Source organism: Thunnus albacares, chromosome 13 (assembly GCF_914725855.1).
Source record: "Thunnus albacares chromosome 13, fThuAlb1.1, whole genome shotgun sequence".
Taxonomy (NCBI): Eukaryota; Metazoa; Chordata; class Actinopteri; order Scombriformes; family Scombridae; genus Thunnus; species Thunnus albacares.
Genome location: NC_058118.1, coordinates 16,302 through 77,249, shown reverse-complemented (window position 1 = coordinate 77,249; position 60,948 = coordinate 16,302). Strand labels below are relative to the sequence as shown.

At 38.6% G+C, this 60,948-nt stretch overlaps 1 protein-coding gene and 1 long non-coding RNA gene across 4 annotated transcripts; one reads left to right on the top strand and one right to left on the bottom strand.

Annotated features, from left to right (window-relative positions):
* Positions 1-2,056: 2,056 nt before the first annotated feature.
* On the bottom strand, positions 2,057-51,718 carry hlcs (holocarboxylase synthetase (biotin-(proprionyl-CoA-carboxylase (ATP-hydrolysing)) ligase)). Of its 3 annotated transcripts, XR_006406744.1 has the most exons (13): positions 51,240-51,718; positions 48,501-48,641; positions 40,784-40,946; positions 38,892-39,925; positions 34,795-34,974; positions 29,749-30,029; positions 9,291-9,358; positions 8,950-9,110; positions 8,592-8,706; positions 7,899-8,112; positions 5,281-5,414; positions 5,094-5,195; positions 2,846-2,932 (listed from the first exon to the last, which is right to left on the bottom strand). XR_006406744.1 is itself a non-coding variant. In XM_044370200.1 (11 exons), exons 1-11 carry the CDS (start codon positions 51,510-51,512, stop codon positions 2,761-2,763), a joined length of 2,802 nt encoding a protein of 933 aa, XP_044226135.1. In that variant the 5' UTR covers positions 51,513-51,717; the 3' UTR covers positions 2,057-2,760. The 3 variants fall into 3 exon arrangements, 2 of the variants coding, with proteins under 2 accessions (XP_044226135.1, XP_044226136.1); XM_044370200.1 differs by lacking the exons at positions 5,094-5,195; positions 5,281-5,414 and having other exon boundaries at positions 2,057-2,932; positions 51,240-51,717; XM_044370201.1 differs by lacking the exons at positions 5,094-5,195; positions 5,281-5,414; positions 48,501-48,641 and having other exon boundaries at positions 2,057-2,932; positions 51,240-51,717.
* Positions 51,719-53,453: 1,735 nt separating this feature from the next.
* Positions 53,454-54,656, top strand: LOC122996114. Its single transcript, XR_006406932.1, has 3 exons — positions 53,454-53,854; positions 54,037-54,119; positions 54,495-54,656. It is a non-coding gene; the product is annotated as an uncharacterized LOC122996114 (long non-coding RNA).
* The last annotated feature ends 6,292 nt before the right edge of the window (positions 54,657-60,948 follow it).

Below are 60,948 nucleotides of genomic sequence, written 5' to 3'. Positions count from 1 at the left end.
TATTTATCTTATAGGATACAATGTGTTAAAGTTTCTGAGACACTGTCCAGAAACATGAAGTGCACAATGAGTGTTCCACAAGGGTCAGTGTTAGGTCCCCTATTATTTAGCCTATACATTAACGATCTCCCTCAACAGTGTCATGATGTAGAACTACAAATGTATGCAGATGACACCATTGTGTACACACATGCACATGAGTTAGGGAAAAAAACAGCTGAGTTAGCTGCTGCTATGCTAACAATTGCATTGGAAAGGATCACACATCAACTTGATCAGTCATTTCTTAGTCTAAATGTAAACAAGACAAAAGGTATGTTTTTCTCTAAAACCATGGTAGAACCTCCTAACGCTGATATTTTCATCAAAGGTGAAAAGACTGACATAGTTACTGATTTTAAATATCTTGATGTGACACTGGATCCAAATTGAACTTTAAGAAACATGTTAAAAAAACAATTAAAACCATAAAGTAGAACTTTTTATATATATTAGAAACTGTCTCTCTTTGGACGCAGCCAAGATATTTATGCATACTATGATTCTTTCCCATATGTCTAATTGCATCACATGTTGGGGGCAAGCTGGAGAAACAGCCATAAAGCCTTTCGAGTCCTTAAACAAACAACCTCTAAAAACTCTGGACAAAAAGCCAATGCATTTCCACCCACTGTACTGGAGAAACACAATTTACTGTGCTTTGAGAATTTTAGATTATTCTCAAATTTGTGCCTAGTTTATAAAATGTTAAATGGTTTGGCCCCTCCTCCACTATGTGACTTTGTGTAGACTCGCTCAGTAAGTTCTATTAAATCCTCCAGAATATCCTCTATACAAGATTGTACCATACCATTTTGTCACACTGCATTTGGGCAGTCAGCTTTCTCTGTGAAAGCCGCAACTCAGTGGACTGCCCTACATGATGATATGAAGAACTGCAGTTCAATCAATACATTCAAGGCCAAATTAAAAAATCTACTAAAGACCAATCAGCTCTGTGACCGCTGAGTCTAAACTTCATCTATGGTCTTTTCATTAGCGCAGGTAGTCTTGCTTTTAATTTGACAAGTTTACATTATTAATTTCTAATTGACATTGTGGGTGTATGTGATGTGCTATTGTGTGTAGCTTTGTATTTTGTATGGTGTGTTCTGTGTGTTTTTTGCTTTGTACTGTTTGTTGTTGTATGTTTTGATTGTGGGAGACTGCAGATGTAAATTAGCTTTGAGCTAACTCCAGTGCATCTTTTATGCTAAAAACTGTACACTGTCCCAATAAATAAATACAGTCAATCAAAACTGCATGGAATTAGCATAAAGTGGGCATGTCTGTAAAGGGGAGACTTTGGGTAACCATAGAACCCATTTTCATTCAGATATCCTGAGGTGAGAGGTCAAGGGAGCCCTTTGAAAATGGCCAAGCCAGTTTTCCCTTTGCCAAAATTTAGCCCATCTTTGGAGCGTTATTTAGCCCCCTTCCCAACAAGCTAGCATGACACGGTACAAATGGATTGCTTATGTTGCCTAGTTTCATATGATACCAGTATCCACACTGTAGCTTTAAAACTGAGAAGAAGAGGTTAATAATCCAGAATACTAATAGAGTGTCTTTTGAATGCTAAAAATATATTTTCATTATGTGTAATTGCAGTACAGGGGCACTGTGCTTGTGCCTGCTAATCCTGTTTGGTAATCTATCATGAATCTTCTGTTGCTTGAGGAAGAAAGACAGCAGGTTACTGTACGAAATCAGTCTAAGGCAGGAAATCAGACATGTCCATATGCAATACAGTTATCTGGTTACTGAAAAACACTCTTCAAGTGTCTTCATGATATAAGATACTGTCTGTTTAGAGCTACAAGCCATTATTCTTATTTTCATATTAGTTTTAGTTAGACTTCGGATGTTAAATTAAAAAAAAAAAAAAATCAGCATACTCCCAGTTAAGACTACTATATCTGACTCTGTCATTTTCATTAGATAATCAGGATTTTGTGGACTTCTGTGGCCATGTAAGAAAACAGATGCTGGTTAGTCTAAAGAAATGAACAACACGTTCCTGTGGAAATCTTTTATTTTGCTGAAATTAAGTGCAAATGCTTAAATGATCATTGTTCTCATGTAACAATGAAATTAGGTTAAATGTTTAGAAAAGGGGTACAACATGTATTATTGCCAGAAAGTAGTGCAAGTTATTCAATAATTATTTGAATTTGTGGTCTTAGCCTATGCCTATGGGTCATAATCAAACTGATGTTGAAGATAGTATGAAGGGACAGGGGCTGGATATACTGAATGTATGTCAAGGTAAGCTAGCAAATTATGCCACTTTAAATCAGTAACGTATTTATACCACTTTCAGACAGCAGACGCACATATTACACAGGTCTACTTAACGCACATTCGAACCGAGGACCCATTCATGAGACAGCTGTCACCTTGCTTCTCACTGTTTGCAGATACTTCAATCTGCTGTGTAGTTCATAAACTTCAGTGACAACGCCAGGTCATCAAAGCCGGGCAGCCTCTGACCGCCAACCCTCCTAATGCAGGTTGGCCTAAACAGATAGACCCCCAACGTGGGTTTAACCAGTGACACTGGATTAGTCTGAATTGGGTATTAGTGATGAAATTAGATGAAATTAGTGATCAAATAGAAAACAAGGATAAATTTATGTAGTTCCATTAAGTTTTCTGTCACTTTAAATGATCCAGTCATTCATTCAATGTATTATTCAATGTATTTTGTTGAGTTTGGTCCTAATGCTGCTTGATGATCACCAGGTTCTTCAGCATGTCAAAGGAGTTTCCATCAGGTTCCACTGAGACCACACCCTGCTCCTTGCTGTACACTTGGAGGAATCCGTTGGGGTCCAGACCCACCACCTCAGCCTCTAGTCCATCCTCGCTCCAGAGACGCACCTGAGTCCCACTGAAGCCAGAGCACAGAGAACCACTGTCACAGTTCAGCTTCAGGATATTATGGGAAGTTAAAAAATTGTTCTTTGCTTCTCAGCTAAGACTAAGAGTCAGACCCTTTAAGACTGTGACTAACCACCACCTCCACAGCTTCTTTCCTCAGCCAATAACCCTCACAAACCACAGTCATATGTGCCCAACTCTGATCGGCTATGTTCTCCTACACAAACTGACTTTGTCATTGGGTACACTGACTTGATCTCCTTCATTCCCTGTACTTTGAACAATATGTTTATTATATCCAAATGTTTCAGTACACTATCAGAACCACTAATTGCACTGATCTCTTAATAGGTCATATATGCCTACGTTAAAACAAACCAAACAGTGAAATAAAATGAAATACAATACACATTGTCCTTTATATGTATGCATTTACTCTGTCATAATTAAATAAATCATGACAAAGTTAATTATTTAGCTTTTTGTCTTTAAAGAGTAACTACACACCAAATCATTTTGGGGTTGTTGTTTTTTTTTTACACATTTTTTTTTGTACACATAATCACACGTCTATGTTGGCATATGATGTTAATATTGGTGATTTGTCGAACGATACACATATTGGGCCTCAACTAATATGTGTGTAGAAATGTACTAACTTTGCACACAAAACAAGTGTTCACACAAAATTGTTGTCAGATTCATGACACATGCGCACCAGTCAATTTTGTTCTTACCACCGTATGTATATTAGTGAATCAAAATCATTATAAACTGACAGGTGCGTGCACACTATCACTAAGGAAAGCTCTGTTGGAGTGGTACAGCATTGAAGAGAGCTGTCACTCATTGCAAACAGAGCTGTGATGGTAAAAATGTAGAAAAACTTAACTACTAGTGAAATGCAAACAGTAGTTTCAGAAATAGAAGCCATACCATTAGGCTGGTAAATATGTCACTGGCACATCCATTTGGAGCCCAATTGTGAATCCTGTATACAGCCCGTATACCTGTTGCACCACTACTACGCAGTACATCCGTTACAAAATAAAAAGTTGGTAAATGTGTAGATCTGTGGAATTCATCCAGCTCTACATCATTATTCATTTTCAAAATTGGCCAAAAATGACTTTCAATTATTCCCTCCAAAAAAACACATAGGTTCAAACCATATGAATATCTATTTTTGTGCATTATGTCCATAAGAGGGTAAACCAATACAACAAGAGAAATAACTACTTGTATAGGTATATTCATTTCAACATAAACATGTATTTTAAAAGATCCACATACCTACACATTACACAATAAATAAAATAATGTCCTATACCATAAAACTTAATTTAAAGACTATAGACCTGTCTCTCTCTCTGTACTGTGGTTGGTGCTAAAGTGAGAACTGAGAATGCAATATCTCTCGGAGTGAGATCAAAAGAATGATTCGTAATTGATATATTATTTGATAGCTTAATTTTTATACAGGTTAAGTAATATACTAATCTGAAGTGTTTCCAAATACGGCTTTTTAGATTGCTCAGAGTGCAAATCACTCTCTCTGCAGCCTAATTGGGTTGTGAACTCTCTGCCATCATTACCACACGGCTGTTAGATTATTCGCTCTTTTCAGCTTGACATCTCATTTTCAATCAATGAAAGTGACGTTGTGTGACTTCTGTCCGTCATGAAGTGCATTCAGTGCATTCTGTGCAGCAGCCCAGGCCCATGTGAGAACTCGTGAGGCAGACAGCCAGGGTAGTGCTGCTTTTTTTTTCCACAATCAAATATTAATTTTCACTATCAAATGTTTGTTTTCTTTTTACAATTCCACTATACAATTGAATTTAGAATATTCATTGACAGCCCTATTATTCATGCTACACTGAACAGCGGTCAGTCTCTGTCACACTGTCGGTAGCATGTATCTGGTCAGTGTCAACACTTACAGTGTCGCACACCACTTAGTGCTGTGCGATATGATGATGTATATCGTGTGACGAGAGAAAAATATCTATCGTTTCATATTATGCTCTATCGTTTATATAGTTGTGACACAAATCACATTCTTTACGGCAATATTTTTTGTCATTTGGAGTCTGTCCATCTTTTGTGCGGATTACATTGATAAATTTCTCTTCTTGGCTTTTTACTCGCAAAGCTTTTATTGCACTTACAATAAGATGACGAGTTTAGTTGTTGTCATCTTTCCAACTCTCCACCGCTGTCTGTCTTCCCTGCTGCGCTGCACACACGCGGAGGGCTCAGCCCCGCCCGCGCTGAGAAAGAGCAGAGAAGCAACGAGACAGTGACCATAAATGACAGCAAAACACAGTAGAGACGGTCTTTATTTGTGTTATTTACCAAATGTTTGTACACTCGTTTAATTTCAGCTCAGTGTGAGAGTCTCTGCTGCTTTTTGCTGTCCTTTATAGTCGCGCTGCTCTCCTCTGCTCTCTATGATTCACCACTGCAGGGCTGAGCCATCGGTGTGTGTGCTGCACACACAGGAGAGAAAGTGAAGCCGGTGAAGTACTCGAGTTGATGACAACTACACTTGTTACGTTACTGTAAGTGCAATAAAGGCTTCGGGAATAAAAAGCCAAGAGTAATTTAATTTAATCCGTGCAAAGGACGGACAGACAGTGGGGGGGAGAGAGGTGGGCATGGACCAACTATTTATTCATTGAATTAAAATGAGCTATATTGGCAAAGGTATCGTTATTGGGATATGAAATGACATATATTGGGATATGAGATTTTGGTCATATCACCCAGCCCTACACTACATAGCCATGAGGCCACACACCCGTTGTCCTTTGCAGTCCTCGGCTGCATTTTTTAAGTGTGCTGGAATGAAGGGAGGGTAGTTACTCTTTCATAACCAATTTAATTGTTTTTCATTCATTGCCACATTAGAATGAAATCATGACACAGACAACAGAGGTGTGTTGTAATTCTGTATTGCCTAGCAGAGAGCAGCACAGAACTGCCAATACTAAATGCAATGTACTGTCATTAGTTTTAATGAAGTGGTGCAGGGGAGCTTTCTCTTTTTCATGTGTCATCCAAAATGCCAAAATGAAAAACAATCAGTCACAACTTGGGCATAACTTTTAAAAACTAAAGACAGTTCTTTGTAAATAGTAGTGGCAGTTCTATGATGCCCTCCGCTGGACAGCACTGAAATGTATTTAAAAGTTTATCTGAGATAATAGGAATCTTTAGCCATCCAAATTATTCAAATCAAGTATATATCTTTCAGCGTAGCAGTCATTTTAGTTCCAAAGCCCCTCTTGTTTTTTGTCCACTGCAGCTCAACAAGGAAACACTGTCCGAGGAAATGCAAAGAGGGAATTTTTTGCTACAAAAGACTGTAAATGTGGCAGATATCCACTTGATATGACTAACTGCTGGAGCCTCAGATAAACTGCTGATGAATTTTTAAATGCATTTTTGTACAAAATCACTGTGTAGAAACACTGTGGATTTTGGCCCCCATCACTTACACTGAAAGCACATTTGAAGGGGATCTTTCAATAGCCACTATGAACAGGAGGAATGATTACAGCAATCAAAACCTTGTTCACTGTTCATGTGGGTACCTGAAAAATTGTGAACCTATCCTTTAATATGGCATGGAAAATTTATGTCACAATAAAAAAACAAAGGTTTGACAGACAAAAAGCTAAAGAAAAAAAAAAACTTTAAACTTATGTTTTTCATTTAATTATGACATAGCAAATGCATACATAAAAAGGAAATACAAAAGAAATCTTGTCATAGTTGACTTTTTAATTACTAAATATTTAATTGCTTCCATAATGTATAAATAATGATTACATACAAAAACAATTTCCTACTCATAAACCTATAAACAAGTATGTGTGCTCAACTCACACATACACAAACACACACACTTATGCCATCTGAGAGTGATATGATGAGGTGGGGAAGAAAAATAAGATGAGAGATTGAATCTTAATATCATTTGTTTATTTCAATTGTTGACCAATTTTACTTTGCTGTCCACTGTGTGATTCTTGCAGTCTACACAGTGATCTGTAAAATGCCAATCAAAGGCACATTAATTACACTGAATCAAATTGTGTGAATAGTATTATCAATCTTTTTAATTATACTGTAGGCATTGTTTTATTTGTGAGGTCTTTTAATATGATCCTTTATTGTGAAGCACTTTGTAAAGTTTGTTTTAATATGGGGGCCATAAACTATTGAAACTGATTATTGAGATATTACAGCATCACAGGTGCATGTGATCAATTAATATAATAGCTATTAGTAGCCACAGCCATGTGTAATGATCATGCGTATTGACAGTAAAGCCTTGTCAAGGTTTACAATGACTGATATTTATAAAACAGCTTACGTGGCTTTATAGATCTGACAAAAAGAATGAATATGTACTGTATGTTTGTTTTAGTCATGAACCTGGACAGATGGTATGCATCTAACACCTGGTATCTTTGTGCAATATATACATTTTATACATTTAACAGAAGCCTACTTTCCCTATAAATTCAGGTGTATGCGTTTATTTGTGTGTATTTGTATATGTATATGTGCATAACAATATATTATCATTTTTTAATTACAGTTTTGATTCTTATCTTAGTTGGATATCAGCCAGATGTGACCATCCTCAGTGTCATTATAAAATTCAGTGTTTCTGTTATCAGTTACATTTTTTCAGTCACAGCAGCATGCCAACTCAGTTTTTAGTGCCACAGCACCCTGACATCAGGTTACCTTACATAAAAATGATTACAATGTCTTTCATGCAGTGAGGTATACAGATTTTTAATTTGGGTTAATGAGAGCATTGGTATTTAACTAGTACTTGGCAGATATGCTGAGTTTAGGTGTTTGCATGTACTTATTGAATCAAGTATCTCGCTCTGATTCTAAACAAGAAGTAAAACCTGAGTCCAAAGCCCAGTGGGAGTGTTTGGAATGCTCACCTGTGAAGCCATCTCTTGTAGTAGGTGGGCAAGATGGCATCTGGGCCTCCTTGTTGGAAGCTGCTGATGAGGGCCTCCAGGTAGCTAACAGTCCGAGCGATGAGCTGGGCACAGCTTAGCGGCTGCAGGTTGCAGTTGTATTGGATGTTGTACTGCTGGATTAGGTCATTGATGCACAATGTTGGGTTGCTGTTGGTCACATTGAAACCACAGCCTGCAGGGCACATCATGAAGAAATATTACTGTTATTGTGAGCAATATTACTATGTTATTCTGAGCAAACAACATGAGACTATATAATGTATTGCAAAAAGACTGTATTAATTACTATCGTTGACTAATTACTTGGTGTAATGTGACAGTGCAGAAATAACTGATCATATTCACCACCTTTACAATGACACACTGAAATCATGACTAATAAAGCCTTTTACAAGTTGCAAAATATTCCTTAAGATCACTTGTGTGTAATTAAGGTGTTACAAATGATTTAAGGTTACCAAAATGGTCTAGATGTTCGTCAATTTCCTGGAAAAAGTACAACATCAAGACAAAAGAACATTCCAACATGCCTCAAGCTGGTCATTTCTGTATGAGAGGGTTCATGTTGCCATATGAGAGAATAAGAAAACGGTCAATCATCTACTAAATAGCCTCCAGTCTCATTACCTGTGATAAAGTGGAGGCTGTTACCTATGAGCAGATGAAAGGTTGATCCTATTACAGTAGAGGTCACCAGTACTCCCCCGAGCTTCATCAGGTTACTGTAGTAGATGTCATTGGGCCACTTCACCCTCAGGTCTATGTCCTGAGGAAGGTTGCAAAATGTTCAACCATCATCAATCATGAACATAAGATATTTTCATTTAATACCCAATTCTATTGCTTTTAATATCATATCATTTTGTGATACAATATGCCACTGATATTTTTTGCTAAAAACTATTTTGATGTATTCAGATAAACAGTATATGGGACAAATTACAGAGGATGTACATTCTGATAATTTCTTAGTGTTGACATTGATATAGGAAAATGTGTAGATTGATACCTGGTATCCAGGAAGTGTACGAACCGCCTCGACCACAGCCAGAGCAGCCAGATGTTGCAAGAAGGGAATCCTCTGTCCAAGCCTGGAGCTCAGCTCTACCTGGACACTCAGAGTAAACATGGCACAACCCAATGGGCTGAGCCAGGCATTCCTGCCTCTACCTGCAGCAGCAGCAAACACAGGAAACATACAAGGGGACCCTTAATGGTACCAAACTGACCTCAGACAATTATGATGAATAAAAAACAAAAACAAAAAATACTGTTACTGAAAATTGTTTACACATTTGAGGTATGTTTGAATGTTGTGTGAGCAGGTTTACAATGTGCTGGAGCACTGACCTCTGCCCTGGCTTTGTCGAGCCGCTATAGCTATTAGACCCACATCCTTTGGTAAGTGCAGAGTAAGCCTGAGGGGAGACAAGAACAATGAAACACAAATGTTAAAACCAACTTAAAGTACTTCATAGAGACAGCACCGGTATACATTGTTTTGTTTATAGTGTTTATTACACCTTAAGTTAGTGCTTTTAATTACTTCAGCCTTACTCTTACTTTTGCCCTTACTGACATAATTAAAGTATTAATATATACTTACTATTGTAATACTTTGAGTCCAGCTTCAACACTAAACACACTAAGAAATCCAATATAACAATGTTTATAAACTGGAAGTATTGCAGTTGTTTAAATACTGAACTGATAATCATAAAAATCTTTAGCAGATTTGGTGGAGAAAGTTTTACTTTACTGATGTAAGCAGTTGGTGAAAGAGAGTTAGAAATAGTCAGAAAGTTGACAGTTCTGCAGGGACTTTTTTGCCCTGAATTACAGCGTGTCCACACACAAAGTGATTCAAAACGTGTTTTTTTAGTCGTATCCATCTCACTTATGTTTAATAGAACAGATATGCTTCTATTTTAAATCAATACACCTTTCTACACAGGCCATGTAATGGCTCGCAGCCATACATACATAATCACAGCCCTAATCATATTTTTATGCTTAAGTCTATTCTCCTACTGTTCACCTGCAGTGATTACAGTGAACTACAGTGATTATGTGTAGGGCTCCGAGAACTTCCAGAACACAGGTGACTTATTCTCAACACTGTTCCTGAACGGATCCTCTGTAGTCACATTTGTACTGAAGTTCTTTGAGAAATTTACAATGTAGTACAAAGTGAAGAAATTGTGATATGTAGCACAACAACCTAAAGAAGCTCTGTAAACAGAACTGCATTCCCTTGCATGTGCAGTACAAGCAACCCTCTCCAGAAAATGAAAACGTGATATATATATATTTCCTCTCTCACCCCCCTCCCATGGGGGGTGGGGCGTGTCTTCCTCAAGCTCGGGCCCTCTACCAGAGGCCTGGGAGTTTGAGGGTTCTGCACAGTATCTTAACTGTTCGTAGGACTGCACTCTTCTGGACAGAGACCTCAGATGTTGTACCTGGAATCTGCTGGAGCCACTCTCCCAGTTTGTGGGTTACAGCCCCCAGTGCTCCGATTACCACTGGCACCACTGTTGCCTTTATTCCCCCCCATCTTTTCTAGCTCCTCTTTCAGCCCCTAATTTTTCACATTTCACATTTGCATACTCACACACATTTGATCCTGCAAAGGAAAACTGTTCACACAACTACAGTAAGTAGTAAGGGTACAAGTGGGTCATAGTTGAAGCAGGATGAGGATCTGTAAACTGTAATGGATATTTACAATAGACAGTTTAGGTAGTCGTTTTGTTGTTCACTTGTTTAAAATCACCAAAAGGAACCAAGTTGTAATGAATTTGATATATGCTTTAATTTAGGGGGACAGATTATTTAGACAAAACTGAGGGTGTATTGTCTCACTGCCTCTGACAAAAATTACACATATGGTACTTTTATATTGTATGACATTGGACTGAAACCTGTCACTATTATTGAGCTTTGCCATTTTGGATAAAATATTTGAAACATACAGTGTTCACCATTTTTAGGCATGCAAACACCTGAGATGGATTTCCCTTATTTTACAGATATATCTATGAAACTCTAGGGCTGGAGTGACACAAGAGGTGGTTAAGTTAACCCAAGCCCTGTTTAGTAAGTGATTCATAAAAAAATGAATGAAATGAATGAGCCCTTATTGTTTATGGACCCGGTGCATTGCTTTTGCCCTTCGGTATGAAGTTCAATAGGAACCCCCAATTTGCTCTCTTAACAGCAGCACCTTGTCAGAAATGTTTCCAGATAGACCAAATACTAAACAGTAGTAGCCTTCAGCTTGGATTGTATTTTTAGCAGTAGAAAAGTTTCATAGACATGAATGATTATTTTCTGTAATTCTGAGATCGTTTGTTTTTTTGTCCAAAGCTTTTATAATTTGATTTACACATTGGATTTTCTTCTCCCTTGCACTTAGAAATTCCTGACCTTTATTTACGTTGATTTTGTCAGACAACATTGCTTGTTTGGACACAAATCATTTTCACAAGAAAACAGAGTTTTAAAACTGAATATAATCAAAGAAAATGTGGACCTTCCGTGCTGTTACTCTCACCACTCATCCATTTCATCTCCTCTTATCTCCACAGCTCACTGATATCTGCTCTTTCCAACTTGGCCAGAACAAAGACATACAAAGTAGCACATTTGACAGATGACAGAGAGAAGGCATTGTCCCAAGAGGAATAGCATGGCCCTATAAATCCCTGCTCAGGACTCATTGTTTTAGGGAGCAGCTAAGCCAAAGGGGTCACCCTCACAGACAAAGCAGGTCAGGAGGATAACGCCCACCAGCCGAGTAATCTGTGAGAGAAGAAAAATGGTGGGTGTCCTTGGATCATGGGCTAGGGGAACCATCTTTCTCACACAGGAACAAGTCAGGGGAATGACACCAAACAAGAGAGAAAGCCCTGCTCTCCGTAAAGCAGCCTTCTCACCCACCCAAAGCATCAATCTGTTTGTTCATCTCAGACGGACCTGATAGACATTTCATGGTACCAGTCACATGCAGTTGATAGCATTTGGAAATAAAGGTATTTACTTATATTTAAATGTAAAGCTAGCAATCCCATACAAATTCTAACATTACAATGGGGTGGATTTGATGTGGTCAGTTAAGAGATAATTTTTCTTAAAGCCAGTCATCTCCCAAACCATTGCCCCCCAAAAACCCTCTCACTTTCCAGATTAAAATATCAAAGATTAAAAGATTATTTCTGCCATCGATGCTCATTTTTGAAAGAGGATTTACCATGCATAAGTGTGTTTGCATTGATCATTCAGCAGCATCAAATGGATGATCGATAAAAGAGGACAAACTAATCTGTAAATGTGATTAATTGAGCTAATCCTGTTTACTGAGGAACAGCAGAAATTACCATTTCCAAATAGAACTACTCAAAGTGACCAATGAGAGAGAGCTGCTGCATTACCACGGGACAGCGGAGGCACCAGTGAATGACCTTGCTTTGCTGACTGCTTGTTTGGAATTGGCCTGCCTGGTCTGGCAGAGGTCATGGACAAAGACACACAATCATTCCTTAAACCCACTACACACCTTAAAATGTGTGTTCTGTGTTTTATTGGCCAAAACAACCCTCCTCCTTTTATTGAGGTCCTGCAATTTATTATTTGACAGCCTCAAAGTGCTACTTTTCTGGCCACATTTGTATTTGTTAAAAGCTATAATATTTGAACAACAAGTAGGAACACATAGGCTATGCATGAAGTTACTATTGTAACTTAAGTTTATATATCAATTAAACAGAACCAGTTAAGGTTTATTTCACAATAATCCTTCTGCTATTGTGATTATACTGAACAATGTGTTTGAATGGTGTCTTGGTCACTCAAAACAAGCTATCTTCATGTGAGTCTTGCACAAGTGGGTAGATCCCGGTCTGAAAAGTGAAGCCAATGAGGAAGTGCCTTACATTGCATTCTCTTGCATTCTTTCTAATTGCCAGCAGGGAGCAACTCCACTGGCTGCAAAAAGAAATCTGACTGTATGTAAGTCTATAAGAAAATGACCCTCTTTCTCACTTGATTTATTACCTCAGCAAACACTTTCCTAATGAGTTTATGGTCTCAGTCGCTAGTATCAAGTCTTCTTCAATGCATCATGATGTTTATTTTTTAATTATGGCCCCATTTAGAGTGAAATAAATGATACAACAGCATATGCAACAATGTTGATTATGTAACATCACCATGGCAGTGAGTTTTCAGTTAATGGAAGTTAATTGTAACATTTTGGTCACCTTAAAAAGTGTTGTTCAGCGTTTGGTTGTGATAAAAAACCCTCCAAGGAGTCGGATGTTCAGTTTTTCCGCTGAGGCAATTTTGTTTCCATGGTTTTAGGCCTGTTTTTCGCAAGTAAAAATTTGCATTAGCATTATCACTGCAAGCTAGCAGCTAGTTTTTTACAGTCTATGGTCTTGCAGCTTGATGCAATGTCTCATTAAATAAGATGCTACAATTTCTAAGCATGTAAACACCCACTGGTGACTGGTCATTAGGGGCAGGTGGGGCACAGCCCACCTGCTGTCACCAGAAAGAACTGTTCAAACAAATGACGTTATTATCAATTTTCAAATTTTTATCTGCTATAATTTATTATCTATGAATATAGCATCTTCATAAATTGTATTATATAATTTGTGTTGGGATTTTAGTTCATTTTTAATTGTTCCCTGCCTTGCTGCTTCAGACTGTGTTTTCATGATTCGTGTCCACAGCGGGCCTACGGTGGCCGGCGTGTCTCACAATGCAATGTGTATTGCACGTGGGAAAATATGAATACGCATGCTCAGAGTGTTAGTGTATTCAATGTAGATCACACAAAATTAATGATAAGTGGGGCTGACAGCCCGTAGCCCCACTAAAGCGTCATTTCATCGTTCTAAATGTCTAGTTGACCAATCAGATTGCCTGGTCGGAACTACCTGTTGTACAATTTAGGCTTGTGACAGTGATAATGTAACTTGTGTAATTTCTCTCTCTCTCTCTCTCTCTCTCACTCACACACACTTTTCACTCACTCTCTCTCTCTCCCTCTGTATATGTGTACAAGACCTACTAGAAGCAGCCACTTTGTTGTTAAAAGTGTTTTGTGGACCCATAACATGTTAAAAAAAACACATCAGTAGCAAGAGCAAGTACTGTAGTTTTCCTGGTATGTAGCCTATCTATTGAAGTAGTTGGTGCCCCCCCCCAATTTTTTACATATAAAAACGCCACTATAAACACCTTAGATGTATTTTACTTAATTTACTAATGTAACTCTAGAGCTTGGGTGACACAAGTGGCAATAAAGTGAACCCAAGCCTTATTCAATAACTGATTCCTGAAAAAATTAATGAGCTATTATTGTTTATGGATTCAGTGCATTGCTTTTGACCTTCAATAAGGTGCCTGGTTTTAAGATACCAATGTCATTGTAGAGCCTCAATTTAGCTGTCTCAAGAGCAGCTCCTTGTTTGTTGCTTACTAGCTTGTTGAGTTTTATCCAGATAGGCCAAACATTCAACATTTTAAGCAGCTTCCTTAATAGTTGGCCTTGTTAACAATCGATAGTTGGCTAATTATTAACAATTCATGAAATATGGTGGACATTTTTCCATTCCATTTTTTAACCACTGACGCAACCTATGTTTGATGCAAAGTAAGAGTACATTATAGGAATTTAGTGACACAACCAGGTACTACAGCAAATCTATACATTTTCTGATAGTTGCACCGCACATCTCATCTTCTGCATTATCAGTTAATATATTTTTAATTGATGAAATTAACAGGGAATCATTGATAATAAATTAATCATTTTGACATCCCTATATTCAACAATAACATATATATAACAAACATCACTTCTGAACATATAAATACTGCAGCAGATTGAGAAGCACATCGTGCATTAAAAATTCTCTAATACAAGATAAACAGATTAAACTGCTTGCTGACAGGTTGGTATAGTCTTGGTGAAGCTGACATGAAAACCTCTACCCTTTGGACCCTGTATGGAACATCCCTGTCTTGATGTGACACAGGGCTATGGAGTATAGCATACTTTCCACCGGACGTAAAACATTGATGTCGAACACTACACCATATGTTCCCCAGCATAAGAAATGAGGACGTTTAGGCATCTGCTTACAATCTTTTATAATTGCAGGTGGAGCATGCAAGGTCAATTGGGCCAATTTGATTTTTATGGTTGACCCTGTTGCCACAGTTTTGAAGAATCCATTTTCTCTGCACCAAACTCCCATGTAAGTCCTGCGGTTTGTATTTTACACGGGAAACGGGACTTAATTCCATAGTGTCAGTTTGGATATTGGATTGCTTGTCAAAACAAACATTGATTGTCAGGGCTTTGGCTCAACAGCTGAACAGCTTTAACTAGATATCCCTTCTTAAGGTTGTTTTTCTATTCAGTTTTCTATTCAGTTAACTGGTAAGAGTATGCACACTATTCTGTGTATGAATGTGACCATTCTGTGGAATATCTTATAAAATCTGAAATTTTGTTTTTATGTAAAAAAAAAAAATAAAAAAAAATCACAGACTCACAGAAGTTGCAATTTTAGAATGATGAAAGTGAGTGAGAGTGTGGGTAAATGTCAAAAATACTTCCACATGTGCAGACAGCATGGAAACATAATTTCTATGACCACAAGAAGAGGGGGAAAAATCTGAATTACATTTACATCCATTTCTGCGTCTTTTCCTTTATGTACCTTTTCTTTGAGGGGAAAAATAAGGGGGAAAAAGAATACAAAAGTAAAAGTGGGCCCTTGGGTTTTCATGTCTGAGCCTGAAGCTCTAACAAGAAAAAGTCAACAAGTAGGAAATGTGTCGCTCCAGGCACAGGCATCAAGTTCAGCAGAGCAGGAAAAGAATCATTATTCTCTCTCGACTAGCAAAGTAGTGATAGAAAAACCCTACAGTCTCTTATCCAAACTTGTTCACAAATAAACACTTCCACACTGTTAACTGTCCTTAACACCAACAGCTTTGTGCTGACACACACAAGATAGTAACAATGGACCACTAGTCCTACAACACTAGTGCTGAGTTTCAGTATGATAGAAAAATGATTTTTTCATTTTGATACCTTATTTTGAGAAATACTGGTAAATTGTTTTCTATTTTTTCTAGAAAAAAAAGAAAAAAGAAAACCAAGTTCTTAATTATTATATGACACCTAAAAACAAGCAGCTGTAAGCATTTTGCCTACATAAAAGAGTACATTTTTGAATTAAAATCAAAAATAAAATTCAGAGCAAGAATCTGAACAAGCATTATTGGCTTTAATTACTTGACAGTTTTTGAAACTCAAACACATTTTGGTCAGTATAGAGGTTTGATACCCAGGCTGATTGACATGTATCTATAATTATAAAAAAAAAAGTGTAATAAAAGGCCAACTCAGCATTACAATAGCTTTTCAGTAAACTACTGAACACACATTTACTTTTAATTAGAGAAACTGACTTATTAAAACTCTCTTGTATTAAAACACTATTCGGTCAAAAAAACAGAAACAAGAAAGTCCAGTACTGAGCATCTTCCAAGCATGTCCATGATCCCAGTTTAACACTGAGATCATCAGTACTGTAATAAAGGACCATTATCGGTATAACTAGTAAAAAAACACAGTGGCTTAAAGTTTAAAGGCTTAAACAGTCACACATTTTGGTAAATGTTTTATTAGACATACAGATATGTAAGCGGCATCAATCTCTTTGAAGGAAGATTCTGGTTTATTTCAATGTGGCCATTGTGGCTCTATGTGTAATGCTAATTTTGCTGCCTCTAGCTCCATTATAAATATTCAGGGGAGTCACAAAAAGATGAGTATCGGAGCAAGCTGCTGAGCCTCCTACATCTTTCCAAATAAATATGATTTTTACATGAATCGCCCCAGAAGTTGTTCCTGAATTAGTCTGGCTAACTGCATAGGGAATTACATCCAGGACAATTTGCATGGTAGCCCCTGTGCCCATTCAGCGTATGAATGTGTGTGAATGGGTGAATGTGGTTTGTAGTGTAAAAGTGGTTTGAGTGGTTGGAAGACCAGAAAGGCGCTATACAAGTACAGTCCATTTACCATTTACTATTTAATCTTTCACAGCATGAATGATCGATATCAGTGACAGACAGAGGATGTCTTTTTTTGGTTTAGTCCAGTCTAATTTTTTCTGTGGCTGAAAGAGGAGAAACGCTTAATGGGAGTATTTGGTGGGGAGGGGCAGTAAGGTTTTCACTGCTGATAGAATGAAGGTGGATATAGATGCTCACCAAAAAATATGAAAGGATGGCTGTCAAACTAGCATTGCTAATCAACTGGCTTTTGCAGGCAGGAGGATGATGGTGGGAGTGGGAGAGAGTGAATAGCTAATCGATTCTTGTCAGATAACATCTTTGAGGCCCAGTAAGTAACACTGTGTGGACTGGTATTAGATTGTGGCCCGATCATTGAGAATCACTGATCAAGGGGATTTAATTACCACTAAGCCACAGCATACTGAATGCCTTGAATGCCAACAACAAGAAAAGAAAGTAGGCCTTACCTGAATCCCACCAAGCTCTACTTGCCTTATGCTGCTGTTCCACTATCCCTCCGCGGCTCTTTTTCTTGGGTCACCAACTGTACACTGAGATTGTGGTTGGTTTCAATTCATTTAGGTTAACAAAAACACATAATAAACTAATCCAACATATGTCAGGGATGAGGGTTATCATTCAATGTCCATCAGTCTCAAGACTTCCTCAACAGCACACCACTTTTGCGTTTGTATCTTTATTCTCTCTGACATCTGCCCTCAGACTGACTCATATTCAGTAAGACCTGCCTTCACAAGGTTGACCACCAATCAAAACACAAATGACAACCTGTGAGCCTGACATTCCCTTCTTCCATAACCAAAAAAAAGACACCTCTGTTTTTTTCTTTTTTTAAAAAAAACATACATCTAAAATCTACTGATTATATGATTATATACTCATTAACACAAGGAAATCTTTTCAATTAGGGCTATATAATTTCACCATACCAACTCTGACCTTAACCTGATTGAATGTACACTTGACTGTCCTCTTCTTGTACCTCACTTTCATATGAGGCTTATTTTCTTTCCAGCAATTTTTTTTGCCAGCTACCTTACATACCCAGTGTAATCTTCCTAGAAAGAAGAAACATAGTCCAGGACATCCCCTGAAAATTTTGGTTCTATAGTCTTTATATTGGACAATTGCAGGGGATCCCTAACCTGACAGCCAAATATTTGCTAAAACAGATTCTGTTGGAGAATTTCAAATGGAATGAGCTAAGACAAACATTTGAATCATATAAGTCAGTGTGTGGAACTTTTCAATAGCACCTTTTGTGCATTGTGGATGGCAAGATGAATACTTATGGGTATCTGTTACACAGCAATAACCTGCTGATAAAGGTTTGATGTTAAGTTTGGGCCCTTGTCAACAAAAGGATGGTACACAGCAGGAATAGAGTTTTACCAGCTGTAAAGCAATTAATTTAGCCTTAATGCTGCATAGCAGAATAGCATCTGGATATCTTGGGGCCACATCCATTATAGTTAACAAAAACTAATTTCCATGTTTGCATGAGTAGATGACTACTCAGTCCATCATAACATGAGCAAAAGGTTCCGGCTTGACAGACAAAGAACCCAAAGAAGCAACTGTCGTAAACCTGCCCTACTTTCCCACTACTGGACAAACATGGCAAGTATGCCAGAATCCTGTTTACATCCTGTCTAATACTTGGCCAATAAAAGTGTCCAGTTATGTTATCAAGGGTTTTCCTCACATCGATATAACTACTGGTAAGGACTTGTGAGCCAGACAAATCAGCACCACAGACCTCACAGTCATTATTCTCTGTAACATTTGCCTCATCTACTTGAGTCAAATCAAAAGGAACATCAACCATTTAAGTTCCAGGTCCTGGATTGTAACTCCCCTACTGGTCTGTGCTCTGCCACATCTGAGACAACCCTTGTGGAGGCGACATCACTTGCCATCACAAGGTCAATGCTATGGAACGGGAGGTACTGCATTTCTGCTATATCTATATTCTGACACTAATTCATTTGTTCTGTGAATTGGTAGATTGGTGCATTTTCATAGCCTCCACAAATTCCTTGCACAGCCACAAACCATCCAGTAAAACTGAAAGTGGGTCATTACAACAGACCTCTCTGAATCAGGGTCTACTTGACACCAGTATTTTTCAATATGGTGACCTGAACACGCAAACCATCTTAACTACAGAAATTGTGGACCACACCTGTAATCCAACTTTGGGGAACTGCTCTTTTTATGCCCAAATTTATAGCAGTTGTGCCAGCAAGCAAAGCACTGCCACTTTGGTGAAAGTGTCCCCTTAAATTTTTGTTATGTGCAGGCATACAGAAATTAAATTACCAGTATAATGCTACTGCCTGTTTCCTCCAAAAATCTAGATATGATTATCCAGGTTGCTGCCAAAGTTACTGAAGCTTCCTTCTGTAGGTTTCTGGAACACAACTGTATGCACCCAGCACTGCTTTCCTTAAATCATTGTATTCTAAACCTGTACAGCTATCTAGCACTGCAGCTGCTTTTTGGTGTCCATGATTGTTAAATCAATTAACTCCTTTTTGAGGCATCTAAATTGTGCATAGGTCATATGCTCAATTTGTAACATGGCGTCCTTTGCTAATATTACAACTTGCTGACACACAAAACAAGTGCAAGTTCCAACTGAAAAAAGTATTCAGATACTTTACTGAAGTAAAAGTAGCAACATTCACACACTGATGGCACAGCCATTAGGAGCAATTGGGGGTTAAGTATCAGTATCAGTAAGTGCCCAAGGACACATCAATATGTGGACCGGAGGAGCTGGGAATCGAACCGCCAATATTCTGATTAGTGGACGACCCGCTCTACCTCCTGAGCCACAGCCTCCCCTCATTTCAGGAGCTCAAATGTAATTGAAGAATTAAATGTTCATTTTGAATACTAGCAATGACTGCCTGAAGTCTGGAACCCATGGACATCACCAAATGCTGGGTTTCCTCCTTTGTGATGCTTTGCCAGGCCTTTACTGCAGCTGTCTGTCTAATCTGGGCTTTCTATTCTAAGACTTACACTCCTAATGTTCTTGCGATCTTTCTGATGGATATTTTCTTTTTTTGCAGCTTTAGGATGGCCTGTTTCACTTGCACTGACAGCTACTTTGACTGCATGTTATGGGTACACAGCAACAGCTTCCAAATGCAAACGCCACACCTGGAATCAACTCCAGACCTTTTACTTGCTTAATTGATTAAATAATGAAGGAATAGCCCACTCCTGGCCATGAGACAGCTTTTGAGTCAATTGTCCAATTACTCTTGGTCCCTTGAAAAGGGGGGGCTACATGTTAATGAGCTATAATTCCTAAACCCTTCCTCCAATTTGGATGTGAATACCCTCAAATTAAAGCTGAGAGTCTGCACTTATTCATTATATTACTGTAACTTGAATATGTTTTGGTAACTGACTATTAATTTTGTAGATATTACTTCACTTATTCTCTTCAGGTAAGCTTTGAAAAAACAGAAAATTAGAACAAAATAATAACAGATTTATATGCTTAATTTAATCTACAACCTCACTGAAAATTAGCAGTGGCCACAAAACAGCTGGGATGAACCATGAAAATCTTTACAATCTTTACAGCATACAACATTAGCCTTAGCTGTTCGCTTCGGGAATATTACAGCGTTAATGTTACCCTACATATTAACTGCTCTTCTCACCCTAAATCCAGATAGTAAACAGTATTTTAGTGAAAAAATTAGTGACAGTGGAGAGAACGGGAAGCTGCAATAATGCCTGAAATCAATATCAAGATTAATTGTTAAATTTACCTTAGTCCTCTCAGACAGAGGTTTTTGTGGATTAAATGTCAACCAAAAGTACCAATAATCTAATTACTAATGTTTGACTACAACATTTTAAACTAAACACAAAATCAGGTGACACAATTAACATTGAACTTAAGGAGTATCACTGCAATTTTGCATTGCACTTCCATGAAGTTGAAGGGACTTTCAAGAGACTGATTTTAAAAATGGTCAAAATTGACGTAAAAATGGCCAAAATATCCTGACTTTTAGTTCCTTGTATGGGTCAAACTTCAAAAACACTGGATTCCCATAATGGAACTAATTAGCTTCTTTTATTACACTTACAGACTGGTACGAAGCCATATCTTTCAAATATTTATTTGTTTGCCAGCATGTGGCCACACTGAACCACATGGTGTGATACTAATGCCTAGGTGGGCTTCCAGGAAAAACTTCAATGCAATTCAATCTCTGTCAGCTTCCACTAGCAGTCCTATACAACTATTTAAAAGTGTCAGTTACACCAAAAAGGCTGATTTTCTCTGAAAATATTCAGTATCATACTGAATACTTATATACGCAAATTCTCGAAAAAATAATACAGGCATTCCTCAATAATGCCATTAATCAAGGCTACTCCAGAGGGACATCTGGAAACTCAAATATTAGCAATGAAATCAAACTGCAGCAACAGGTTTGGGGTTATATGGCCAACTCATTCACCCTGCTTTGGTTTTTGTACAACCTTAATGACAACACTGTCTGCTCCAATCAGCTCAGTGCTGGTCCACAATCCATTTTTCAAACTTTATGACAGTCTTAATTGCTCCCACCTGCTGCCTGATCAGCCCACTCAACGGCCACTTTTTCTCATATGTGGATGCAGACAAAGAAGCCTATTAGGTGCGGCTTGCCTTTGCTGCAGTGAGGTCACTCAGGCATTAAATTAGTTCCAGCCCATCCACCCCAGCGCACACACATATACACACGTGCCAAATGCTGGATTCATTGTAGGATTTTTATGCTGAATAGCTTTCTTTTCTTTCCTTCACTTGCCTGGTGTCAATTTCATTTTCATCTGTTGCCAAAGAGCTGCTTTGTTGACTCAGCATCTAGTGCATGTAACATCACCCATTATTATTCATTACTGTCTCTGATACAGACGTTTATGGCCTGATATTACATATTGTACTTAAATTGGCAACAGCCAATGTTTAATCAGGTCAACCTTTTACAATTCTGATCAACATATAGCATCAGTGTCATTTAAAACAATCTTAAAATGGCATTCAGGATTTTTTTAAATCAAGTTCAATCAAGAATGGCTTCTATTAAAATAACATAATTAGAAAGAGTTGGGAATGAAATGTGTGGTAACTGTGTCACTAAAAATCTGATCACCATTCAGTACATTTACATGCTCACAACAAACCAAGGTACTGAGATAAATAAGGTTACACAGGTAATTGGCAAACATGCACATACACTGTAGTAACAGGCTTACTATAAAATCTGTGTTTACATGCAGCTGGTCAGGAGTCAGATTTCTCCCCTACCTTCTGCAGGTGGATATAGTCCCAGTTGTAAAGTTGTTAAAGTTGATGACTCAAACCCTGAAAAGGGACAAAGGTTTGAGTCCCAAGTGGAGTGTTGTAAATAAACCATCAGAAAGGGAGAGGGGATGGTATATATACTCTGTTTCCAGCAAGCTCAAACTAAGGCAGTCTAATCCAACTGACATGCAATTAGTCTTGATTAAACAACTTCTTGAAGGTAGGTTCGTGAAGGGTCTAACTTTAAATTTTTGTTCAAACAGATTTAGCAAGGCATAGTCATTTTGAAGGCTGCAGTTTGAGCTGCTGTTGACTTGTATTGTGTTATACTGAGTTTAAAGTTTTTAAATAATATAAATAATGATGATAGGAATCTACAAAAACATTCTCGCACATTTGTCTCATCCTTGATTACAGCCTCAAAATTTTCCTGCTGACTAGAATAAGTGACCTACAATACCTACAAAATTATTTAGAATTAAGGTCAAAGCTGAAAAGCACATACACACATCATTACATAGTCAGCTACATTACACTGATCTCAACTTCAATGGGGAAAAACAAATGGGGGATCAACCTGCTGACCGAAGAAAAGACAGTCAGACCAGCCAACATTAATGAAAAAAGTAAAATACGTCATGGATATACTTTTTACTACTTTTTAAACTAGAAAAGTTAAATTTCCAGATTTAAATTTAGACAGAGATACTATTAAAATCACTATTGAAAACTACTATTAAAAACATCCCTGTATCCAAATATTTGCATGAGGAGCTTTCACAATAGTCCACGGTAAAGATATAAAAACAACCTGAGGAAGTGCATGTTAAGACAAACCTTAACATGTGGTTTAAAATGTGACAGATCCATAGTTGGACAGAAAATGTGGGTGCAAGTGTGTGTGCATACCTTGTGACAACCCGTGCCATAATGACAGCTAACAGTTATACATTTCAAAAACACACAAATTCAATAAGGTCGCAAGCAACCTATGAATATGACCCATTCAAAAGCTTTGAGTGGTCTTGAACACATGACAGCTGATCAAAAAAAAAAACAAAAAAAACAGATGCACTGCTGAGACACTTTCTTTCTCTTAGTTATAAATAAGCAACCTGTACAGGTCCGTTGCACTGGGGCATATTAAAGACAAAGGGCCAGATGTGTAAACGATACGCACGTGCAAAAAACATGCATATGCCATTCCCCACACATAAACTGGTATTTTTAAAAACATAATGTGCAGTGAGAATGTGGCACCTCACACGGACTTCAGACCAGAAGCACAAATGATTTTTTTTTCCCGGAGCCAGCTGCAGGTTATATGATGAGGTGGAGATGGAAACATAAGGTGAAAGACGGAATCTATGTATAAAACATTGTTTGTTCAGTTTGATAATCAACTGCACTTATTGTGAGCTTTTTATGACATTTACATCTGTTATATGCCAAAGGGTGCATTTATAAACTTAATGTTGATTCATTACTTTTGTGTGATCAGTTGTATCATTCTTTTAATTTACATGGGAGGCATCCTTTTATTTTGCTGTTACAATTCTTTTTATTTTATCGTTTATTCTGACACTCTGTTTCGATATAATCACTAGAATTCAGTGATTTTTTTCAACAATTGTTTACAGGTCCATGTAATGAATTAATGATATGGACAGTATAAATAGCCATGCACCCGTGCATAATGGTCACTCATAATTACAGCTGTTCTGGAAAACCTCACTGGTGCAAGACAATCTGTGAAACTGCACTTCTTCTTTTCTGTTTGGTTCATTGACAGGTGTAAAGACAGGAGGAGCAGGCAGTATACTTATATGAAAACGACTGGTTAAAGGCACGTCTTCATTCATTTGTGGTTAATTGTGGGAGTGGAAATTAACCTTGTGCATGTGTCCAGTTCCAAAATGACTGAGATTTATAAAACAGAACCATGCATATGCACAGCTTTATAAATCTCACTATAAGAATGCATAGAGGTTACTCATTTCATTTGTCTGCTTTTTCTGCTGCATTACTATGGTGCTGCCGCTGCAGTAAACGTTGGGGCCGCACTACCTAACTGTAGGCACTAGGTGGCAGCAGAGTGCTTGAATCCTAATGACAGGATTTCACTATATACCCCCTTTGACCACAATGTGGTCAGCAATGGCTTCATTTCTGATATTTAACTTAACAGCTCTTCTGTGAACTTAAATAAACTAAAGTGAGATGTGTGTTTGACATCAATGAAATGGTGTTTTAGTGTTTATCTTGCAGCACCCCTGTGACATTTTGCACCCTGATTGTTTCTCTGCTGAGTGCATAGAAGGCAGAAGCCCCACTCAGGCGGAGCTTTGGCTCAGTGTTCAGGGGAGCTTCTGTAATTTAGACTCTATTGAAATTATTGGAATGCATTTCTTTATCATACTCCAGAAACATTTGATCATTGAACATCAAATGAACATTTAATCTGATTAACTGACATGTAGTTGAAAGAAAATGTTCCCAACCTTTTCTGCAGGGATCATCTTTTGTAGATTTTCTGAGTTGTTGAGTTAGGGTCTTCTTGTAAATTTGGCAAAAGTAGCCTAGGCTACTTTATGTCTATAGTAGATGCCTTGTTAACAGCACAACACTGTCACACACACAGTTACTTCTTCACTGTATATCAGCCTAGAGATGGTGAAAACTCTGTCCCTCTCTCAAACTAAAAAAACTAAATGGGTCTACTGTATGTTTTTATGGTTACACTGTTCCATCAAATGGAAATATCAATGTCTTGTGCATCATTTTAGACACACTTCCCCAAAAATTCAGCCTGAAACCGCAATATTTTTGCCCCATCCCAAGATTCCAAATAAACTTGTGGGATTTTTCTTCAGTGGGTTTCTATGTGCATATGTTTTGGTCATTAAAGCAGCTAAACAGCCAAGTGAAGAAAACTGTTTGTGGTTCTTTTGTTGTTCAGATCTACAATTAACACAGATTTTTAACTAGATGGTGAATCAGAAAATAAATAATATAAAACTTAGGAGTGATACACTTGACGTTAATCAGTAATCTGCCTTCACTCAAGGATGAAACTGCAGTGCTGTTGTGATGTATCAGATCAGTCCATCTGAGATTCTGTCCTCCTTTCAGTTTGTTGATTTGGACGACACAACTCAAGAGTTTCATGACAGAGCAACAGTGACGTTCAAATCATTAAATCATCTCAAAAACTTCTATTTGTATTACTTTTCATTCAACTCCTAAAGATTAAGGTTTGGATTGATTACAGAACATTCTAATTAACTAAGCTCAACTGTCTGGAGGTAGCAGCAGGAGGCGGTGACAAAAAACTGAGATGGACTGTTACAGAGCTTAATTTAAACTGCCGAATTTTCTCTAATAGTGGTCAAGGCCTTTATTTACCTCAACTGCAGAGGGTACCAGGCCTTTATTGGAAGCAGGCTTATATTAGAGAGAGGCCTTTATTCCCAATTCCCTCTGTTTGATAAGTATATTTGCTCATATTTTAGTACAAAGCCTCCTTGTTTTCTGGTCTGTTTCCGTTTGCTCTGTTAAATTTTTGTTACTGCATTATGCTATTAATAAAATCAAAAGCCTTCATTTCCCGACTTTTATTGTGAAACATTACAAAAACATTTCAATATAACTTGTGTGAAGTATGACAGGTCAAGTACCCAAGGGGAAATATGGCCAGTGTCAGTTAAAAACTAAACAAATCTGAGGTAACGTTACGCTGGATATAAACATAAATAGCCAGTTAACAGCACAGTCAAATATCAAATATCAATCAGCTGTCTCTCTAGCTCCAAGCTAAATTTCTTCCTTCCACCTCCTAGCCGTCCTCTCCTCTTGTCAGCTAACAGCAGCTCACGTTTCTGTTTTTTCCAGTATCTGAGTCTTTTCGGGTCAGTGTCAAAAGGTCTTGCAACTTTTGCTCCTTAATTTTCTTCCGCATATTGCAAAACTCTCTTTGAATTTGACATCAAACTTCCGTCTGGTGGGTGCCATGTTCGCTCTCTACAGTGTTGTGGCATTGGTGTTATGGAAAATCTAATCACTGACACTTGCACAGGTCCTATATGGTACTTCAATTATAGCTACCACCATCTTGTGGCACTTGTACATTACTACAAACCACAGTCACATAACAGGCACCAAGAGGAGGGGGGGCGGACATTTCTTTTCATTTGATAACGTTAAAAGTAAAGTTAGGCTTTGCTGTTGGTTTCCCAACTCATTTTAAAAAAAGACGAGAGAAAAAGAGGGAGAGGGGGCTAGAGAGTGAATGAAGAGATGGAGCTGGTAAGAAAGCAGTGAATCAGATCAATAAAAAAATATCTGATTGTTTCACAGCGGTTACTTTCTAAGGCACAAATAAACACACACACACACCCGCACACCACCGTACAACCCTACAGCAGAGCGCAGCAACACCTGATTTGGTCTGAATATGGCCTCAATCCATCCTTGTTTTTTCCCTCCCCGGCCTGTATTTGGGGCCAGCCTTTATTTGTTTATGTTGACCACACCCCGGCCATTATTGGAGACCTGGCTTTCAATTGAATACCAGCCACTATTAGAGAAAATACGGTATACCTTGGTTATATATCATTCAATATCATGTTGTCTAATTATGCTATGATAGGCCCATGTTGTTAGCATTAAACGTGGTGTTTGATCACGGCATAATTTATTACATCTTATTAGTGTACCATGAAAAAAGTGTGACTGTTATTATTATTGCAGCAGTGAAAGTAAAGTTCTTTATTTTCAATGCTTCACATTTTTCTGTGAAGGTGCCATTTCTGTGCCTTTTATGTCAGCTGGGCTGACATGAACTGATGAAATTTACGCTCCAATATCAGATTTTCAAACAATTTAATAGACATTACCCTCTAATATTCAAATAAGTCAGCAATACAGTATTTATTTGCTGTCCATAGCCACTGTATGAAAAGCTTCTTCAATTCATTAAATCTTTGCAGCATCTGAAGGATATGCTGATATGGTGATAAATAATGAATGAACAATAGTGATTAAGTTAATCCATTTCACAGCAATCCTTTTGAATTTGAGGTCCAGCATTTTTCTGATCAGGCATCTGAAAAACAGGGTCTTTTATTATTATCATAACACTCAGAGCAATAGTTCTTATGTCAAGTTTTTATCTTTGTTTTTATCTTTTATCTTTTCTACCTTTTTTAAAATCTCAACTGTACTTGAAATATCAGTACTTGAAGGTTACACTGCTACTTACCTGTTGTATTTGCACTACATTGGTATTGTGGACTTTACACATATTTACACAAATAAAGAGATTCAGAATTTGATTAATATTCCATCATTTATTATGGTAACATATGGTATGCAAAATATGAACAACACTGTTAGTGCAGCCTACATCACAAGAAGGTTTATGTCAAAAGTATAGAGCTTAAGTAGATGGTTTCCAGCAGCTCAATACGATAAATACACACAATAAAAATCTCTTTGTCCACCGGTTAAACCGCTCAGTGTGCATTGCTTTGATTTCTGCCTGTATGAGGTGTAATGAAGGTACCCAGTCAGGATGACATTGTAGCATTTCATAGGCTGGCTTGCCTAAAAAAGAAAAAAAAAAACACACACACAATTTCTTTAATTAGTTATGTAGCTATTGTAATGGGAAATTGCTGATCACCCAATAAACACACAAGAGAGCATTGTCAGGTTATGAAATAATGTAATCAAATAATACAATCAGAAGTATAATGCATCATAGTTCTGGAGACAAAGATACATACCACCTAGCTATCTTTTCTTTGTCTGAAAGGTTGGCACTTAACCAGTCCCTTAAATACTACTTGTACAGAATTTATGACATCTGCTTACTAACCTTACAGGTCAGCAACCAACCCTCAGATAGAAACATAAGTCAAAAGTTCAGCTAACCTAGGAACAATCTTTCTTCACGACCATATATGACAGTACATAAGCATGCACCAAGTAGCATCACAAAATAACATCACTACTATATTAAATTAAGGACAAACCACACTATCCTCTAAAGCTTATCAGTTTTACACATAAACATCTACATAACTACAGTTTATCTTATCACTGGCTCAGGTAAGGGTATAACAGAATAGACTTAACTGTTAAACACACAACTGCCTCATCTTACACAGCAAAGAACTAAGTTTAGAATAGATATAGCACAGAGGAATTTAGAACATGTGTGAAACACTAACTAACACTAAACTGAACTTAAACACTGTCTGAAACATGTATGATATATTGAAGAAATACATCAAATGATAACCTGTGATTCAGTTTTCTTTTACACTATGCAGTAGTTGTGCTAATTTCACATACACCATGTATAAGGAGCTAGCGGTAACAATAAAATGTGTTCAGATTATAACTTACCTGTGTGAAAACGGCATGAACACACGAACAAGTGTCAGGAAATGTTGCCAAAAGCGATGTTTGTTCATCTTACAGCTGCTACCCATGCAACGCCTCTTTGTTAACTCTTCCAAGTTGGAAAGCTGAAAAATCGCACTCCATTAGCGATCAGATTCCCATGCTGGTCTTGAAAATAGTGATGGCAGTTGATAATACCGGAAGTGTTCACCATTCCACCATGCTTTAAAGTTGGATAAGGTAAACAACACCACCACAATGTCTACCTCCTCCACTAATCGCATCCATTTCCTAATGTTCCACAATGCATTGCGCTGCTCGCTTGCACTGACGTCACAAACCTATTCTCTCTCGACTGCTCACATGAGCCACCTGGTGGTTGCTGGTGCAAAGTGCTCCTGGATAAATTATTTTACCCCCCTTCATTGTCGCCCTGGCATTACCGCAGTGTTACCACATTCAATGTTTGGACAGCAAAAATAGTGCGGGCAAAGAAAGCATAGTTTTTTTCACCAGTCCTGCCTTTTGTTGGCTTTCTTGCCTTGTACCTTGTGGCTTTCTTGTACTGCTTAGGATGTGCAGTACAACAATCTTATGAAGCTACTGAAATCCTAAGGGTGATCATTTTTCTAGTGCTCACAAGATCTATACTGTATCATGATAAGAAAATATAATCTTTCTGAACTTTTGGGGGCTCTTACAAATCAAGTATAGCTACAGTGTTAGGAGCAAGCTAAACTAATCTGTCTAGCTGCAGGTAGCTGTGATGAAAAGTACAGTGTAAGAATTTCAGGGGGTTCAGCTGTTTTGACTGTGCACACTGCATTCAAAACCAATTGCTACACATCTTTTTGGTCACAAAGCAATTTTATCTATGAGAACACACTTCTGCCAGCCTAGATTTACATGTCTAACATTACACAGGCTCAGAGGAATGTGTGTTACCCTTCAAACAGGTCCATGGTAGATGTAACGACCTCAGCATACAGCAAGGTGTGCCCCAGTACACTGGTCTTCAGGTTTTTTCTGTACGTCTCCATACTGAACAGCTCCCAGGTCTGAGACTCTGAGGAGTCAGTGACCAGGGCCAGAGAGCCATCAGGCAGCAAAGGGCCATTCTGGAGCTCACAACAGGACACCACTCTGAGGCAGGCCTTGGACAACGAGAGGAGGCCATTTTGATCTGCACGTGTCTGTAGCCACTTCAAGAAGGTGGCCTTAGCTTCCTGTGACAGAGGAGCAGAGAAGGATAATACCGTCAGTAGTTTCTTTTATATGATACGTTGTAGTCATTCTGTGTTTTTAATAGGTTTTTGGACAGCAATAGAGCTTTATGATGCAGAGGAATAAGATATATCAGACTTTGGATACACACAAAACACAAAACCATATTTACTGACAACAAATATGGCTGTCACTGGTATTCAGAATAATAATAAAAAACAGACACACACCAATATCAGCACACCTGCAGTGATGGTATGGTAACTGGGGAGTACAGACGTCAATTGAACATTCAGTTTCAATGAATGCAACAAGTATTTTATATTTAACTGTGGTGTTCGAGTTGGGTTTTCCATATCAGGCACTGTCTCTCATTCCAAGGTTTTACAGAGATATTTCATATTCAGAATCTGCTTGTTGTATCAGTTGCAATATACATAATGAATTTACCCTTTGAAATAAATGTGCTGAATGAGTTAATTAGTGTGTGTGGCTAATCAATGATGTAATGGTGTAATTATACGGTGGTCCCAGTCTCCTCTGCTGCAGTCCCTTCACATTAATCAGATTTCTCTTCTGTGTCTTTACATACATAAAAGTGTTGTCATAATGTGTTTCATTTATTCTCTTCTTTTAATGCTTCTTTTATACAGACAAGTGACAAATTAAAAGAAAAACTGGTACAGGTCTGAATGCTTGACCCCTACAGTAAGAGGATCTGGTGGCTCTGTTATGCTGTGGGGGGCATTTTGCTGGCATGGTTTGGGTCCACTTGTCCCTTTAGAGGGAAGGCTCACTGCAAATCAATACAAAGTTGTTCTGTTCACCTTTATCCTATGATGAAACATTTCTATCCTGAGGGAGTGGTCTCTTCCAGGAGGACACTGCCCCCATCCATGGGGCACGAAGGGTTTGATGAGTATGAAAATGATGTGAATCATATGCTATGGCCTTTGCAGTCACCAGATCTCAACCAAAATGAATATCTATGGGAGGTTTTGGACCGACGTCTTAGACAGTGCTCTCCAGTTGAAACTTTAAAATCCTGTTTCAGAATTACATACTCTAATAATGACAAAATAAAAAAATAATCAGAGAATCATCTTTTCGCTTGACACTACTACCAGATACTCTCATAATGGCCACATTGAATACATTAGTGTGTGTTGGAGAAGGTTTTCATCACCTGCATATGGTCCAATTGCTACAGCAGTGTCTAATGATAATAATAATAATAATGATAATAGTAGTAGTAGTAGTAAACTTCACTTTGCATTTTGTGTATATGAGAGTTTCACTGGAAACAACAATATGTTCAGAAGTTCAAATAGGATTTTTTTCTCTGACATTGTCTTTTCCCTCTGTAACACTGCTGCAACATTTCCCTCCGTTTCAACCTATTTTATCTAAGCATACAGGCTGCCTGATGGTAGGACAGTCCATTGATTCTCAGAGGCCACAGCTTCATGTTGAGGGCTGGCTGTTTCTAAAGAGAATAACATCTGTCAACTAGGACACTTCAACAAGCTTTGACACGCAAAGCATCTGCACTTCTCTGAATGAATCCTACAATAGCAAAAAAAAAAAGGGCCTTGGCAAATCCATTCCAGTCCTGATTCGATTTAACTCAACAACCCACTTAATCTCCAGACAGAGGGAAAGAGTGATTTACCACTTAATGGCAGAGAACAGAAACACCTCCTGAGCCGTGATGAAAGTCAGTCGTACTTATCACATTATTGAATACATTATCGCATGCTTAAGAAAGTATTCATCACCTGCCAAGAGTCCTGCTATCAAACCAACTATGGCAGTGTCTCAACCTCTCAGTTGTAGCAGTGGTGTGATCTAATACTGTAAATGTTACCCTGCACCCACACAACTTTAAAACTACACAACTGGTCCTTTACTTTCCTAAATGGAGAGATACTGATAATATTCCATAAGTGAGATATATGTATGTGAGATATTTGAAGTTGCTGGTCACTTCTGTTTTTTCCACACTGTCCCTTTGTGGTTGTATTACTTGTTTATTATAGATATGAGTAAAACATCTGATATGTGACTAATATTTGCTTTTTAACCACATAACTTAAACAAACATTTTTAATAAGGATTTTTTAAAGTAACCAAGATATCAACTGCGCAGGGCATTTTACAGTGTAAAAATAAACTCGTCAGTGCTGTCTGGTGGGCAAACTATGAAATGGAGACAAAGTTTTTAAATGACCACAAAAATATCTGACATTTTTGTATTGACATTTATTCAGCAGATGTATGCCAATACTGATATATGTGTGTTCACTTGAAATCGGCCAATAACATTGCCCATGCTGATGTATTGTTTAAGCTTTAGATATGAGTCTGTCATGTTATACAATCCCGTTATGTCATGTGGTCATTAGTGGACTAATTCTTGTGCTTATTTAAAATTGTAATATTTGCCACAGATAGGTAGACATTATGTTTGTCTGGTAAAAATATTGTTTAAAAAGCAGACATAATTTCATTTCTGGAAATGACCATTATCTGGGAAATTTCTGAAAAATATATGTATCAAATCCCACAGTAACAACTGACAATTATTTTCATTATCAGTTGTCATCTGTGAATATTTGTTTTCATTGACTTAACATTTAGTCTACTAAATGTAAATATCTCATAGCCTAATGTGCCATCTACATGCTGCTTATTTTGTCCCACCCAAAGTGCTATATTCAGTTTACTTTTCAGTTTAATTATATAAAAACAGAAAAAGCACCAAATCCTCACAATTACAGCAACAGTAAGTAATAGAAACATTGAGAGAGCAGAGAGTGTATGGATTTTACTTTTCAGCCATTTTTGGTTGAAGAGAAACTGAGTGTACTAATACTGAATGATGGTCATTCATTGATAAAAAAAAAAGCAGTAATGGAACCTCTACTCTCGTACTTAACCTGATCTACTCAAGACCAAGAACACTGTCAACTTTAAAAGCTAATTGAACCAATCAAAGTGAAGTAGCCTAGGAGCAGAGGGGGTTTTTGAATGGAGGCCATTCTGCAGACGCTTCGAGGTAAACAGCTACTAGCTCTCCTCCTCCACCTACGCAACAATCTGGAAACAATTCTGCAGCCCCCAATTTCCATTACCCTGCTGTTTGTCTGGACAAAGTAGCAAGGGCAGCAAGGTCAAAAAGAGTAATCCAAATAAACAACAATGAAGACAAAATCAACTACAATAGTACTGCTACTATTACTAATATTAATTTAATATGGGTTTGTTTTTATGGGAGACTTAGGCTCTGTGTCCAAATAGGACACTTTACTTCATTAATATCAATAAGCGGAAGGGTCATATTTGGGAATCCAAAATATCCAATAGCTAAAAGTACCTTGAGTTAGTAGGTTGGGGAGTGTCAGTCCCAACTTTAGAACCCCTATATTTTTGGTTTAGGAGTAATTCACAGAAGATTTTAGAGGTAGCACTAGCTCCTCAGTCTAAGGCATACACACATTCAGTCAGCTGTTGCAGATAATGCACCTCAATGTGTCTGCAATTTGGAAAAATGCAACAATAATGAACCTTTCAAAGCATGTTTTGATGGCAGATGAGTTAATAAGGATACAGTCAGTACAACAACTCACAGCAATCCAAAAACATCAGAAACGGTGGTTTATTTATCCATAGCAACAGGGTCAACTCCTGCCTCTTCTTTTTGCTTAGAAGTTATATCGGTTCCTTAGTAAAAGTCATTCTCATTAGCTTTGTGAATTGGTCTTAAAATTAAACTCTTTGCCAGGAACCTTTAGCAACAGGACTCCTACTGGTAAATAAGACCCACAATAATTATAGCCCCAAACCTGCTTTGAAGAATGACTTAGGTCCTTGCTTCCTGTGTCCCAGCAAGCTTGAGCTCTGATGCCCTCTAGTTGTCATTCTTGAGTACATAGATCATTAAAAAGCAATTTTCCTGCTCCATGGCAACTGCACCATTCCTGATTAACTCCCTCAATCTTATGAGACAATGAAGAAGTAACAGTGTGTAATTTTATCACACATCTATAAAAAAAAGGGTGATAATTCTATTTTATGTTTAGTGTTGAGGCCATAGTGGGTAGTGGTGGTGTACTGTACTGATATTTTGCCCACCTCATGTATGTTAATGGAGTGGACAAAATATTAGGAACACCATTCAATATAATGCACCTAAGTACACCACCACCACCAAGTAGAATTATCACCTCTCTGACAATGTCAACAAAAACTGAAAATGTGTAATTTTCGTAAATGTAGCATTTATGGCAGAGCTGTTGTATTGGATTGCATTAAATTGCACAGGTGAACCTAATAAAGTGGCCTGTGAGTGTTATATTATACCTACACACTTCAAATGATTTTAGTATTGGCCCTATGTACACAGACCTGCTGTAAGCCTGCTGCATACAGTATATGCTTGTATATTAGCATACACTGAGGAAGCCAAATTGTTTCCACATGTTTTTTCATTCTTCTAAATAATGATAGCTTGTCAACTGTTGGCTTAACACATAACTGTCCACAGAAGTTCTTCTTAAGTCTATGTACTTTATGTTGCAGGGAAAAATAAGTTTCTGAGGTTTGACCAGTTGTTGACTAAAAGGTGTCCATCAGAGTCACAGAAATACATCTATTACATCTCTAATGCCAAGATCATCCCAGCTGACACAACTGTGACTAACACCATGCTTGTTTTATTGTGACCATTGTGAACTGTGTACTGACAGATGAGTTCTGGGGTCTTACCTGAGAGGTGGCCAGCAGATGGACTGGACTTGGGGCTGGAGTCTGGTTTAGTTCACAACTGAGGCCCAGAGAGGTGAGGATCTCTGTCAAGACTTCATAACGCAGTGCGTTACTGACCTTTAGTTCATCAAAGCCTTCACATGACAAATTCTGGGAGTCAGGAGCAATTTCCAGGTGGACCTGCAGACAGGAAATATATGGAATAACATGTCTAACATGTATTGAAACACTGACTTGAGTTACTTACTTGATAGTCCCATTTAAAATTTGAAGTTTTTCAATTGTAAATATTAACAAACATTTAATCAATCTACACTTGCAATTTAAACATACATTCTCAATATATTCAAAAATCTGCTTCTCAGGCAATGCTCACAGTCTGTGGATGCCCTTCAACAAACTCCACCTACTACAATCAAACCGTAACAGCTGAACTGAACATTTTTTTTGGTTTACTGGGCTATTTGAAAATGCTTCAAGTTATGAGACTGAGTACTGCCTAGGTTTTTAGACAATAGAGCGCTTTACACATTTGTTTCCTGTTGACTTGCAATTATCTAATATTAATCCAATGATCATGATCAGAACAAAACTGAAAACACTATCAAGGCACTATCAAGGCCACATATGCATATCAACTGAAAACAACTAGCAATAATTTTACTACTGAGGACTGGGTATCAAACCTTCAATACTTTGTTGGTACCAAGCACAGTGTGTTTAATAAAGCAGCATTACCAGTTAAACCAGGCAAATAGTTCTGTTTCATAAACAAGGTTTAAATAAATCTGACCTATGATGGAAAAATCTTCCTCCAGACCAGCCTGGGCCGTTTCCCAAAAGCATCTTAAGGCTAAAAAGATCCATCTTACAAACCTTCTGAAACTTAATGACAATTAAATCTAGAAGCACATGGATTTACAGTACATAAAAGACATAAAAAAATATTATTTTGAAAGTTTTATATTAGAAATAGGAAGAGAGGAACACAAATCTTAATATTGTTGATAAAAGGACACAATATTTAAAAGCGTACTCCACCAATTTAGCATTGTACTCCTATAAAATTGCCGGACTCATGATAGACAGTTTTTAAAAAAGGATCAAAACCGATGCAGCAGAACCTGAGATATCATCTTTTTTTATAGAGTTGCAAAGTGGGAGGAGCTACTTCAGGTGTAAAAATCAGAGGTAAAAATCCTGTTCATTTTTCAAGGGCAAAAATGAAACTGCTGGCTAATGGCAAGATGACCATCAGCCAGCAGGAGGGGTAAAACTGGAGGGGGGTGCACCTTGGATGTTGAGCCCTCTGGAGGTGTCATGGACCTATAAACAAATCAAGGAAGGAGGGTGTCCACCTGATGACTCCGGTGAAGCTTCTACCCCTACCCCCACTGCTGGTTAGGATTTACCTTCCGCATAAACAGGACTGAATCACTGACATAAGAAACCTTGACTTGACTGTTCCCACTGAAGTTCTGTTGCTGCTGGTTATAATTTAAAGTCCATATAGACAGGACTGAATCATTGACAGAAGAAACCTGGAGTTCTGTTGGCGTTTATGGGTTTATGACCTATACTGCAACCAGCCACCAGGGGGTGATTGACTTCACTTCTGGGTAACTGTCATGTTGTCCAGCTTTATATACTGCACAGTTTATGGGAATGACCATCATTCAGTGTAGCATGAACAGTGATTTAAAGCTGGTAGTCAAAGCTAACCAGCCATGATGAGCTGTTGTCAGACTCTGTGTCTGTGATGGAAACACACAGAGACGTTGGAGCTTAGACAGCCACTAGAAGCACATTCACCCTTTGTAAAAGTGTCTGTGTGGTGCCTGTGTTGTACATGGGCTAGCAGCTTTACTACAAGAAGTTCTCCAGTGTGTGTATGTCAGTATGTGGGTGTCAGTGTCAGTGCATAGCGGTAGCCCTGTTGTTGATCACATTTAACATTACTGTGCGTCAGCCCTGAATATCTTGTTATGGTTGTTAGAATAAAGCACAGTTATCAGTGGGCCCATGTGTTGTGTTTACTGCCACAGAAGACGTATAAAATCCTCCTTCATGTACAGCATTCTCACTCGAACGTTGCTTATCAGGCTTGCTAACACTACCAGATGATAGCATTAACTGGGACTATAGTTAGGGAGTGTGTAATGTTATTTCTACAGCTCACATATGAGACAGACTTTGGAATCTAGCCTATTACGTCACACAGGGAGGGGCCAGAGAGTTCAGCTGAAGTGAATTTTCAAATCCAAGCAGACACATACTTACGAGCTAATTTTGAGCAGAAAAAGCTGTTGTTACATGCAACGAGAGCCTGTAAAATGTCATGCAATCCTGCCACTGCAGCATGCAAATCGCCAACGGTCAACAGGAATAAAAGGCTATAATTCTTCAATGCTATGACTAATTTCAACCAAAACCGGGTCACGTGCACATATAAGCATTGAATGAGCCTGTAAACTTTCAAGCAATTTCACCACTGGGTGGCACTACAGTTAACAATATTTAAATAACTGCCTGCCAAGATGCCAACACACCTAAAATTTCTTCTAAAATGTTACCTTTTCTAGTAATTATGATTGCTGTTAATTATAATTGGCTGGTAAGCAAGGGTACTAATTTATAGACGAAAACAAATTCTATAATAGGTATTGGACTAAATGAATTTATATTTATTATTATATTTATTAATTAATGATAGTGTATGATATAATAGTGGTAACAATAGCCTGTCACCAATGACTATTTTGTTTTCAAGTATTCACTTATCTAGTTTATCCATTTACCAGTACTCTTGTTTCTATCTATAAATGTGCAAAAATTATTTCATGTAGGAGAATTTTCCAACCACTCTTTATGTCAACAGATTCAAAACACAAACATGCCATCTTTAATGATGTAGTAAACTGATCCAGTGACTAAGAATAAATGCTGCTGCAGAATTAAGACAAACAACGAGAGGGAGGGGGGCATGGGGCGTGTCTGAAGTGGCTTTCGCTCTAATTTACTTCTCTCAAAGTATGTTTTTTTAGTGCCCAAAAGTCATAATTATGTGATGATCAGACTTTAGCTAAGAGGATTAGTAAAAGGCACTGTGTCTCAACTTTAAACTTTTGAGACATACTTCTGATATAATTTCTTAGATGGAAATCATATATTTGTTTCCAATGCACCTACTATAACTGTACTGTAACATGTACTAAAATGCAAGTTGCAGTATTTACCATTAATGTTTTGTCAATTAGGCAGAATTAGTATAATACTAGTATACACTAACAACAGAGATCACATTTTAAGCCATTTATCACTGTTGCACTGGTGACACATTCCTTGCCCTGAAGACTATGGTTATAGTAGTCTGTTTAGAAATGGCTCCAAAGACTAATAACAGAGATTTAGACTTTAGTCTTTAGAGCCGTCTCTAAAGAACTTACTGTAACCATATGCTTCGGGGCAAAGGAACATGTCACCTAGTGCAAGGGTGTGGCATTGACATGTACAGAGGAATAAGATATATCAGGCTTTGAATACACACACATTACTTGTTAGTCGATCAGTTCATTGTTGGTCTGGCCCTGCCGATGAGATTTGTTGACAATGAAGAAAAATATAGATAATCGCAAGCCAAATTCTTTAAGGGAAATGCACTCCAAATCTAGAAATGCATTAGTGATTAGCTTTGTAGCATTTTTCTTGTTGCATGTGCTTTTGCTTTTTGTGTGTGTTTTGGTATTTGTTGCATTTGTAGATTCGTAGCGTGTTCCCCCTAATGTTTGTTCTCTCACTCTTGTGTGTGCTTTGTCCTTAGGGGCCACCCAGGAGTCCTAATCTTTTTTTGACTTCCTCTTTAATCACATTGTTCCTGATTTAAATAAAATGTTAGACATGTAACATTTGAAAAATCTGCCTTTTCCAGTTAGATGAATGAATGTGTTTTTATATTTATAGTAATTTATCAAAAAAGGTATCATTTTGGTATTGGTACAGAAACTCCACAATTTTATCAGCACTAGCAACATTTCAAACAATATTCAGCCCTATAAACTACTACAATCATTTCTTTATACAATGTCATATGTCTTTACCTGACAGACAACAGCTTCCCCGCCGTCCTCTCCATGGGTCACCCTGACGATAACCATATCCCTCTGATGAGGGACGTCTCCTTTCAGTTCCCCCCAGAGCTCAACTTCCCCTCCTCCCTGAATATCTCTGACGTAGACCTTCCCACTAGCCAACACACTCAATTCCAGCTCTGTGCTGTCTTCCCTAGTGAAGCTCAGTCTATGGATATGCCCATGTTGTCTCTCCCTGACCTCCAGAGAGAGGCCTGCAGGGCACAGGGTGGAGGCTATCCCCAGGACCTTGCCACCCTGGCTAAGGTAGTTGAGAAAGCAGGTCTGAAGTTGGGGGGTAAGGGCTTGCTCCTCTGCCAGTACCAAGAGCTTGGTGTTGTCCAGCCAAGGATCACTCAGAACCTGCTGTGGTAGGAGGTGGTATATTATGTAGTTTTCCATGTTTATACACTCTGATAAAACCTGACGAACTGACTGAAAACGTTCCTGGCAACCACCTGTGTACACCAGAATATTTGGCGATTTGCCATTAAAGTCAAATCCACCACTTTGACCAAGAAAACCTTTGGTATCATGCTGAAGTTCATCCAGAGTCTCATCCCCACTATCCAGCCCTACTGAGTTATCATAAGGAAGGTCCAGAATGTTCTCAGCTGAAGCATATTTGACAGAGAGGATGGTGCTTTTTTCTAGCTCCAAACATTCGTCGCAGCTGGACAGATGGAGGTGGTGTCTATGGCCCTCCATGTGGTGATGATTCCCCAAGGAATTGTCTTCTGAGTAACCAAGAGGTCCCAGATCCTGGGTCCTACAGAGCGGCTCTGACCCTCGTCGCTCCTCTAACCTCTGCTTTGCCTCCGGGGTGAGGAGAAGACTGCCTTTATGGGACAGTAGGTGCTGACGGTCAGCTGACAGCCGACAAGGCAAAGGCTGACCTTTTTCAGCCTTGGTGCTGCAGAGCTGTACTGAAGTCACAATCCTTGGGCTTGGTGGACGCTGCTTCTCCAGCAGCTCACTGAGAGTGGATTCTTGGAGGAGGACAGCTATGGGAATGTCAAAAAATACAAAAATTTAGGAAAATGTGCACTCTGGTGACTTATGTTTTGGAGATAAGAAAAAATATGACAAGTATTTCTGTTAACAAGGCCTTTACAAACTGCAGGCAATTACAAATTAGGTATCAGTTAAAGCTGAATTAAGAGGGGTTTTGTTTGGCCAACTTGGAGCACAAGAACTTGCCTTACAAAGTTGTTAGCCAACAGTTGTTTACACATTCAGCAGATAGACTATTAGCATTCATTTGGAGCTGTAATGAAAGTCCATCATTCACAAATATTCTCTTTCATTTTATCTGACTGATAAATCCACAGTGTACATGAGCTAGTTGCTAACTGGGTCTGTCTGCTGCTTGGTGCTGGGCAGGTAGCATACAGTGGATTTTACAGTGTAGCTTTTTTCACTGAAAAAAGCATACTGCTGCTTGAAACCAGGATGACGAGAGCAGATGACAGTTTTGGGGCCATAAAACCAAACCAATGACCTTTACATTCTTTCACTTTACACATTTTGTTTGATCCATTGTTCATATAAAAATATTGATTAAATGCACTTTAACTAATTGTTGTCAAGGCCTTAATAACATACACTGTTATTCAAAAATGTAGATGAAATTAAGAGTACTATAAGCAACATGAGTTTAAGTCTATTATGCTTATTTTTGCTGAGGAACTGATAATTTTACTAAATTAACATTACAAAATGGAAGGTAATGCAACGCATTTAATCAAATGTGCATAGCAAGAGGTAAATTAACACATATAGAAGGTGTTTTGAGGTGGTGATATCAAAATACAATTGAATATAAAAATGGTAAATATGAAATGTAATTGAAGGCAACATACGGATTATCTTTGAAGGCACAAGTCCATTATCCAGCTGAAGGCGATCTTCTATAAAAGCCACCCCCAGCCGACTGAAGTTATCTACACTGGCCTGAGCCACTGCCCTGAATGGCTGGCCAGGACTACATGCCAGAGGAAGACAGCAGTCAGACCACTTCAGCACCTGCAGACAACAAACACTACTGGTTAGCTGACGACTTTGTACTGATCAAGGAAATACGTAGCTTAACAAGGCTACTCATGGTACTTACCGAGCCAGGGAAATGTAATTTAAATGTCTGTGTGTGTGTACTGTGTTTACAGCCGCAGCTACAGATGGGTGACAAATTAAAGGAAAATCCGGTAAAGGTCTGAATGCTTGACCCCTACAGTTAGGGGATCTGGTGGCTCTGTTATGCTTGGGGGGGCATTTTGCTGGCATGGTTTGGGTCCGCTTGTCCCTTTAGAGGGAAGGGTCACTGCAAATCAATATGAAGTTGTTCTGAGTCATCACCTTTATCGGATAATGAAACATTTCTATCCTGATGGGAGTGGTCATTTCCAGGATGACAGTGCCCCAATTCATAGGGCACAAGGGTTCACTGAATGGTTTGATGAGTATGAAAATGATGTGAATCATATGCTATTGCCTTTGCAGTCACCAGATCTCAACCCAATTGAACACCTAAGGGAGATGTTGGACTGACATGTTAGACAGCGCTCTCAACCATCATCATCAAAACACCAAATGAGGGGATATCTTTTTGAAGGTTGGTGTTCATCCATCCGAAGAGTTCCAGAGACTTGTAGAATTAATGCCATGGCTGAGGATCACCATTCTTCAAAAGCCTTTTCACCAATTATGACCAAATTTGAAAATGACAGCAGAACATGTGGAAAAATTTTCACTCACATCCACGCCACTTATTATGATATATAAAATTTTCACATTTGTGGCACCCCCTAGTGGCAGAATATCTGAAGACTGCACAGCAAAGCTTGGACCTAGCAATATGTGCACGAAGTTTGGTTACAATAGCTTATGCCAATTTTGACTTATGAGCATTTATGTAAACTTGAAGAGACAGGTTTCAAAATGTGTAATTTCAAAACGGTATGGAATATCAAAACTCCAAAAAAGTTCTTTTTTCTGACCAGAGATGCTATGTACCAAATTGGTGACGACCATTCAAAATTTGTAGGAAAAGTAGTGAAAAAAACAGATTTGGATGAAATTAAAAATGATGGAAAATCTATCTGCATTTTCAGCAAATGGGTGTGGCTTATATGGATGGATTTTTCTAGAACCACAGAATCCAGGAAAAAAAGGATTATGTTTCTAAGACTTACAGTTCAAAAGTTACAGGCCAAAATATGAAGCTTGTTGTTATAGGCCAATCAGTATAATCTTTTTCTGTCTGAGTCAAGCAGCAACCTCCAGGGCTGAAAAATGAAGCCAATGCAGAAGTGCCAAAAACCTGCATTCTACCTAATAGCCATCAAGGGGTGACTCCTCTGCCAAAAGAAGTCCGATTGTATGGAAGTCTAAGAGAAAATGACGCTTCTTCTCTCTTGATTATTACCTCAGTAAACTGTTTTCTAATGAGTTTATGATCTCAATTGCTAGTTTAAAGTCTTCTTCAATATAGCATGATGTTCATTTTGTAAATTATGGTCCAATTTAATTTAAATTTGACGATAAAGCAGGATATGCTTTAGGGCGCGGCTACGTTGTGATTAACAAGGCACTACCACGACGACAACATTGCTTACGTAATGTAATATTGCGTAGAGGCGTAGCTGCAGCTATTTCACAGTGTGTTTTCAGTTCACTAAAGTTAACTGAACATTGTGATCACCTAAAAAAGTCTTGTTCAGGGTTTGGTTTTAATAAAAGACCCATCAATGAGTCGGAAGATCAGTTTTTCTGGTGAGTGCATTTTGTTTTAACAGTTTTAGGCCTGTTTTTCGCTAGCAAAAATTAGCATTAGCATTAGCATGATCACTGTTAACCATAGATTGTAAATGCACCATGCTAACAGAGCTAGCAGCTAGCGCTATGGTCAGCTCCACCCTCTTGTCCAAATATGGTCACTTCTGGCCCCAAAAATCAAACATGGCGACGGCCAAATCCAAGATGGCGATGGTCAAATCGCTACACTCGAGGCTTCAAAACGGCAGTTCACAAACCAATGGGTGATGTCACGGTGACTACATCCATATTTTTTACAGTCTATATTCTGAGTAGTAGGTGAGATTTCCAACCTTCCCAAGTTTGGGAACTGTAGCTCAACATGGTTTCTGAGACACAGATATTTTAGGGCATAAGAAGATGACTAACTAGAATGTGCATTTCCAGAAGAAAAGGCATGTGAGAGCTGGAAGCTTTTAGCTGCTGCTGCCCCCAGTTGCTGCTGATGCCAGCTGCTGCTGCCACTACAAGGTTCTTCTCCAGCAGCAAATTTTTTTTTTTAATTTTGTAGCACCACCTACAGGTGAAATTGTATCAAATGCTACAGACTTGTTTGGCATCCCAATCTTTACAACTTTGCTGAATTTGGTTACCATGGGATATTACATTTAAGGGATATGGTAGTATGATATAAGTAGTATGGTGGTGTTTGGCTACAAGTTGGGGTTATTGGTTCTATGCTTCAATATGTTGTGCACACTCATAAAGACAACAGAAATATCATGTTATAATATTACAGTGGCACCCCCTGCAGGTAGAAGTGTCTCAAATGTGCAGTGTGGCAATATGTACAACATTCCCAAATTTAGTTGCAATCCAATTCAGTGTTCAAGAGCTATGACTCGTTAGTGCATAAGGCCATGCCTTCTTAAGTTTGGTAACCAATTAGAGACAAACAGTAAGTGATACCCAAAAATGAACACATAACATTTTTTTCAGGGTCATCTAAACATGGTATGTACCAAGTTTGATAAAGATTAGATAAAATATGTGCCAACAAAAGCAAAAAATGTGTTAACCAAAAAACCCCAAATGGTGGAAACTTTTTGTAGGCGGAAATGTGCATGGCCTATATCAGTCTAATCGGCACCATCCAAGGAACATAGTGTGCAAATATTGTTTTGATAGGCCTGACGGTTCATGAGTTATTAGCCAAAACATAAAACACATGATAACTGACCACATGGTGGCGCTATCGGTAGCATGTTTTAATATATTAAGCATTTCTATACAGGACACCTGTTCATAAGGTATGAATACTTCAGCACTTTTAGTTTTTTGAATTATTTAAAATTATTCCCCACATAGACTTTCCATTATAAATTTTAATACTTTAAAAACAGTGCTGGTGGGCAGCTCTCACACAATAAAGAATGTAGAATAACATATTGTGAATGCTAGAAGCATTCACACACCTAGAAAAGGCAATTTCAGAAGAAATTGCATGCCATACCAATGCTGGGGGCTGAAAGGCTGGCACTAAACTGGAATGCTGGCTTTAATTTGGATTAAGAAGCTGAAAGCGTATGAATGATATGGAAAAGTGGGAAATGGGTGGGTCAAATTAGGAAATCTCTATCAGCTGTGCCGAATATTTTCAAAAAGTATGAATCAGTAGATAAGAGTTGAAAATGCACGAAAAATAAGCTGAAGCAATATTGTAAGCTATGACAGAAGTTCAAATGGGAGTTTTAGAGTTAGGACTTAAATTAGCTTAAGTGCGCTGAGATGAAGTTGAGGTTTCCTTTAATTGTCTTTGTTGGAATTCGGATAAAACATCAGCTGAGGTCTAAGCCCTGACAAGAGTTGAACAATAAGAATTTTTATTTTGAAAAACTAGGTCCATCCAGAGGAGAGAGAGAGAGAGAGAGAGAGAGAGAGAGAGAGAGAGAGAGAGAGAGAGAGAGAGAGAGAGAGAGAGAGAGAGAGAGAGAGAGAGAGAGAGAGAGAGAGAGAGAGCTTTTGGGTCTTTTCATACATGACAACATATGGAGAAAAAAAAAAGTTTCCACTGTATAAGAAGTTAAACAGAAAGTAGTATTTGGGTGGAATAAACCTTTGACACAGGTCTAAAAATAGCTTCACAGCACTCTATGGTTGCTATGGTGAGCCACTTTGTTCCCCATTTGCAGAGCCACAGCTGTGTCTTACATTTTTTCAGTGCACCCACAGAACAGACAGGTAGCTGACTGTGAGGACATTTTGAGTCTTCCTCCAGAATCACTGACTCTACCTTTAACCATCATCACCCCAGGGTTCTGTGAGCTCACCTCTAGTTTTCATACTTGATACAGACATTACAGATGATTATAAAATTAATATTCCAAATACTATTATGGCTATTAAAGTTTTCAGATGATACTACACATTCTTGTCTTTGCTTGGCACTGAAAATTATTTTAGTATTTCAGCGGTATTTTACAGATTGATTAGTGATGTGAAAACAATTCATTTATTACTATTCTACTAAGAGGAAATTAAAGTTGCAAGCAGTGTTGGTCGGGACCTCGCGCTCTGGCCCGTCAGGATCAGATCATTTTGCTTTTTAAAAATGAGGGATATTTCTTACAAGTGTGCTGTGCTTTTATTTTGAAAGTTTGATTAACATGTGTACTGTCAGGTGTGTAGAGACGATAAGTAAGTGCAGCTGGACACAAAAAAATACTCATATATTTGAATGGATAGTGTGAGCGAACCCACACCTTTTTGAACATTTACTACTTCCACATAGTTTTAGATACAGACTTCATTTGAACTTTAATTGAGTCACGAGACTTTGACCTACAAATCTTGAATTAACATGTTTTTTCTATCTTTTACTGTTTTTGAGATATTAGAGTTTGAGTTTCAAAGTCTTTTCTTGCTCCTCCTGTGATTTTATAATAAGTGTGTATTGTGGAATGTTTCACAGCACTGAGGGAGTGACATCACCAGGAGCAATTGGAGAGGAGAATTTTAGAGCACGCTTCTTGTGAAATCTCCTCATAAATCCCATTACTTTGGCCAAATCTTACATTAAAAATCATATTTTTGTAGGAAATTTCGTGGCGAATCCATTGATACAGGTTTGAAAGTGGTCAGACTTATAGTTGAGACGTCAGAAGCCTCTGTTTGACACAAAGTTCATGCCTCCCCATTGTTTTACATTGTAAGGGTGATGTGGCACTGCAACTTTGAGGGTTTATAAAATCCAAACCATTTGAGTTATTACAAAGTTTTTAACAACTTTTTTTCAGCATAGTGTCATAAGTCATCTATATAAGTTTGAAGCTAATACCATTAACGCCATTGGAGGAGATAGAGTTTGTTCAGGGGCCAAAATCGGGGCAAAGTCTTATTTTGAAAGGCTAATTGCGGACTTCTTGTTGGATTTAGGTCAAGGGTGTCAGTGTGTGATTTGTAGGTCTCGATCAGACGAATAATTGAGTTTTGGTTTGATCTCTCTACGACATTCTTATGGGCTGTGACGGCCATTTTAGTTACACAGGTGGTGCTAGAGAGCACATTTTGGCACTTTAAGGATTAAGTTTTACATTTTATCAAATTTTTCACCAGACCTGATGTGCATGCCAAATTTGGTGAGTTTTTGAGCATGTTTAGGGGGTCAAATTTAGGTCTGAAGTGGCATAACAATAAAGAAAGAAAGAAAGAAAGAAAGAAAGAAAGAAAGAAAGAAAGAAACAAACAAACAAACAAACAAATTAAAGCTGCAATCAGTGTGAACGGGCCCTCGTGCCTCCGCACATGTCAGGGCACAGTGCAGTTGAAGGGCTTCTGTCACGGGCATGTAGATGTCTTCAGGCCCGGGCTGTTTTTAGACAGTGCAAGAAGGACATAAACATCACTTCCTGTGTCCACTATTTTGCCCACTGCTGGGGCTGCTTTGCTTCGTAGGAGGGCGCTATTCAGCCAGTTTGCATTACTGATAGAATATTGTCATGTACACGTGTTCAGGCTGGGACTCTTATCAAACATGTAGTTTGGTGCAGACTGGAGCATGTACAATGAAGTTATAGCAACTTCCTCTGTCATGGTGAAACATCAAATCTCAACGGTGTGAGGATGAGAATTTTCTGCAGGGTGAGACATGTCTGTCTTGCTCACACATGTGTCATCAAAATTAAGCAAGTTTTTAAAGTCTTTTCTTGCTCCTCCTGTGATTTGATAATGCTCCATACAACCCACACACCCGTTCTCCCCGCCATTCTCTCTCTCTCCCTCTCAGTTGGAGCAGAGAATGTCACTCTTCTTGTGAAATCTCCTCATAAATCCCATGTCTTTGGCCAAATCTTACATTAAAAATTACATTTCTTTGTAGGAAATTTCGTCACAAATCCATTAATACAAATTTGAAAGTGGTCAGACTTATAGTTTAGACGAATTAAGATGAATAATTGAGTTTTGGTTCAATCTCTCTACAACATTCCTACAGGCCGTGGCAGCAATATTAGTGACATAGACGGCACTCTCAAGCACATTTTGACACTTTGGGGGTTAATTTTTACATTTTATCAAATTTTTCACCAGACCTGATGTGCATGCCAAATTTGGTGAGTTTTTGAGTATGTTTAGGGGGTAAAATTTAGGGTTGAAGTGGTGTAATAATAAAGAAAGAAGAAGAAGAAACAAACGAACACAACAGATACAAGAGGGTCTTTGCACCTTTGAGGCTCAGGCCCTAACAAACAAACACATGAAAAACAATAGGGTCCTCGCTCTTAGGCAAGGACTACTGTTTTACAGTAAGCCTCTGCCTTTTGGACTCAGTCCCTAATAATTTGTGGTTTCCAGTGGCCTTTTAAGCTGCCAGTATACTTCTTCAACTTTGGAAATCCCCTACCTAATACCTTTCCATCGTCAGAATTGGGGGGTGAGAGGGGTGAGAGGCGGAGATGAGCCAGGGTTTGAACTCTCTCCAACTTGCCTTTTTCATTTCTTAAGAAACTATTTCTGAGAGTGCAGAGTGCAATACTATGAATACCCCCCAAGAGAAACTGTCGGCATTTCTCCCTCCTGTCTAGGACAACCGGCTTTTCAGAACAACCACAAAAATATTTGATTTCTGACATGGTCAGACAAAATGTTGCGAAATCTAGTTGTTTTCTAGCACAATCCAGCCCTTACATACATTATTTTTTCCCCAATCTATAATATACAGTGTTATGCAAAATTGAATCAGTGCATAGTACACAGTACACATGTCTGTCTGTTCAACTTAAAGCTACACGGGCTACACTGCTACGTTTCAGCTCAACGAATGTGGGTCAAACACTTCAATCAAGTTTTCCAACTGCATCACATGGATGTTGTCTTTAGTTAGTAGCATTAGATCAGACTCCTGTGATTTATTTGGAGAATATCACCTTCTGCCACTGAACAGATTTGTCAGTCCCAAAGGTTAAACTGAACAGATTACAGAGGTCTTTGGTTTATCAGTATGTCATATTGTTAAGTTTGATGGATTCGAAGCTGCTGCACTGAATACAGACTTGTTTTTTTTCCTTTTAAGACCAGTGTACCTGTGTAGGCTATGCACAAAATGTGTTAATACTGACTGCACTGTTGCTTATTAGCACTGTCTGATGTATATAGGTTTCTATGTTTGTTTTGTTTTGTTATGTATCCTATGTGAAACAGTGTATGCCTTGTAATACACAAGACGGCACAGACAAATTTCAGAGAAATCAGACAAAGTGGAATCACATCAAATTAAATTACAATGACTGGTCTGAGAAAATTATTTTTTTAGTAATGTGTGGTGCCTACTTTCTTGTTTGATGTGTGAGGAGATGGGTAGCCCACTCTGTGTCCTGTAGCTTCTATGATGAATGAAATATTCTCTATTCCTGGACCACAAACCACAGAGGACCCCAACAACACAGTCCATTTGCTGAGGTCATCACATGCCTGGGGACAGTGCAGACATCACAGAAAATGTTAACTACAAAGATTACAAGGCTGTTACACATTGATTAGTAGTTAGTGACAGGAGCCAAAGGGACAACATGAAAAAGCCATGTAAAACTGTGTAAAAGCAAGGCTAGAGTAGACAGTGACACAATGACATCCAAGCTGCAGCCATTTAGAAGACAAATTAAGTGTTTCCACACACTTTGACACAGAACAACACCTGAGTGGTTTTAGCCTCACAAAGCAAACACTGGAAAGGCTTTGTTGTATGTGAATCAGAGCTGGCTTTTAAGTCTTTCTAATTATGCCCAAGTCAAGTGTAAAATCATTCAAGACAAGTGGTTTTGTGGTGCCAGTTGCCCCTGAAAGTGCTTGTTTTTAAACTATAGAAACACAGACATGGACATCCCCATTGCAATATCAATTAGTTACACCCATTGTGGCAGTGTTCAAAAGGACAAAACTACACACAATACAAAACTTTTTAATATTTGTTGCTGTGGGTCATCGGCTAAACTGATAAATCTTTTGCCTTCAAGTCTCAAATCAATTAACAAAATTGAACAAAATTACTGTCCACAAAAAGGGGAATGAACACCCAAAAAAGTCACAAAATCTCATATTAGCTATGTTTGAAAAAAGTCTTGTGATCTGACAGTGATGTGACACAAGACAGGTGCCCTTATACACAGGCAGACAGGCAATGTCCACAAAAAAGGAAAAAAAAAATTCCACAAAAAGTCGAAGAAAATGTCTTATCAGCCATGTCTGGAAAAAAAGCCTTGTGAACACCACAACCTTTTCTCAGTGAGTAGCTGTTGTCTGATGACTAGTGATCTCAGCGGATTTAGTCAATAGACTTTAAGGGGATGAACACATGAGGTGACTCTTTTTGCTGATTTTTAAATATGGAATGCTGCTATTGGAGCCCAGAGCATGGGTCCCACAGCGGTCCTAAATGACTTTATAAGAAATTGTATTTTACTTATCTAATTGCACTGCTTTAATTTTAGTCTGCAACCTGAAGGGGGAATGAGTAGTGAGACAACTTACTATCGGTAGATATAACACGTTACTCAACTAGTAGGTATTATAATGAGCAAGTTTTACTTTTACTTGAGTCATTACCCATGAATTCATATGAACAGGGTTGCGAGCTCTCCGGGTTTTGATGAGAATGCAGGATGACCATTGCTCCACCCAGCTAAATCTTTGTAAGGTTCTGGAAGCATCAACGACCCCAAGCTTGATAAAAGAGATTTCCACACACATTGATCTATGCAGTATTCCACTCTGTTGGTGAGAGACACCCATTTTCAGGCTCTGTCTCACTCTGCCCAAACTAATCTCACACCAAATAAGAAGAAACCATAAGGTCACTCCTTGATGTCAAAATCTAGCTGTAAGGGTTTTGCAGAAACATCATTATGGATGTTCTATTTGTTGCCCACAACTGTTTTTATGTTGAATTCAGCTGTTTGAGTTTCCAATTCAAGGACATGGTGTGTGAATTAATTATTTAAATCTCTAAACACAACCACTCAGGATCACTCAGGAGGATGTAACAAATTGATGTTCTGTGTTTTTCTGCACATCAGGTACAATACTATTACACACAGATTTCAAGTGAAATTATGTGGAATAAAGAGTGCTGAGCTCCATCAGAGCTGTGAGGACATTTTCCTATAAGTAAAAGTTCTTAAATGCTCTGTCTCATATTTGCAGTGACATTAGTGGCCTCATTGTGTACATAAAAGCATATCCTATTGATGAACACACACTAGAGGATTTAAATAAATAACCAAAATATGGCAACAGATAGTTTTAATGCAAACACATTTTTAGGCCAATGTAACGTGGACAGGAATGAATGTTTCATAGGCTAAATCATTAATTCAGCTAATAAACTTAGTCTCTGCCACTGTCAGCATATTAACAGCAATGTTTATAAAAATAAATTTGATGTGCATTACTATATTTTAGAACTTCACAGCGCTCAGCTTTGTTCCTCAAAAAAAAAAAAGTCAGTTCAACCATTTCTCTCTCTTAGCTCTATAGAAATCTCATTGTGCAGTTCCATTTTTATTTTTCCAGGTTTTGGGATATTTATCTCTGAGATTTCTCCCTTCTCAGTACAAAGGAAGTGAATGTAATTTAACGTGTGCTGCATACAGTAGTGAAAAAGCATTTTAAATAATTCAGCAGCAACATGTATTTCCAGAATCAGTGGCCTGAATGGGTAATCCACAGACAACACTCACCTTCATGGGGACGGTTTTCTATTATAGAAGTAATCCCTATCACAATACCCTACCGCCCACAGTGAGGTTTGTGAAAATTACATTCACCTCCGTTGTAGTGAGATGGAGGCAGAATTGTCAGAGAGGGCTATCTCAAAACCTGGTCAAATAACCCACAGGCAACCCTGATATGAACTGTTTACGAATTAAACGTTTTGACAGCTCTGTTTTTAGAGGCTAATAGAGCAACATGAGAAATGTAAACAAGGCTGTGAAAGGCCCAGACAGTCTAGTCACCAGATTGTATGAATATGATACCATGTCATATAAATTAACGATATCTCAGTTGTCCAACCTGAGGCTCCGTGACATAGACGGACTTGTCTCCCAGCTGGAGGAAGACGACGTCCTCGGGTGGAGGCGGTCTGGGCTGCCGCCTGCTTGTGTGACGTCCTGTCGACGGTGCTGTGGCTGGCGCTGGCGCTGAAGCCGAGCTGCAGCAGAGGCGGCTGAAGCTGAGACTGCTGCGGCTGCTGCTGGTCTGTCTGGACAGACTGTTGCGAATCAGCACAGAGTAGCACTTATGGAAGCGCACCCACATGTAGACGTAACACAATGTTATTAACATCTTCACCAGCCTACGCGAAGGTGGCCATCGTTGCCGCTCTTCTCGACATTCTCCACAAGCGGACACCGAACTACTGTCGACCTTAGCTGTCAAGCTAACCTTTATAGCTTCTTCTTCTTTATTTTTATGGGAGGGGGGTTAATAACAGACGTTCAGGTGCATTACTGCCACCCGTGCGTCTTTTTCTTCTTCTTCTTCTTCTTCCTCTTCCTCCTCCTCGACTTCTTCTTCTTCTTCTCGTTAGGCAGACTAAACGCTGCAATGGCGTATTACTGCCCTCTGCTGTTATTAGGGACCGAGCCCAAAAGGCAGGCCTAAGGGCGAGGACCCTATTGTTTTTCGTGTGTTTGTTTCTTTGTTTCTTTCTTTCTTTATTAAAGCCCGAGCCCAAAGGGCGAAGGCCCTATTGTATTTCGTGTGTTTGTTTCTTTATTACTAACCTGCGTAAAAAAAACAGCATAGACCTGCTTAAGCTGGTTGCTGGTTTTAGCTAGTCTTAGGCTGGTTTAGTTAGCTGGTAAGGCGGGTCTTGCTGGTTTGTCAGTATAGTCAAGCTGGTGTCTGCTGGTCAAGCTGATTGGCCTGCCGGCTGGCTGGACTGACCAGCAAAACTCAGCTGGTAAACTGGTCAAGCTTTTATGTATAAACTCATATACTGAGTTTTCCCCTCAAACCTATAAGTGTGAATTCATAATAACCTATAGACCTGGTTTGTTCTGTTCTTTCTCTCAATAAAAGATTTTTTAAATTAAATTAATTTATTTTACTTGTAATGTAATGTAATTAATACATTTAAAATAATTATTTTAAATTGAATAACATAAATAATAAATCAATCAATAATAAATTAAATAAATCAATCATATCATTTTAAATTAGCTAAATTGAGCAATCAATGAATACATTCATATAATCAAACAATTTAACAGTTTACAATAATTCAGGTGGCATATTCCACGCTCCACAGTTTATGTGCAGGAACTGTGGTTTTGATAAACCAATGCAGTGATAATGTTATTTAACAAGGCAATATGCTGTGGCTGTGGCTCAGTGTTATGCATCATGGCTAAAAAAACCAACAAAAAAAACAATACAGTATATGAAACGTTACAGGGCTTTTAATTTGAAGCGAGGGCTTTTAATTTGAATCTGATACAGTATGTGGCATTCGGCCGTTGTAACACCATCACTCAGTCACGTGGCATTCAGTCAACCAATGGTGTAACTCGGGCTGGCCCCGCTGTTGCCAGGCTAAAATCATCTCTGTGTTTAGGACATGCATAGTGCGACATCTAGTGACGACGGTTGGCGGGCTTTCACTTTATTCACCAAGAGCAAATTCACTCACACTAAGCGCCAGCTGCTACTGCGGCAAGTAACTTATATCTGCCAATGTGAAGTTCCTTTAATAAACCGTCCTACACATATAATATCGATGTATTGTTTATATAAAGAAGGTAAAATCACATGCAGACTGATCCTCGAGAATTATGGCAATTTACAGTTTACTAACGTTAATTTGAACTCAGCTGTGTTCAGTGAATGTTTTGGCTAACTGTTAGCTAGTACAAATTAACCTAGCTGACATACTATTGCACTCGACTTTATGCAGCCTCTCCCAAAATCAAAGGCAGTAATGTTATACCCTCTGTAAAACAGCAAGTTGTCTTTTTTGTTGTATGGATTAAACAAATGAGATACAACATGTTAGCTAAATTTGTCAGTCTTAGTGGTGCTGGTACGGAGATTACCTTTGGCCAGAGCTAGGTAAAATGTCTTCCCCAGTTTCTAGTCTTTATGCTAAACTAAGCTAAGCTAACCTGCTGGCTCCAATACAATTAACGCACAGACATGAGAGTGGTATATGTCTTCTCAACTAACTGGTGAATAAGCATACCCCCCCCCCCCCCCCCCCCCCCCCCCCCCCCAAATGTCAAACTATTCCCTTTATTGTGTTATTAAATGAATTTGAAGGACACAAACAAAAAAAATTTAAAAAGTAATTTTCTGATCAAGTTCAAATTTGAATGTAAATTACAATTTACAGTTTTGGACCTGGGAACCATAGTTTATATTCTAGACTAGGTAAACTAATTTGCATGATGAATGACTATACATACTGTACAAGTGTGCACCCTTGTTTTGCCATACCATTATATTTAACATGTGTCTGTCAGTTTCTGCGGGCCCACTGGCAGTCAGACCCCTGCTATGCCTTTTATGGAGTGGATGGCACCACCTGCCCCATATTGCCTCAGCCAGATAGAAGACTTTTGTCCCCATCCTCTTGGAAGGAGCCCCTCTGTACTGCCATGGCACCAGAACAGTCCAATACAGAGAAGGTATCTTTACAACAGGTCTATATTTTTGTGTATTACTGTTGTATGGAGCCAAAATAATTAAATTAACAATCATGAAAAGAAGCTACTTTTTATAATGATTGATATATGATCATATCTCTAACAAAATTATTTCTATCAGGTTTACATACTAACACTGTGTTTCATACTATGATTGTACACAGGCTGAGATATGTACAACTCCGAGGCCACTGTATGAGGTCATCAGCAACAACAGCAGTCCTGCAATAAGATTCATAACCAGCAGGTAAACTCTGCCAAGTGTCATTTAGTTTATTTTCTGGATTTTCAGGGCACTGGCTAAAATGGCATATTCACAAAAACACATTTTTATAAACATGATGGCTGTTTAGGTGGTTTTTTGTTGTTTTTGGGTGATACTATGTAAATACTAAACTCTAATATTTTAGTATTAAAATGTTCAGGGTCTCTCCATATTTATTTCTCAGAACCTTAAAGAATATAGTTTAATATATTGTACTTTTTAGAACTTTCTATCATAGTGTACAGAATCTTGAAAACAGTTCAGGAATGGCAATCCACTCCTCTATAGACCTGCTGTATTTAACTGGCTACATCCTAAAAAGATTGATTTTGGACTTTTAAAATCTCCAACCGCTAGGTGCTGCTTTATCCCGGTGCCTTGACTGGGACTGCTGGCCAGTGTTTTGAAGCCATGGTAGAGAGAGGGGGGTCCTCAAGGGGAGCTGGTCCAGTGGACTGACCTCAGTGCGTATCTGACCATCCTTGGCAACAACCTGACTCGCACCACCTTGCAGCACCACCTCCACAGGTTGGCACCACTGTCGAATACCAATAGTTTATTTAATTGAATTAAAAAATGTATACGTTTGTTTTGGAAAGTAATGTCTTTGTACAGAAGCAATATTTTAATAGTTAATTGGATAACTTGGTTTGGATCATTTCATGTGTATCAGCCTGGCTAGTCTGTGATCACTACTAAAGGGACAAGAAGGGTTAAAAGAACAATGCTGGAAGATGCTCAACAATTACTAGTGTCCTTTCTTGAACCTGACATGTTCTCACACATAGACATTTTGGAGCACACTAAAAAATGTTCAAGTAACAGTTTCTTAAAGAAAACAATTCATTACATACATATGTACAATTTATCACATACATATTTAAACTCTTTGTCTGTGTGTGTGTGTGTGTGTGTGTGTGTGTGTGCTCGATTATGGCAACAATCATAATCACGATTATTTTTGTTCAATATTGAGATCATAATTATTTAACATGATCACTTTTTGACTGTCATTTTTGCCAGTTGCCGATGTTGATATATGCACATATCTGACAAACAAAGTTACATCAGGAAAATGTGGAACTTCTCTGCCCCGCTCGTCTTCACCGAGTCGACTCTGCTGTTCTCTCCGCCATGCCACTGAGAGCCAGCTGCTGTGATTTTCGCCCACCGTGCAAGAACGCCCACCGTCTGCATCTGAGCCAAGGACAAAGTTGGACATTAAGATGGACTACACACATACCCTGCTCGCTTTCTGAAGCGACCAAGTAAGAGGCTGGGCAGAGGCAGTGTTAGTTGTGTGTTCTTTTCAGCATCAGTTGCTGTTGTTTAGCATTTAGCTTTTTTGCTTTATTGCTATTGTTCTTGTTGTGTGAGTTGACAGACTGCCGAGTCCATTTTTTCCTTCTTACTGCAGACCGACGACATCATCACGTCAGGCACAGTCGCCATCTTGTCGCACACTCACACACATACACGCATTCCCCTGCATGTGTCCAACCCTGTACATAGCTGTTGTGTTTTGTTTGGTAGAATTAGATTTTAGAATAGTTGTTTATTGAATGAAGCATTTGTTAACTTTGTCAATTTTGCTAAGTTTAATAAACACTGTTATATCTTTAAAGAGAAGTTCTTTTGTCATTATTGTGTGTAACGTATTGTGAAAAGTGGCTGATTGAAGGAGTCAGAGCTCGAATTCAACCCTTCTTTGTTCACCCTTGAATGTTTATCTCTCAGATATTAACATTCTAGGTGAACTCCCATTTATGAGACTACCTTGTTTGGTTATTGGTCCCGGTTTCCAAGTGGTACCCCGTATTTGTTAGTTCATATTAATAATTCTATCCATTGTTATAATTAGTTAATTATCTTTGATAATTGATAATTATTGCAAATAATCAACTGTGTTCCTCACAGATCCAACAGTTGGTGCCTGAATTATTGATTAAGGTTAACAATATCTTGATTTGATAATTCATAATTATCTGTGATCATTATGAATTATTGCTAATAACCAATGCACTACTGCCCGTCCCGACATTGCCAACTGCTGTTATAAACCAAAAAGAGGAGAGTAAAATATTTTTCCAAACAGAGTGGTACATCCTGTCAGCCACGGGATTTCCAATCTGTGCAGCTGAACACAGCAGCTCCTCTACGGACTGTTTCTCCATGATGGTCCCGGTGTTTCTTCTGCAGGTTTCACTTCACTCAGCTGGCAGACAGACCCGCTGGTTTTTCCCACTTTAACCTGAATAACTAACCGGGGCTCAGTGGTCTGGTTGCATCCAAACAGAGAGCCAGGGCTAGCTGAGAGGCTAGCAGAGGCTAACTGGTTGTGCTTCTTTCCAGTCATGCTGCAGCTTACGCTCCGCTAGACTTAGGAGCATCACCACTTTCTGTATCCGTTGTTTCAACTTTAAATCCCTCTAGCGTTTCATATAGTGTTATGGTTGTAATTTGTAGTCGCACAGTGTGCGAGTAAATTATTTCGCCACTTCACACATATCTATTTTTAGGGGCAAACGCGAGTGAAATACTCACATGGTAGAGCCCAGTGACAGTACACATTTCAATCAAACTTTGACCAGATGATGTGGGTTAAAAGTGTTTACTTTTCTAAAAATAGACGGTGAAATATAGGAAATTCATTTGTTTTACACACAAACTCATCAAGACTTTTCAATTTACTAATTGAAATGCATGTGATCGGGCTCAAAACTTGCACAGTTTTGATGACACAGGTTTGAGCAACTCAGCCTTATATGACAAACATCATCTGATTCACATGAAATTTTCAAGGTGTGCTCTACAGTTGATATACAGCGACATGATGTTCACTTAATGGCTGCTTTCTAGCACCAAATAGTGGACTCAGGAAATGATATTTAACTCCTTCATGCAATGTTAGATAACAGTGAAAAACTAAAGTTACACGTCTTTGTTCAGCAAGTACTCGTAACAATGTACATTTAAACGTACACCACTTAGAAGTGCAATCAAACTGGCTGAATAGTGCCCCCTGCGCAACTGAAGCAAAGCAGCCCCAGCATCAAGTAAGATAGTGGACAAAGGAAGTGATGTTTATCTCCTTCTTGCACTGTCTGAAAACATCCCAGGTCTGAACACATCTACATGCCCATGACAGAAACCCTTCGACTGCGCCGCGGCGCGACGTGTGCACAGGCGCGAGGGCCTGTTCAGCACTGCTTGCAGCTTTAATAAGGGCCCGAACGCTGACCAGCGCGAAGCCCTCTTGTATCCAAAGGGATTATTATTATTATTATTGTTGTTGTTATTATTATTATTATTATTATTATTATTATTACGACACTTTGATCGCGAAAAACGAATGCGCATATCCCAAAACTCATGAAAATTTTGGATTAAAGTTGCAATTTTGACGCCAAGCCCGCCTACTTTAACAAACTCCTCCTAGAGATTTAACCTCAGCAACTTCAAATTCGTTCAGTATCATCTACAGACCTGGAAGATTAAAAGTTATCAAAATGGTGAGTTTTCGACATTGCCAAGGGGGTGTGGCCGGGCGGTGAATTTCGGTCATTCGCCATGAAAATTGAAACGGCCATAACTCCGGCATACACGATCCTAAGAGACCCAAACCTTTTGTGCTTGGAAAGAGTCCCGCCCTAAACACATCCATATGTCAATATTGGATCTAAGTCATAGCGCCACCTACTGGCAACAGGAAGTTACATGTTTTATACTTTGACGCTCTGTGGGTAGCACGGTGATGGGATCCACCTCAAATTTACTCAGAATAGCCCCAAGACCTTGGAGATCGTATATTATGAAGTTGATGACTTTTCGTTGAAAGGTCTTGCCATGACGACACGGCGAATTTTGATTCGCCATGAAATTTCAAAACCTTATAACTTCACTCCACGTGGTCTGACCTTTTCCAAATTTCATATGCTTGTTAAGAGTCCTGGTCTGAACACATGTTCAGGCCCATATTTAGTAACAGTCATAGCGCCACCTACTGGCAACAGGAAGTACCATGCGTCGTTCTTTGTTGTATTGCTCCTCGGAAATTTGGCTGATGCACCTGAAATTGACTGAGCTAAGACCTTGGTGATGCTACATTGGGCAGGTCATGACCCATATCAAAACGGCGTTGCCATGGCGACACATCCTTCGCCATGAAATACAATGCTGTATTTTAGGGACAAGGGATGGGTCTACAGTCACGAAATTTGGCACACATGTCTGGAGTGACACCAGTTAAAATCCTTGATAGGTCTTTTGCATAGGCGTGGCAATATGGCTCAACAGCGCCCCCTTGAAAAATTGTAGCCCCGCCTTCCAGATTAACATAGAAAAATGAAATTCAGGAGGCATATGGATCATGTCAAGACACACAAAAAAGCCTCTTGGAGCCATATTGTAAGTCCTACAGGAAGTCGGCCATCTTGAAAAAACTTGAAAAAATTTTCACGTTTTTTTGACCGTTTCGCATACCTTGTATTTTAACGAACTCCTCCCACAGAATTCATCATAACGACTTCAAAATCAGTGTGTGTCATCTACACTAGTGTATGATCAAAAGTTATCAAAAGATTTAGCTAGCGTTGAAGTGTGTGGCCGTGGTGTGGCGTTGAGTTTTGGTGTTTTGCCATGATAGAGGAAATTGCTATAACTTAAGTGTATGTGGTCGGATCTGCCTGAAACTTGACATTTGAAAACAGTCCAGGCCTGAACACATCTACATGATAATATTTAGTCAGTGATGCAAACTGGCTCCATAGCGCCCCCTGCAACATTTCCATGAAGCAGCCCCAGCAGCAGGTAAAATACTGGACAAAGGAAGTGATGATTATCTCCTTCTTGCACTGTCTGAAAAACAGCCCCGGTCAGAAGACATCTACATGCCTGTAACAGAGGCCATTCAACTGCACTGTGTACCGCAATGCGCAAGGGTGCGAGGGCCTGATCATCGCTGCTTGCAGCTTTAATTCTGATTTGTTTTCCCAAGAATTGACAATTACCTTTTTGTGGGAGGAAATCCATGTGAACAAAGACGGAACATGCAAACTCAGCACAGAGGCACCCGTCTGTCTCTAAGCTATTCTTGAATTTAAGGACATAGTCACCCACCCTGACACAGCTCTACAATGAGTCCAGTGGAGCCAAATCAAAACAAGTGTGAGACTTCTTTCAAATACAAAAATAGACATAGAGCCTCAAACACACCATGAACATGAATCCAGCAGTAATGTGAGTTGGCTGGTCATTCCCACAAAATTATCCAGGAAATAGCTCTGCAATCCGATGGCCACTGTAATATGCATTCTGGGTAAAAACCTCTAACTTTGGCCATTTTAAACTTCAAAATATGCACATTTTATACCTTAATTAAAATGGACTTGATAAAACACTCAGTTAACGTGGCACCAATAGATGATAAAACTATCAGACTGGTAGTGGTGTGAGTAAAATAAGACCTGGACAAGTCATTGTCATGTCCATCAATGTGAATAAGACCCTAGTTATAAAAATGAACTTTTTTGTTTGTTTTACAAATTTTTATTTTAACTACACAGAAATATATGATATGGCTTGTGCTTGTCTTGGAGAGATGTTAGAGAGATTTTATATTTGGCCCAAATTTGTTATGTACTGTGTTTGTAGCTGCCTTTTTCTTTCTGAGTAATTTTTACATTCCCTTTTCCAACAACTGCTAATGATAAGAAACTTGCTTACATTGCTTACATTTTTTAGATCAAGCATTGGAACAAGCTTTACGGGGGAGAACAGTCCAGTAAGTATCAACTGCAGTATATAAGACAAGATATTAGTCAGTGTTAACCACTATTTCTAAACCTTACATTATAATTATCCTTTCCATTCCTAACCTCCCTACCATTTTTGTCTTTTTTGTCTTTTTTAGGGGGGGACAGGGGATATTCAGGGGGAAATAGCAGGTCAACAGTATATGTCACATAGAAGTGGTATACATCATCTAAACCCTCTTATTGTCAGTATACCAAGGAAAGCCATACATCCTGTGAATGTGAAGGTCTCTAGTTTGTGGTTGAAAAGTTTCATGAGGCTGTGATTATTCTAGAGGTCACAATAGGTCAATTTTATGCAGTGAGGTCAAGTTAAAAAAAAAAGATCTCACCACAATGAAATGGCGACTATGGGGACTAACACCATCACACATAAATACAATTAGGCTCATTGAATCCACAAGAGTCATACCCAATTTATGCAATTCTAAGACTGTTTAAGGAACCCAGTAAGCAGAAACATTCAAATACACAATTTTTATAATAAGTGAAAATAGCATGCAAAAACTGCATGGTTTTTGCTGAAAACCATGCCATTTTACATGGGATTAACATAAAGTGGACATGTCTGTAAAGGGGAGACTCCCTTTGAAAATTGCCATGCCAGTTTTGTTTTTTTTTCTTCGCCAAAATTTCACTGCCAAACAAAAACCGTAAAATCAAAGTAAAATATCCTAATTCAAATAAAGCGGCCATGCCAGTTTTCCCTTCTAACTTTGGAGCATTATTTAGCCCCCTTCCTGAATGAAATGTTAAGTTCAGTTTTATAACCACATCTTCATCCCGTTTACACACACGCGCGGCTGTCGCTTGCGTCTTCACCATAGCAAAGGTCGCTGAGGATCATGGGTAGGCTAATGTAGTCGCTGTCTTGATGTCCGCAGACCTGTTTGATACTCAATCCAAAAAGGAATAACGATAAAACGAATCGGCAAAACCAAAAACGGGCCAGTTTTGATTGGTTTTTCGTTATTTGATTCTGACACCAAAAACGTTTT

What these genes read in the sequence shown, in the direction of transcription:
- hlcs (XM_044370200.1), bottom strand. Translation starts at nt 51,512, where the DNA reads ATGTTAATAACATTGTGTTACGTCTACATGTGGGTGCGCTTCCATAAG. An exon ending in CTCACACATCAAACAAGAAA is followed by an intron (nt 40,947 to 48,500) that starts GTAGGCACCACA and finishes TGTTGTCTGCAG; the next exon opens with GTGCTGAAGTGGTCTGACTG. An exon ending in ACCATGGACCTGTTTGAAGG is followed by an intron (nt 9,359 to 29,748) that starts GTAACACACATT and finishes GTCTCCCCTCAG; the next exon opens with GCTTACTCTGCACTTACCAA.